Source organism: Musca vetustissima, unplaced genomic scaffold, assembly GCF_032173495.1.
Source record: "Musca vetustissima isolate MV318-11 ecotype Yass unplaced genomic scaffold, APGP_CSIRO_Mvet_v1 utg58686, whole genome shotgun sequence".
Classification (NCBI taxonomy): Eukaryota; Metazoa; Arthropoda; class Insecta; order Diptera; family Muscidae; genus Musca; species Musca vetustissima.
Window position 1 is genome coordinate 1 of NW_026885160.1, and position 61499 is coordinate 61499.

The following is a 61499-nucleotide window of genomic DNA, read 5'->3' on the forward strand; positions in this document are numbered from 1 at the left end:
TAATTGAGGATAGTTTGTGTGTCAGTGAAATAAATAACAAAACTGCCCTTCTTCACACTTGACACATTGTTGAAATATTTCGAATTATAACCGAAAAATCCAAATGAGACGTCGCATTGCAAATAGAACATCACAGTTTAATATAGTGCATGTTGCCGATTTTTTAATAAAACAAACATCATTAAAATAAATATCCGCACAATCGTAAATATTTGCATTCGCATTGCATTGCCTTATAACATTACCAATAATATTTGTTTATGCAAAAATGAGAGAGTTATGAAAACACGCCGTTTTTTTTTGTTCATTTAAAATACCAAACAAACATACAAATCAGTTCGCACAATACAATTAAAATATTAAATAATTTCCATGACAACGAACGTCACAACCCTTTTTTGCTACCAAATGTCCTGTCATACACAATGACAACAATAGCAACAACAAAAGCAGCAGCAACATTAAATTGCTACAATGTATGAATGATTCGCTGGATCATCGAACAACTGAGAAAACAAGAAAATGTCAATCAAACCGTGAATTGAAAAAAAACAATAAAAATAATCAATCAGCTGTAATTGCAAACAAAATATGAATGTCAAATTTGTAGCAACCACCTATTTGTGGTGGCGCCCAAACAAACAAACAAGGACCATATAAGTAATAACCACAACAAAAGTTAAATTATCTGATTTCCATTTATATATGGAAATACGTTATGTGTATATATAAATTCATAACTATATACGTATGTAAATGAAACTCAGTCAATTGGCGAGCGAAATGCGAGCATAAAAAAAGCTTTGAGGGCATCGTTATGATGGATACACATACTACCAGCAAGCCACAGAAATGACCATTGTATGAAACTGGAAAGAACTACTCAAAGAAAATTCGGTACAATTTATTTGGAGGAACGGATGGAGGTGGAATTCTGAAATTTAAAATTAACCACAACAAAATTTAAAATATATCCATTTATATATTTGGACAATTTTTTATTTGGGTGAACCAAAAGCCCAACATCACAACATAACCCACGGTAAAGAGAATCTGGACAATACAGCACTCGTCTACGAATATTGCTAATATTTGTTGACCTTTAGTCGGTTGTCAAGAGGGTGCAAATAACGCAAAGTTAGATTTTCGTGGAAGTTGTGTAAGGCATTATATGGTCGGCCCCGTCCGACTATACTGCCCCGCTCACTGGTTTTACAATGCAGTAGTAATCTTTTTTTTTTTGCAAATTTCAGTGTTTCAGCTCTATTGGTTCACCCAAATAAAAAATTGTACCAAATATAGTACGATTTAGTTTTTTTCGTACATATATGTACACATTTCCAAAATTACCTTAATATCCCAACCCTACACTCTGACGGTAATGTTAATTTTAAATTTCAGAATTCCACCTCCATCCGTTCCTCCAAATTCAAATTGTACCAAATTTAGTAGTTGAGTAGTTCATACATATCCAGTTTCATACAATGGTCATTTCTGTGGCTCCATGTCATCCCGCTGGTAGTATGTGTATCCATCATAACGATTATATTTAACAGAAACTATAATCAATTGCCCTCAAAGCTGTCCATGTTTTTATGCTCGCATTTCGCTCGCCAATTGACTGAGTTTCATTTACATACGTATATAGTTATGAATTTATATACACATAACGTATTTCCATATATAAATGGAAATCAGAATAATTTAACTTTTGTTGTGGTTATTACTTATATCGTCCTTGTTTGTTTGTTTGGGCGCCACCACAAATAGGTGGTTGCTACAAATTTGACATTCATATTTTGTTTGCAATTACAGCTGAATGATGATGGCTCGCTGGTTGTTTTTTTTTTTTCAATTCACGGTTTGATTGACATTTTCTTGTTTTCTCAGTTGTTCGATGATCCAGCGAATCATTCATACATTGTAGCAATTTAATGTTGCTGCTGCTTTTGTTGTTGCTATTGTTGTCATTGTGTATGACAGGACATTTGGTAGCAAAAAAGGGTTGTGACGTTCGTTGTCATGGAAATTATTTAATATTTTAATTGTATTGTGCGAACTGATTTGTATGTTTGTTTGGTATTTTAAATGAACAAAAAAAAAAACGGCGTGTTTTCATAACTCTCTCATTTTTGCATAAACAAATATTATTGGTAATGTTATAAGGCAATGCAATGCGAATGCAAATATTTACGATTGTGCGGATATTTATTTTAATGATGTTTGTTTTATTAAAAAATCGGCAACATGCACTATATTAAACTGTGATGTTCTATTTGCAATGCGACGTCTCATTTGGATTTTTCGGTTATAATTCGAAATATTTCAACAATGTGTCAAGTGTGAAGAAGGGCTGTATTGTTATTTTTTTCACTGACACACACACTATCCTCGATTATAATAGTTCCGTTCCAGAACATAAAATAATCTACAAATTTTACAAGTTTTGCAACTTGTTACTCGAAAACCGTTCCTGAACCTACAAAACTTGTAAAACATTGAGTCAAATTAAAGAGAGCACAAAACAAAATGGCGTTCTCTTTGAAAACTTTTTACTCAAGAAATTTGGCCGAGTAAAAAGGGTAAACAGGAATGCCTACTTCTGATTGGCTTTTGTGTTGATTTTGAAGTATTGCCATCTAATTTTGGCATATTTACTTGATTTTCGTTCCCGAACTTTTCAAATTATTTTGTACTCTAAGAGCGATTTTGAAATGTTTCCCTTTTACTAGCTTTACTGTTAACAAGGTACTGGGCCAAATGTCCCGAAAAAAAGTGTTGCCCTTTATATGATTTCACCCATTGTGATAAATTTCACAGACCCCTTGACTGCCATTGTAAGCGGTTTTGACTGTTTTTTTCTTCTCTATGGTTCCTTCCTAATAATCCATTTAGCATCTACCATTACCGAATCTGACCTTACCGAAAACAAATTCAATCATTAATCCAATGTTTCCGTTGGCCACTTTTTGGCTGCATTGGTAGTGAACACAGAAAAAAACACCGAATTTGAACCACATCTCATATTCCGAGTTCATGACTTGGCATGCAACTGTCAGCGGCAGATATTCGAATTTGTAGTTTAATTAAAAATTACTTTCATCCTAAAGGCATTTCGTAAGCTGATGTTTTGGCGAAATAGAACAAACAGAACCAATTTAAAAATGACGAGCTGGTTTTTGTTGCAGTTCTAATGATGAAAGTGTATTTTTTTAGTATTTTAGTGGCCGGGCCGAACCATAAGGTGGACAGTCCATAAGGTGGACAATTTAATAGAGAAGTCGTAGTAAATTGCTGCCAAGTGGAATTGTCATACCTTAATCACACCGAGAAATATTCGAGTCCATTACATGGAAGCTATGTGAAGTAGTTACTTATCCACCAAGGTCACGAAATTTTGATAAGAAATATTTGCCAAACAATGAAGACATATAATTTCAATTACAGTCAATATACCAAAACGTGGAGAAAATTCATAATTATATCAAATTTGTATTATAAATTTTAAATAGGAAGATTCGCTTCCTATTTAATTGGATGTTATTCACAAACAAATCCAATTCAGTAAAAACGTGCTCAAAATACCTAATGGGATGCTGTTACATGTGGAACAGGGTACACTAGTAACATCCGAGGAGTCTCTTTTAAATATTGATGGCTTTATCTTGACTTCAACAGACAGAAGGACATTACTAGCTCAGATCTGTACGGCGTATGTCCCATATATTCCATTTTTAGACGTCTAAAAAGGCATTGATTTTAGCGGATATATAAGAATTTCATCAAATACTTCAGACATAGTGATTGTGGTGAACCCCTCTGAACTGACCTCCTACGTTACTCAAATGGAATAATCGCTACAATAATTTTATCTTTTTTGGGAAGTGCCCGATGGATCTCATCTTTTAATATGATCAAGGTCAAGGTAAAAAGAGTCAGCCGGGATTACCGACAGATATTTTAACTCAGCACATGGTCTACGAAATTACTCACAGGTTTTATTGTTTTTAGAGAGGGAGGTGCCAGAAGGAGTATGAGGACGGGTCCCATCTTCGGACATAATCTAAGTACGGTAAAAATTATACGTTGTGTAAAGTTTCGATGAAATTGGATATTCCGTTTGATTGTACAAGTTTTCAAAATTTTGAACCACTGTGGTAGTGCTACTAGCAGGACCTTTATAGTCTGGAGTAGGAACTACTTTACTGACGGCGTTGGCTGGCTGACAGTTTGCTCCGGCAACAGCTCAGTCTTTGGGGTCGCAGTTCTTGTCAACAAATTAGAACTCGATAAAGTGGACAAAAAACCAAAACATCTATAGCCAGCGGGACAGCAAATCACATGATAGCGAAATGGGTTCTTGTCAGTCTGCAATTAATTGGTTTATTGGACACTTTCTATGGTATATTGTGCCTGGAGAAATCCTGGTATTCCTATTCTCCATTTTTTATCATGGAATACCCTATGGTTTCCCCACCTGTTTGGAATCTACGTTTTCTTACCTATTTTATTTTAGTTTTCTATATCACAAAACATATTTCTTCATTAAAAAAAAAAACAAACGTTATAATATTTTATTCATGGAAATCTTTCATTGGGTTTCGAATATACCTAGATGTAGCAAATAGTTCAGCACCTCCCTCGTTGGACTTGGACGGCGAAGTGTGTGACTCCCGTTTAGATTTATATGGATTTAATTGTAGTAGTAATATTTTTTTCTTCTTCAAATATTTGCATTGATTTGTTTTTTTTTTTAATTCGTAGTTTTTATCGCTTTTGTTCAGAATTTGTTTCAATTTCAGATATTTTTAATTTTATGTTTGTGTAAAGAGATCCAATATTTAATTGGTCTCCTTTTTGTATTTGAAAAATATAAGTATCATTCAGTGCATGTATGTCTTTCCTTTTTTTATATATAGCGATCAATAAAAATTGAAATGCCAATTTTAAAATTCAAATTTGTTTTCTTGGGGTTCAGGGAGATCACACGTCCAGTCTTCTTTGCAGGTGTATTTAAAAAGGACAGATTTCCTACCATTTTTTCAGGAAATTTCTCCTACCCTCTTATTAGTTTTTCTTAATCCCCCCTCTATGACATTTGCCAACTGTTACACACAACAGCTGTTTTCTGCGTGCTATCAATTTGTTCTTCTTCTTTTAAATTTAACCCTACCAGGCGCACACCACAATAAATCCAATCTTTTAACATTATATAGTCATTGTTATAATAATGGTTATAAAACTAGGTTGTGCAAAGTTTAGTTGAAATCAGATACTGCGTTCACGTAATATTATAAAATAAATTTTCAGCAACATTTTGAACTTTTTGTGGAGGAGGTGCCAGAAGAAGTGAACCGATATCCTCCATCTTCGAACTTGATCTCAATTTTGTGGTAGATGTATCAGAAACCAAGTTAGCTTGCGCAAAAGTCATTCAGCCAACCAGCCGATCATCAATAACCGAATTGGCTCTAATTGATATTTTGTGTTATCATCGTGAGGAAAATCTTCCTACTAAATTTGATCAATATCAATGAGAGATTTTGGGGTGAATCAGTCATCATTTTCAACCTAAATGACTATTTTTGTTATTTTAAGTTCTAAAGATGTATTTTTAAGGTCCCATTAGCATTCCGCAACGTTGGTGTGTAGATAAAAACCCATACAAAAAAATCAAAATAAGTCCATTTGTGTGTGCATATACGGCCATGCGTTATATGTTCAACCTTCTAACCCAATTTCTTAACCTGTCAGTAGTTTTTACTTCATATTCTCCTGGCAGCGATTTTCTATGGCATATCCCCCCAAAAAAAGTCCCACTCGCCTTTAGATATTTTGAATATCTTCATCAGGTTGAAGGATATTAAAAATAGAGCCCGGTCGGCCTCAATGAATTTTTATTTTGTCTCAGAAATTTAAGGTGCCTAGATCTTTAATGAAATAATAAATCTTCCGTGTGAAAATTACCAACACAAGATACCGTCCCTTATGAAAATATATATTTTCGAATCGATCTTACTGTCAAACCGTGTATCATTTTCATACAATATACCTCAATATATATTACAGCATAATTTTCCATCGACCACAAAATACCCCTCCCTCTACTGCTCTTTTTCACAGCTAATAATTGATTCATTAATTGCAATAATGAGAAAAATCACAATTCATTAATAATTAATTAATGATAGGAACAAGCGTAGCAAACCGAACCGAACCAAAAACAACAACAGCAACAAAAAGCGTCAGAAAATCATACTATATGAGTTGGATAAAAAAACCAATTCCATCGACCATTGGCGGAATATCGACCATAAAACATGATTTTAATGTAGTTTTAAAACATTCCGACAACTTGTATATTTGGTTAATATGAACATAATATGTTCGTTCAACTCCTTCCGAACTTAATAATAAATTGTAATGTAATCAATTATGAGTTTTTTTCGCTGTTGTTGTTCCTGTTGGTTTTTTATTTTATATATTGTTGTTGTTTGTAAAAAAATGGAAATATTATTATACTTGTTATTATTAATGATGTTGTCGAGACTGATGTTGATGGGTTTTATTATTTGTTTTCCATTTTTTATATAACGTACATAACGAATACACTCGATTGGAGTTGGTAGTGGTGAAGGATCAAAGGGACAGCACAATTAATAGATTATCCTTTTTAACAATATGTATATAGTTAAAATTTGTCCGCAACATTTTGAGAAAAAGCTATATGTTAATACCGACACTGCAAAGATAACCCGGAATCATAAAATACAGCCACTTCGTTTGGGTTATGCCCTCGTACCCTCAGCTTATCTAAAATTGGGCGGAACTTTTATGTGGATGTTAAAATATGATCCCATATTGACCAAATTCATTAAAGATTTTGTTAATGTAGAAATCCACTTCAAAGAATTCAATAGTGGCGATGTTCGATCAACGACGACGGACGACATTATGCCACTTAAAAATAGGCATCCATTGACATTTCATCCACCAGCATACCTTGTTCTCCATGGACCCCCACAATGCATACATATTTAAGTGCCTCGGATGATCTTTATAAGATCGACACAAGTAACAAATTATGTATCCATTTGTATTATATCGAAAAAAAAAACAATCGACCATGTGAAGTTTCGAGGGCAAATCCTTCGGAAAATTCCCGAAGGAAACCCCTTTGATGCAAAACTCACATTTTTCTTTGACTGCTCCGCTTCAACAAATATGGGAGGATATTTTTGAGAGGTGAACCACAATCATGACAATTCGAGCTACGCCACATGGGATCAAAGAAACATATTTTTTATCGCCCAAAACGTACCTACAATTGATGGCTCATCATCCGTTCAGCTCTGACTTAATACTCACAGATTTCCTATCTATTACATCATGTCAAAAGGAAAAACCTGTAAGGAAAGTAGCAAAGTCGAACGGGGCCAACTATATGATACCCTTCACCACTTTGGGTATATCCAACAGATGAATCCTAACAGACGTCGAATTTTTGAAGGACCTATATATACCGAAATCTAAACCGATTTCAACTAAACTTGCCACACGTTATGTTATAGTAACTTCAGTAGGTAGAGCAAAATTGTGTTCCGATTGGACAATTTACATTAAATCGGACGAAAATATATATGGGAGCTATATCTAAATCTGGACCGATTTAAAGGAAACTTGCCACACATCATTCTAGACTTAATTCTTTACGCTATGCCAAATTTCGTGCACATCGAAAGATATATAGGGACTTTTGTAAACCATTTATATTAAATCGGACGAAAATATAAATGGGAGCTATATATAAATGTGGACCGATTTTCAGGAAATATAGCACACATCATTCTAGACCTAATTCATTACGGTATGCCAAATTTCGTGCAAATCGAAAGATATATAGGGACTTTGGTACACCATTTACATTAAATCGGACGAAAATATTTATGGGAGCTATATCTAAATCTGGGCCGATTTTAAGAAAACTTGTCACACATCTTTCTAGACTTAATTATTTACGGTATGCCAAATATTGTGCACATCGAAAGATATATAGGGACTTTGGTACACCATTTATATTAAATCGGACGAAAATATATATGGGAGCATGCATAAATCGACTTAAAAAGTGATTCTATGCATATTCTCAATAGGAACCATGTGTCTATATCGTTTCCTTTTGCCTGTTACAAACATATACGCAAAGGCATAATACACTGTACCACAGTGTGGTGCAGGGTTTAATGAATAACAAAATGTTTGTTAAATTCAGTAGTGTTGACGGTTTATTTGGGATACCATTTGTATTTTGTTTTTCAAAATAGTCAGGCTGAATCCCAGTTTGTTGTTTTTATAAAAAAACAACTATTTATTAGTGGGGAATGTATGGTATTGTTTGACGAGGGGTAAGGCAGGGAAGACTATAGTTTCGGATCACGCCACTGATCCTCATCAGTTCCCTTAGTTTTTTGTTGGGATATTCTTCCCAGAAGCTATTGCTTCTATACAAAAAACTTTTCATACCCAAATGTCTCTTGTAACAAAGCGAAGAACTTAGCTGACCAACGACATAAACTGCATGAGAATTTCGCTGGTGCCTCACTTCGAGGTTAACAAGGCATTTACAAACAATTCCATACCTTTCCACTGTTGTGTGTTGTCACATCGCGACAAATGCACACAACGACTTTGTTGGTGTTGCTAGTATACAGCAACAAATTTTTGAAGATCGAACATAAGTAGCTTCTTTTGGGGATCAGTAGCATCGGATAAAATATATATGTATATATGCGAGCTTTATATATTTAAATTGTACGAATCAGTTCAAATTGTTAAGAGATGACCCTGCCCACACCTCATGAAGCCTCCGGTATGAAATGATCCATAATTTGAAGAGTAAAACAATGGGACTCGGACTTGAAATAGTAATATTTATACCAAACCTATATCAAGTCCAAAATACACCATTTCGATACCTTCGCCTTCTGGTACCGCATCCACATTTTAAAAGTGCTGGTTTTGATCCAGAACATTTACATTGTAATGCTTTTATGTGGACCAAGTCATTTCCAATGATGCTACCTATCAGTCTACTTCTTCCGAAACTGTCAATATTTGATGAAATACGAAATATGTTCATTTCATCAAAGTTCTTAAATGACATCAAAATAAAATTTTCTCTCACCTCATAATTCATTCATACCACATCGTCAAGATTGTCCTGCTGTTGATGATTATACGTATAAAATTATAATAATGTAACATTTTAATTACTTCCTTGTGACCACCCGCCAACGATGGTCGACTGATGTTGCTGCCTGGACCATTTTCAGAATGGTCCTTCTTCCATATTTTCCCTCTATGACCAAATTATTGTTAACACTTCAGAGGCAAGTTAGTTTAACTTATGGCACAAAACACAAAAATTTAACCTCCCCTTACTTGATGTCTATAGATGTATTTGTATGTGTGTGTGTGCGTCAGCTCGTAGCTTTTCAAATCAAAGTTAGTCATAAAAAGTTGTTAGATGTCGTTGAATGGTTGCTGCTGTTGGTCTAGTAGTCGCCATTGGATGGATGATTTTTTTAACGCACATTTACAATCATCGTCATCACAGCAGCCTTGGCAGGCAAACCCACGCATACATACATCCAACCTCTCTCACACACACAACCATAAAACAATTGTTTTGTAATAAAGATGAAATTTTTATTAAAAGATGTCTAAAACAGATGTTGTACGCACACACACACACCACATCCATTCATCCAACGAGGCCAAGTCCTTTTTGGGGGTTTTCTACTTTTGCTCACATTTTACTCAGCGACTAAATCATTTACTGTCATATAATTATTTTATATGCGTTATACACTGTGTACAGTGGGGAGAAGTCGGACTATTCGGTGAATTCGTGATTTTGTGACATTCCCTCTATAAGTAGAAAAAAAGACTACATGGTACTATAGTATTGAATTTTGTTATGTGAATCGCTAAAAATGTTGAGAATTAATGGTGGCCTTTCAAATTCTACTACTATAGTACTATATTGTACAAAATTTAGTACAATAAATCATGGTATTGGAATTTCAAATTATAGACTTTTGTAAATTACCTGCCAGGGGATTTTTACTATCTGAGAAAATGGAGTACAAATTGACTAGACCCATAAAAATGAGTTTATAATAATTACGCATTGATTGGAATATACGAATAGGGTTTTCAACATTCCGACAATATGGACTAAGTGAAAACACGGATATACATTGAAAACATTCTTCGATAAAATCAAATTATCCAACAAGAACCTGTACAGCCAACTTACGGCTAGGATTTTCTACATACCGAAAATGGAAAAAGAGGCTTTATGGTTTAAAAATGGCAATTTCAAAACGTGGCCGATATATTCAACCACTATTCAAATCTGGGGCATGGACATATTGAGCCCTATGATATTTTTAATAGACATGGTTAAACATAGATTTTTACTCTGGTCAGGCTATAAATATTTTTATACCCTACACAACTATGTTGTCAGGGTATTATAGCTTTGTGCAGACCCAAGAGTTTGTAACGCCGCGAAATATTGGTCCTAGACCCACCTTTAAGTATGCCGATCGTCATATCTAGACTAGCTGAGTCGATCTAGACATGTGTGTCCGTCCGTGCGCCTGTCCATTATAATTTGTAAACACGATACAAGCCACTGTTATGGATCAATCTTCACGAAATTTTGCATGTAGGATGGGTTTTTCCCAATGAAGACCCCTATTGTTTTTGGGAAAGATCGATTAATATTTAGGGGATGAAATGGACCAAATACTAAATTTTTGTCGGTTTTTCTGGTCGCTCCAGAGGCCGCAATAATGACCCAAACATCGTGAAATTTTCCATGGAGAAGGGGATCAGGCCAAAGAATAAGCATGCCTGTTTTCAAAAAGATCGGTCAATATTTAGCGGGTCAAATGGACCCTGACTTTTGAGTGAAAAATGACAAAATTTGTATTATATAGCGTATATATTTACCCCTGAAGGACATAGACCCGAGAAGTTTATATTATATCCAAGAGGAGTGGTTGACCTTTAAATTAATACCAATTATATTGTTGTATGTTCCCGGATGTGGGAGTTACACCTAAATATTTACACTTATCTCCGTATTCGTATATTATTTAGAGAGCGTATTTGCTCTAGAGAGCGGAACTACAGCGCTGATCGCTTTGAAATGTTCCATGAGGTTCCAGTTATGGTCAAGGACAACGCCAATAATTTTCGGTGATGATCAGATAATAATTTTGGAATGAAGTGGACCGAAAACTTAATTTTTTGTGTTATTATCGAGTCGATCTATAGACCACAAATGAAAGCCAAACATCACAACACAACCCACGGTGAAGGGAATCTGGACAATAGCTGTGCTGAATACTCGTAATATTCGGAAAATATGTCAGTGTGAGGAATCGGTCAAGAGGGGTAAATATCACGAAATATTGCCCAGGCTCGGAATATACATCCGCAGAAAATTTGAGTTCCGTGGTAGTTGTGTAGGGTATCGCATAGTCGGCCCAGTCCCACTATACTGCTCCGCTCACTGGTTTTCATTTATTTTTACATTTTTTTTTATTTTATTGAATGAAAGCAAAAAATTTCAGAAATATCAGTCGGAAATTTTAGAATAAATTTAAATTAATTCAAATTGGTCACCTTTGGCACGAATTATGGCCTTCAGACGGCCAATGAAACCGTCACACGCTGCCCGAATGTTGCTCAGCGGTATTTTGGCCCATTCCCTACGAAGCGCTTGTTTGAGGTGATCGACACTTTGGTATTTTTTAGTGCCAACCTTGCTTACCAAAATGCTCCAGACACAATATTGCAACGAATTTGTATCCGGAGATTTTGGTGGCCATTGTGCTCTGGAAATGAAGCGAGGAACCTAATTTTGTAACCATTCTTGGGTGGCGCGTGCTGAGTGCGATGGTGCTGAGTCCTGTTGGAATGTCCAAGGTCTGTGGCCAAAATATTTGCGTGTCCAAGATTTTAATATTCCCTCCAGAATATTTTCGTGACAATATTCGGCATTTATTCTTATGCCACGGTCGATAAATACGAGCTACCATCGGCTGTTATGGCGGCCGGCTACTAGTTCTATGGCCGGCGCTTGAGTTCTACTGGCCAACCGAAGGTGCACATTTTCAGCTGACCTCTTTGGCAAGTAAACACAAAAATTTGGTTGTTTACAAACTGCTGGACAACAAATGATTTCTCATCGGAGAATACCAAATTTGGCAGTTCACCACTTTCGGCCAAGCGAAGCAACACTTTAGTTCTTTTGAGTCTATTTTCTTTCTGTTGCGTTGGAAGTTCTCGCACTTTTTCGAATTTCAATGGTTTACCCCGAGCTCATTTTTCAATATTTGCCGAATAGAATATTGTGATATGTTTAGCTCACAAGTCATTTTTCGGCCACTGCGACGCGACGGGTTTCGATCAAGTTGCTTCTTTACTTTTTGAACCATTTCTGCTGATGTTCATATTTAAATGCTGGAGTGCTCTAACGATAGCCACTTATGGTTTTCCAGCCAAATATAAAGAAATTACACTATAACGCTTGAATTCCATCACAAATAACATTTTTCTGGAAAATTCTCACCAAAATGCTTTTGTACGCTTGTAAACAATATAATGAGCTGCCACTGGAATAATTTTAACAGCTGTCGATCAAGTGGCATAGAAATGACAGCAGTCTAAAGTTGATTACAGTTTTTTCATCTCACCCTGTATACGTCATGGGAACTCCTACGTATATTTCAGATTTTTACAAACGAAGTGCCACTTTTAATACACACTCCATTTAATGTTGGAGGCTATAAATATAGTAAAAGATATCGGTATAAATCTTTAACCATTTATCCTCACATAGCTTCCGGTGGTTTGGTTTTGGACAAATCACATTTAGAAAATTGCAAATAAGATATTAATCCACTAATTTGTTAAATTATTGTTGTTTCGTTCCACTGTACCGCCCCAGGGAAATGTTCACTAGCATTTGCCAAGCTAGCACTGAATCTGATGGCAGTTTGGCTGATACGGATACTGATACTACAATAATGACGTTTATGATGGTTATGTCGAAGTCATTGGTTATATACAGTACATATACACAAACGAACAAATATATCTGTATGCAACATATTTGCCATTCTGTTTCTTTTCGCTCGAATTACTTTTTTATAATCTTTCCAATGATTCACTCAAAAGAAAATCCACCAAATGTCTGGCTAAATATGACAAAGATTGACTTTTTCTCATTCCTTTTTCTCAATTTTTTATTATTGTCTTGAATGAAAAATGTATAAATCGGAATGTAATGGGTATGGAGACAGGCCATAATTTGTGAATTGATTTTTAGTATTTAATGGTAGTCGCTTTTACAATGAACTTGACAGAACTTGTTTAGAGGATTTAACTTTGAGATTGCTTTTTATACCCTCCACTATAGTATGGAGGGTTCTTGAGCGAATTTTTCAACGCAATTCGATGAAATTTGGTAAAATGGGTTCTTTTTGGATACCAAATTTCTCCTCTAAAAATTATAAATATAGGTCCACTTTTTCTGGTAGTCCCCATATACCGGTACCTCCTAATTTTCAGTTTTTGGGGGGTTTTGACCAGATTTTTCACCGTATTGCCTGTACTTTAGTACTGTGAGTTCTTATTGGGTATCAAATCTCTCCACTAAAAATTATAAATATAGATCCATTTTTTCGTGTAGACCCCATATAAGGGTACCCTCCAATTTTCGGTATTTTGGGGTTCTTGAGCACGGGTTTCAACCGAATTCGCTGTCATTTATTATTTTATAGTCGTATATGGTAACATATCTCCCTACCAAAAATTATTAATATTCACCCCCTTTTAGGGGTAGTCCCCTTTTAACGAATTCCCTGAAATTTGGTACATTTGAATCGTATTGGGTACTATGTCTCCACAAAAAATTATAAATATAGGTCCAATTTTTCTGGTAGCCCCCATATAACGATACCTCCTAATTTTCAGTATTTGTATATTATTTTTCCACCGAGTTTGCTGCAATTTAGTATTCTGAGTTCTTAATAGGTACCAAATCTCTCCACAACAAAATTATTATTAAAGGTCCATTTTTTTGGATAGCCCCCATATAAGGGTACCAAAATTTTTTGGTATTTTGGGGTTCTTGAGAGCGTTTTTCTGCCGAATGCGTTGCAATGTGGTATTTTGTAGTCGTATGCCAAAAATTATTAACATTCGCCCCCTTTTTGGGTTAGTCCCCATATAGCAGACCCTGTTGTATTCACGCTTTTTTCTGAAGGAATTGAGATCGGGTGCTGAAATATTATTATATTAATATTAAAATAATTATCTAATTTGTTCCGCATTTTGGGTTTGGTTTTAGGACTCGGTTGTAATCATTTCACCTGCGGAGTCGATATCCTCCGCAGGTGAAATGATTGCAACCGAAAAAAAAACTAGAACGTAAGGTTCGATAATGAACTATAACCCGCATTTAGGCCTAGCCCCTCTGTGGGAGGTACCAGATGGAGTGGACCGATATTCCCCATTTTGGAACTTGAGCAAAGTTTGGAAGAAATAATAAGATGGGCAAATTTTGGATGAAATCAACATTTTCTGAAACAAATTGGATCCAAGGAAACATAGGGTCTAGAAGCAATATTTCGATGAGGCTTATTTTCAGCATGGCTGAGGGTATAATTATCCATTAAAAATTTCTGAAATTTGTATCTTGGTTTACATAAACGGTTTGTAGAAATGTCGGTATGACTCCGCTTTTTGGTATTTCCCTATATGTTTATTTCAAGTACATGTCAGTATATCTATAGTGGAGGGTATCCAAACGCTTTTTCACTTGTTATTTTTAAGATTTTAAATGTACTGTTAAATGAATACACAAGCATTGGTATTAAGGTTTGTAAGAAAAATAATTTACAAAAATTGTTTCTTGTTGTTCTTTGTGATCAAAGAAAAGTCATTATTTTTATGGCGGGCATGATAACTCCTCACTGGAACATCGGAATTGGAAAATTCCAACGGTGTTAGAAAGAGTACATGTCTGGCTCTCGTATGAACTAGGATTATTGACTTCGCACAACAATTAATAAAATGGCGGAGCTTTGAAATATTTTTTTGGAAAATCGCCTATTTTTTACCACAAACTAAGTTAAAAAATAAAGAAGATCTTCACCGATTGGTTTTATCTTAGTTCATACGAGAGCTATACACTCCAAGAGAAACGCTTCAAAATTTGGAACCGATTGGTTTATTAGTTTTTGAGTTATTGTGCCCGCCATTCGTAAAACACTGATTCGAGAAAAATGCGTTTAAAGTTTTAGAATCACTCTTGCCGTCACTTGATGCTGACACAATAAATCGGCTATGTCTTCAAGAGTTCTTGAGCTTTTCATTTGAAATTTTGTAGGGACATTATATAATTAGACTAGATTCGAATTGAATCAAAAAAATTTGTTAACACCGTGAATGGTTATGGGGGTCTCCATAATACGAAATTGCACATGCGATAAGATGTTGCACCAACTGTATGTTTCAAAAAATATTGACTGTGATTGTACATTAAATTCAATTTAAATACTTGAATACTTACTAAATCGAACCAACCTATTACTTTCAGAAATTGTTACCTCTTGATATGCCTGAAATGGGAACACATGTACAAATAAATACCAATTTGATGTGATTGCGATTTGCCAGCAACTGTGACGGCATCTGGATGAACAAATCATTCAAAGTCACAACGACATATCGTTGTGATTAACTGTCAATAACACTGTCTGGTAATTTCTTTCATTCGGCAGAGGAAGTTGAGGAGGAACATGTATTTCCTATTAAAGATGTTCCTCATATGTGCTTTGTTGTTACACATTTTATATATTTTATTTGATTAGTTGATAATGCGTTAGGGTGAATAGCAATAAAATGTTAATTTTATACCATCGAATATGTAGAGAAGTTAACATTTTTCAAAATAAAATACTTTGGAACTAATATAATCACTGGGATTCGTTAATAAAATCTACGCCTTCCAAAAATATTCGTTAATAAAATCTACGCCTTCCAAAAATATTCTTTAATAAAATCTACGCCTTCCAAAAATATTCTTTAATAAAATCCACGCCTTGTAGGTTTCCAGAAAATATTCTTTACAGAAAATCCACGCCTTGTAGGTTTCCAGAAAATATTCTTTACAGAAAATCCACGCCTTGTAGGTTTCCAGAAAATATTCTTTAATAAAATCCACGCCTTAGTTGGTCCTCCAAAAATATTCTTTAATAAAATCCACGCCTTAGTTGTTCCTCCAAAAATATTCTTTAATAAAATCCACGCCTTAGTTAGTCCTTGAACAAATTCTAACTAAAAAACCCCACATTTATAAGTCTGAAATCCATTAAAAAAATATGATACACACCCCATGATTACAGTTTAAAATACCTGAAGAATATCCTGAAAACCCAATTTTAAAGGTATGATAATCCTTCCACAATTAAAGATCTGCAGAACCTTGAACCAGTATTCATAAAAACACCCACCCTTAGAGATATGACGATCCTTCAAAATGTTCTTCATAAACCCACTATAAAAAGTTTGATGACCTATCCGCACTTGTAGGTCTAATGATATATGAAAATATGCATTCAAAACCCACAGTTGTAGATCTGATGACCGCTAGAAAAAAAATTCTACTCGTATAAAACTATTGATCCTTGAAAAATATTCATCAAATGTGATGATCCCAGTAAAAAATATTTGTTGCAGCCCACGCTTGTAAATCGGACGGTTCATAGAAAATATCTTTATAGTCAGATGATGCTGTGATAATCCTTGAAAAAAAAATCTCCTCAAAAACCCGTCAAGTCTAATGACCACTGAAAAAATATCAATAAACCCAAAATTGAACCACTATTCTTGAAATATTCACACCATTACAGTTCTGAAGATCCTTGAACCAGTACTCTTAAAAAACGACATCCTTAGTGATCTGAAGATCCTTAAAAAAATATTATTGCAACTTATAGACCTGACCATCCTTGAAATATGCAACTATACCTCTGATGAACCTTGAAAAAGTATTTATAAACCAGTGCTAGCTATCAAAGGTTCTAAAATATGTTTAAAAAACTTAACAGGCTCTGGAAAATATTCCTCATTAACCCACTGAAAAAATATTCTTCGAAAATCCACGCCCTTAGAACAGATGGCCCCTTGAAAATATTCTTCAAAACTTCACGCTTAAAAATCTGTGATCCTTGATCCTTAGATCATAGATCAACGCTAGTTGGTCTGATGATCATTGAAAAACAAAACTTCATAAGAATCCACGATAAATAGTCTGATGACTAATCCACCCTTGCAAATGCGATGAACCTGAAAATATTTATCACAAGTCCATACATGTAGGTCAAATTATACCTAGAAAATATTTTTAAAAACTTACGCTTGTAGGTCTTGTGGACCTTGAAATAATGCTTTTTTCAAAACCTCACTATCTTAAGTGTGATTATCCTTTTAAAATCCTTAAAAAACCCATGATCGTAGGTTTAAGATCCCTGAAAAAATATCCTTTATAAACCATCGCTTGTAGATCTGAAGCTCCTTGAAAAAACAACTCATATTTGTAAAAGAGGAATATTCATACAAAAACCAATTCCTTTAGGTCTCATTACTTTGAATAAATACTCTTAAAAATCCATGGCTTGTAGGTCTTTATGAATTCCAAAACAATATCCTTAAAAACCAAAACGATATTTGAAAAAAAATAATCTTATAAAATCTATAAAAAACACTTAAAAAGTCCTTTTAAGATTAAAAATCATTTTATTTTTCAACTGGACCCCCCTTATTTCTTCTCTCTCCCCAAATAATAAATAACATATTTAATTGATTGAGCAAAAATAACTTGATGCTGCTGTAACTGACAGCAATAAAGGCAAATAATAATGAGATGAATATGAAAATACGTATCAAAAGCTGTTGTCACAAATAAATAAAGTATTTTATTTAAGCCACAATACAACTGTGAGCAGGAATGTTGTAATGCACAGCATGGCTTAAATTAATACCTTTGAATAACTTAATAATGTTCACAGCATCCAGATCATCGCATGAACGCCACAAAAGTCAGAGCACAAGAAAAACAAATCTCATTTAAGCAAGAACAAGCATTGTGGGTGGATAAAATTTAATCATTATTATCACATATTTATACGCTTATATGAGCATGTTTTATGTACTCAAAGCAATCCGCAATGGCATTGTCGGCAACAGCAAAAGCATCATTGTCATCATCCGCAGCAGCAGTAGCATCCACATCAACAACATCATTGTCGTAATAGTCATCAAGGTTTTTATACTTGTCATATGTTTCATATATAAATATCCTTTAGTCGTTTGCCGCCGCCCTCTCTCACCCCATAACCATCATAAATGTCCTTAAAACCCCCCAAAATAATTGCTGGGTTGGTTGTATACAAAAGACACATAGGAACGAAGAGAGCAAATATCGGTGCATTATTCTCGCACACTCGTTATGACCAAAAATAAAAGAAATGACGATAAAATAAAGAAAAAAATCATGGTATGGCTAACAATAGCAACAAAGAGCCAAATAAAAATGAATGAAAATACTACCACAAATGTCAGAGCAAAATATAAAGCCGTCGAGAGACAATATTTACTCAGAAACTTGAAATAGATGGCCTGAAATATTACTGCTCTATAGAAAAGTTACACTGCTAGACAAATGCATAAGGACACAATTCAACTCTGATTGATGCCAATGTCTATAGAAAACAGCCCAGTTTTGGGTAGGACAAATTTTTCCACAAAAATTGCCTTTGTGATCAAACAAGAAACCTAGAAAGCCAAATTCAGCGATTGCCTTTAAAAAATTTACGCCACTTAACCTTGAAAAAATTTTATTTAAAGAAATCCACGGCTATGACTGAGATGATACAAAAATCAAAGCCTATGGTTAAGATGGTCCTTGAAAAAATATTTTGTTTTAATCCAAGGTTAATATGATCCTTAAAAAATATTCTTTAAAAAATCTAAACCTTTGGTTAGGATGATCCTTCAGAAAAAACCATTGACCCTTGAAAACACGTTCTTTAAGAAATCCACGCCTATGTTCCTCCAACAAATATTTTGTAATATTGATCCCTGAAAAAGAATCCTGAAAACATAGACTTTAAAAATCCACGCTTAGAGTTGTGACGATCCTTAAAAAATCCATGCATATAACATACATTTTCCTTGAAAAAATATTGATTAAAAAATCAGAACCCATCTGATGATCCTTGAAAGAAAATTCTTTAAATATTCTTAAAAAAATCCCCGCCAATGGTCCTGATGATCCTTGAAAAATATTCTTTAAATATCCGTGCCTATTGTTTAAATGTACCTTGAAAAAAATCCTTAAAAGAAATTTTTTTAAACATCCACGCTTAGTATTATCCTTGAAAGAATTTTTTTTATATCCTTGAAAGAAAATTCCTCGCTCAAGATGATCCTTGAAAAATATTTTTTTTTTTAAATCCACGCTCAAGATGATCCTTGAAATAATATTCTTAAAAAAGTCCACGCTTTTGGTTTTGAGTATCCTTGAAAAAAAGTAGTCTTCAAAAATACACGCTTACAGTTGTGATGATCCTTAAAAAAATATTCTTTAAACCAGTGAGCGGATCAGTATAGTCGGACGGGGCCGACCATATGATACCCTATACAACTTCGACGAAACTATAACTTTCTGTGGTTCTATATTCTGAGCTTGAGCAATATTTCGCGATATTTGCACCCCTTGACCGACTAGAGGTCAACAAATTTTACAAATATTATGTACAGCCCTTCTAATCACTTGTTCAGATTTCCTTCATCGTGGGTTGTGTTGTAATGTTCGGCTTTAAGGGAACCCCACCCATTCTCGATTTTAATTTTTCACGATTTTCAATGAGCTGGTAAATCAATACCAATGCTTGTTAAGGTTTGTAACTTTCACATATATATTTGAAGATTTAAAAGAGAAGAAAAATAATTTACAAAAAAATTTTGTTATTTGTTGTTGTTGTTTTTTGTAATTAAAGAAAAGTCCATATTTTTGATGGCGGGCATGATAACTCCTCACTGGAACATCGGAATCCGATAATTCCAACGGTGTTAGAAAGAGTACATGTCTGGCTCTCGTATGAACTAGGATTATTAACTTCGCTTTAAAATTAAGAAAATGGTGGACCTTTGAAAAAATATTTTTGGAAAATCGCCGATTTTTTACCAAAAACCAAGTTAAAAAATAAGGAAGATCTTCGCCGATTGGCTTTATCCTAGTTCATACGATAGCTATACACTCACAGAGAAATGTTTGAAACCGATTGGGTTATTAGTTTTTGAGTTATCGTGCCCACCATTCGCAAAAAAATGTTTGGAGAAAAACGCGTTTAAAGTTTGAGAAGCCCTTCAGCCGTCACTTGATGCTGACACAATAAATCAGATATATCTTCAAGAGTTCTTAAGATTTTCACTTGAAATTTTTTAGATACATTCTTTAATCAGTGTAGATTCGAATTATATCAACATAAATTTTGACCCCGAGAATGGGAGGTCCCCTTAAATTGCGGCCTATAGATCGACTCGAAAAAAAGCACATAAGATTAAGTTTTCGGTCCACTTCATCCCAATATTATTATCTGATCATCAACGAAAATTTTAGGCGTTGTCCTTGACCATACCTGGATCCTCATAGATATTTTCAAAGCGATCCGCTCTATATTTTCGCCCTCTAATGTGGTAATGGTTTACTTAATAATATATAAATACGTAAGCACCTATAAATATTGAAGTGTAATTGGTATCAATTTAAAGGTCAACCACTCCTCTTGAAAATACTATCAACTTCTCGGGTCTAGGACCTTCAGGTGCAAATATATACCCCATAGAACACAAGTTTTGTAATTTTTCACACAAAAGTCAGGCTCCAGTTGACCCGATGTTTATCAAAACAGGCATACATATTCTTTGGCCCGATCCCCTTCGCCGTGCAAAAATTGGAGCGACCAGAAAAATTGAGAAAAATAAAGTTTTTGGTCCATTTCATCCCCTAAATATTAACCGATCTTTTTTCCAAAAACAATAGGGGTCTTCATTGGCCACAACCCATCCTACATGCAAAATTTCGTGAAGATTGGTCCATAACTGTGGCCTGTATCGTGTTTACAAATTATAATGGACAGACGGACGGACGGACACACATGTCTAGATCGACTCAGCTAGTCGAGATATGACGATCGGTATACTTAAAGGTGGGTCTAGGACCAATATTTCGCGTACTAAACTTTTGGGGCTGCAAAAATTTATAGTACCCTGACATCATAGTTGTGTAGGATATAAAAATCCACACATATAAATCGGATTCTCTACATAAATTTATACCAGTGTTGTTAAATTTTTGGCATTCTTATTGTTTCGTTCTCAATATATGTACATAAGTCGATGTAGAGAGTGTGTTTCCTAGTTCCAGTAAGTGGTAATAACAATGAATAGAGTCAATTCCATGGTAATTTCAAGTGAACTTACAAATATTGCAGCGTAGTTGTATGAAGAGTATGTTTGTTATGGTATTGTGTGCTTGAGTGTGTGTGTGTGTAAAATACGAGCATCCTTCCTTATTCTTGGCCATACAATGACTGAGAGTATCGTATTATACTTGTCCTGTTTTTGCTCATAAACCACGCCTACCATAAAATGCAAGTACACAAATACTCACACACACACACACAGCCACTCTCGCACAGGCACTAAGAATTTCAACCACTTATCCTTTGTATTCTTTCGCACGCACATCTACTGGGGTAGTTATTTTACTCTTAGTGTAGTTCAAAGTAAACTAGTACTAATACATACATGCCATATCTAGGCGATAGGTAGTTTCAATGTGTTACTGCTTGTGAGTGTGTCCTTGGGTCCGAACGATATGAAAAAGAATCACAAGCAAAAGTCAAAAGGACATGCCTATTATGAGAACATATCCCCACTTAACATGTGATACACTATCTGCAAAAGTATGTGAGAGTGATGTTATGTTTGTTGTCATTTATATTTTTGTTATCATTCCAAAGGACGTTTTTCTCTCTTTTCGACATCCTTGAATGTCGGACTGACGGGCATTGTGTGATGCTATTACAAAAAAAAGAAGTCATTGGGGTCTGTTGTGTGTGCGTCTTTTTTTTATTAATTCTTCAATCCAATTAAAACATAATGTATGTGTGTGTGTATCATCTGTTTATTTGTTCATCTTATATACTTGACTTTTATACACTCACATACATACATATATCTATTTACTAACAATAAATTCGTTTTATTGTTGGTTTTTAGTACGTCATCATATATATATATATATATTTGGAAACTTCTGAGTAAATATTCGTTAGTAGTAAATTTGCTCGATGATGAAGATGGTGGTAATGGGGGAAGGTGCAGGACAACAATAGAATGGTTAGTAGGCGGGATCTAAGAATTCAACAAAGCACAACAATGACAATAACTACAACTAATTTGTGGTCATAATAAAAGTTAATAATACGAATATTGCCATAATATGTTTGTTTTGTTCTTTGGGATTTATTCGAATAAAAAATAATAATTTCAATTATTTTTATATGTGTGACAGTGGATCAAACTACAGTGGATCAAAATAATTAAACTACTAATATTTCCATGATTAATAAATTTACGATTACAATTCTGCAAGTCATTATTGAAACGTTTTTCTTCTGAATTAATGGATATTCTAAAATAATTCCATTCGTATCCATTTAATTATACGATAATTAATGATAGTACTATAAATATATAAGTACTTATCATTTATCGTTTGACAATAATGTCGTATAAGTTATCTTTACTATTAATGTAGACTTGACTATTTGTTTCAAAAATGTTTATAAATAAAAAATAAATTTAAACCCGTTTTCTTCAAGGGTGGATTATTTAGATTTTATTTTTCAAGGATCATCACAGCTATAAGCATGAATTTGAAACAGAAAAAAAATAATTGTTTCAAGGTTTATCATAAACGTTAGCATTGGTTTTTAAAGAATATTTTTTCAAGAATCTGCTAATAATAAGTGTAGATTTTTTAAAGAATAGTTCTTTAAGAATCATATTTTTTTCAAAAAAGTTATACTAAGGATCATCCTAACTGTAGGTGTGAATTTTTTAAAGAGTATTTTTTCAAGGATCGTCTAAGCAATACGCTTGGATTTGTTATATAATATTTTTTCCAGGATCGTCTAAACAATTTTCGTGGATTTTTTATATAATATTCTTTTAAGGATCGTCCAAACAATAGTCGTCGATTTTTTATATAATATTTTCTCAAGGATAAACAATAGACGTGGATTTTTAATATAATATTTTTGCAAAGATAAACTATAGGCGTTTTTTATATAATATTTTTTAAGCATCGTCTAAACAATAGGCGTGGATTTTTTATATAATTATACCCTACACAACTATGTTGTCAGGATATTATAGCTTTGTGCAGCCCCAAGAGTTTGTAACGCCGCGAAATATTGGTCCTAGACCCACCTTTAAGTATACCGATCGTCATATCTCGACTAGCTGAGTCGATCTAGACATGTGTGTCCGTCCGTCCGTCTGTCCATTATAATTTGTAAACACGATACAGGCCACAGTTATGGACCTATCATCACGAAATTTTGTATGTAGGAAGGGTTCGGCCCAATGAAGACCCCTATTGTTTTTGGTAAATATCGGTTAATATTTAGGGGATGAAATGGACCAAATACTTAATTTTTGCCGGTTTTTCTGGTCGCTCCAGAGGCCGCAGTTATGGCCTAAACATCTTGAATTTTTAAATTGAGAAGGGGATTGGGCCAAAGAAGTAACATGCCTGTTTTGATAAAGATCGGTCAATATTTAGCAGGTCAGATGGACCCTGACTTTTGTGTGAAAAATGACAAAATTTGTATTCTATAGCGTATATATTTACTTCTGAAGGACCCGAGAAGTTGATAGTATATCCAAGTATAGTGGTTGACCTTTAAATTGATACCAATTATATTGTCGTAGGTACTCGGATGTGGGAGTTACACGTAAATATTTACAGGAGCTTACGTATTATTGTCAAGGACAACGCCTATAATTTTCGGGGATGATCAAATAATAAAATTGGGATGAAGTGGACCGAAAACTTAATGTGTTGTGTTTTTTTTCGAGTCGATCTATAGGACGAAATTGAAAGCCGAACATCACAACACATGTTCGAATATGGGAATATGGACAAGTAATAATCTGAATATTGGTAATATTCGGAAAATATGTCAGTGTAAGGAAGATGTGCTGTTGACCTCTAATCGGGTGCAACTATCACGAAATATTACCCAAGCTCGGAATAAAAATCCGTATTGTAGGGTATCGTATGGTCGGCCCCGTCCGACTATACTGCTCCGCTCACTGGTATTTTTTCAAGGATCGTCTACACAATAGGCCTGGATTTTTAAAGAATAGGAGTGGATTTTTTAAAGAAAATTGTTTCAAGGATCGTCTAAACAATAGGCGTGGATTTTTTAAAGGATAGGAGTGGATTTTTTAAAGAATAGTTTTTCAAGGTTCTTAATATGAATGAATTTGGATTTTTAGGTAATTTTATATTTTCTCACAAGGATCATCATAGGAATGGGCGCGGGTTTTTTAAGGATTTTTCTCTCAAGGATCATCATAGGAATAGAGGTGAATACTTTTAAAGATTTTTCTCTCAAGTATCGTCATAGGAATATGCTTGGATGTTTTAAGGATTTTTCTCTCAAGGATCATCATAGGAATAGGCGTAGATATTTTTAAAGATTTTTCTCTCAAGAAACATTATAGGAATAGGCGTTGATTTTTTCTCTCAAGGATCATCATAGGAATACGAGTGGATTTTTTAAGGATTTTTCCTCTCAAGGATTAGCATAGGAATATTAGATGCATTTTTCCTCTCAAGGATCATCATAGGAATAGTCGTGGATTTTTTGAAGATTTTTCTCTCAATGATCATCATAGGAATAGGCGTGGATTTTTTAAAGATTTCTCTCTCAAGGATCATCATAGGAATACAAATGCATTTTTTCTCTCAAGGATCATCATAGAAATACGAATGCATTTTTTCTCTCAATGATCATCATAGGAATACGAATGCATTTTTTCTCTCAAGGATCATCATAGGAATACGAATGCATTTTTTCTCTCAAGGATCATCACAGGAATACGAATGCATTCTTTCTCTCAAGGATCATCATAGGAATACGAGTGCATTTTTTACGGATTTTTTCTCTCAAGGATCATCATAGGAATACGAGTTCAAGGATCATCATAGGAATACGAATGCATTTTTTCTCTCAAGGATCATCATTGGAATACGAGTGCATTTTTGCTCTCAAGGATCATCATAGGAATTCGAGTGGATTCTTTAATGATTTTTTCTCTCAAGGATTAGCATAGGAATATGAATGCATTTTTCTTCTCAAGGATCATCATAGGAATAGTCGAGGATTTTTTGAAAAATTTTCTCTCAAGGATCATCATAGGAATAGGCGTGGATTTTTTAAAGATTTCCCTCTCAAGGATCATCATAGGAATAGGCGTGGAATACGAGTGCATTTTTTCTCTCAAGGATCATCATAGGAATACCAGTGGATTGTTTAAGGATTTTTTCCCTCGAGGATCATCATAGGAATACGCGTGGATTTTTTTAAGTATCGTCAGCATTTTTTTTTATTTTTTATTTTATTTATTTTTTTTTTTTTTTTTTGGGAATTTCAGGGGAAATTCTGAAGGATAGTTTTAGGGATCATTACAGATTTTTAAGTATCATCTGGCGATATTTTTTGACGATCATTCGGGGATATTTTTGAGGATCATCGGGCGATATTTTGTTAACGATCATTCGCGGATATTTTTGAGGATCATCAGGGATATTTTGAAAAATATGTGTATGTATATATTCATGGATTATTAGCGGATATTTTTGATGGTTCATCAGCAGATATTTTCTAATAATCTCCAGCAGTTACTTTTAAAGGTTCATGAACAAATACTTCGAAGTATATTTTTTATACTTCGAAGTATATTTTTTATACTTCCTTCTTATAAAAGTGTTTTTGTTAATGGATAAATGGAAACATCTGAGCTATGACTTCTACTCCAATAACACTTCCCTCCGATTTCCATTCCACAGTCACAAAGAAGTTTTTATCTACTCCAATAAGAATGCAAACAAATCGAGTTATCTCATCAACAGTATTCCACTGAAAAAAGATACCAACTTTTGTATAAACTCACAGACACACACACCGCAGATTCAATCAAGTCAAGGATATTTCCAAATGAATAAACTCAGCACACACACACACTGCGAGTATCTGGTCGGAATTTCTGGCAACAAAAAAAGCAGTGATAAAAGCCAGACCGGTGAAAGGAACACGAAAATTAAAATTTTATTGTTTCAACACACACAAAGCAGCCAGCCAACCAACAAAGAAAAATATGTAAATAAAATCAAATAAAATAATTGAAAATATAAATGATAATACACAAAATGAGGGGACGACTGCCGCCAAAAAAAGAAATAAAATAAAAAACTGGAATAATATTAAGTTGTCAAAAAAACGAAAAGAAAATGCGATAAAGGAAATAATAGAAAACAATGAATGCATTACCAACATACTCAAAATTATACTACCACACTGGGGAGGGGGAGAAGGATGTGGCAGGATAATAATATTTAGGGAGAAATGTATATTGATGCACGCACACACATATAAGGTATTGCTACCCATACCAACATCAACAAGGCCAAAGAAAAAGTACCATGGCCGACAACAGAACTTGCTGAAATATGGGCAGGAGAAACAGACCAACCACCGCCAAGCAACCCTTAAAATTCCACAACGCACACACTCACACACATTGGCAAATGCGCAATCCTCCAATGCTGTATAGGATGCTGTATACACCGACACACACACTCACACAGCCACACATTGTGTGAGAAGAAGAATGATGTTGGCACAGGACAACGAGACTGTTGGTTCACGGGGTTCACCAGGTTCAGTTCGATTTTTGAACGAAACGCGTTTACAAGTCTCGCAGTACGGCAGACTTGATACGACACCAGGATATATTTAGTGTTAATTGCGTGTTTCGATATAAATTACAAGAAATAAATAAAATTAATTCATGTCTAACAAAAATTAAGAAAAAAATAATAAATATTAAAACACAACTATTGAAACTGTGATTTTTTCGTAAACTACTATATTATTATCTAACAAAAAAATAAATTGTTTTGAATCTATGTTCGAAAAATGATTTTAAGTCGGAATTCATCATCGGTATCTTCACATGAAGATGGTCCCACAGCTTTTGCCAATGTCACAGCATCGGCCAGCCAAATCGCCACGAACGCCAATGACACCGATCAGCAGCATCTGACCTACAACAGTCACTCTCAGCAAATGGCGTCACAGCAGCAGCAGCATCATCATCATCTGAATCATCAGCACTTGACCCTAACGGCACGTCAGCAGCAACACCAACAACAACAACCCGAATTATGTTGTCAACAATGTGGAAATTTAATCCAAATTACAAATTTAAACGAAAAAAATAAATATGACAATTTGAAATTGGCCAACAATATGAAATGTGAAAAGTGTAAAGTAGGTGTTAATCGTAAAGTGATGCGAACATCAGCAATGAAAACAAATCGAAAACGCAGTGCATCAAGTGAAAATGTCATGAACGAAAAAATCGCACGCGATGAAAATGAAAATAATCACATTGACAACAACGATGATGATATCGATGATGACGCGAACGATGATTTAGATGAAGATGCTGAGATCGATGAAGACATCGATATGGATGAGCTGGATCATGAGGACGACGATGGCGACGAGGATGAAGTTGATCTCATCCACGACGATGAAGATGAGGAGCTGACGCGACGTATACCCAAAGTTGAGAATATTTCTCCAATTCCAAATACAACGACCCTTTTGAAGGATAACAGCAGTAAACCGATTTTAAAATTTAGTGTTTCGGCAATATTGGGTGATACGCGAGAGGGAGTGCGTGTACGAAATGGTAAGGAATTGTAAATAAACGTATTGTGTATATTAGAAGTGCTGAAATATATATTATTTAAAGCAATTGATAACAAATTACAAGAAAAGACTATTTATGGATGGATACATATAATCTGATATTAACAAAACATTTTGAAAATAATTATTGCCATAACAAAACCTATAACGACATGACATTCTATTCAAGAACCTCGAATTATATTTAAACATTCCATAGATATTTTTCTGATTTTATGAGGCCAAATAAAAACTTAACGATGGACATAGCCAGACCATCTTTTTAACTTTAATTCTGTCTTCAGACTGATTTGTTTCCCTGAAGTTTCTGATGATTTTTTTTCTCTTCCGAATTTAGAATATTTGTTGGTTATATTTAAAAGAATTTAGAAGAATTCAAATTTACGGTAATAAACCGACACCTCTCCTTTTGGTCAATTCTGGCCGTTTCTGGTCAACTGTAAATGGTTTAAAACACGACTGGTTTTTAGCTCCTGGGCGATGTTACGACTGCTAACTTCGATCATTTCTCCGATTTTGTCGAAATTTTCGACGACCAGCCTAATGGATTTCTTTTTACCCAACCTAAAACTAATTTAAAAAAATATTTTTTTCCAATGATTCCCATTTTCGGACTTGATCTACGATTGGTAAAGATAATAGGTTGTGCAAAGTTTGGTTCAAATGGGATATTCCGTTCGCATGATGTTATAAAATACATTTTTAGCACAATTTTGACCATTTTATGAATTACCGATATTACTCAACTTCAAACTTGTACTAAGTTTGGAATAAATATTACTACATTCCCTTCTAGAGTTATCGGCCGACCAAAGAGACACACATATTTGTAAATCGACCCAAAATTATCTGAAAAGAATTTAGTCCAAAGAAATATATGGTCTAAAACCAATATTTCGAATCAATAACGTATATATTCAACCCTGAAGAACAAAGTCCCGAGAAGTTGACAGTATATCCAAGAGGAATGGTTGACCTTTAAATTGATAGCAATTATATGGTCGTATGTACTCAGATGTGGGAGTTACTCTTAAATATTTACCGGTGCTTACGTATTCATATATTATTTAGTAAGCAATTACCACACTAGAGGGCGGAAATATTGCCTAAGCACAGAATATAGAACCACAGAATGTTAGATTTTCGTGGAAGTTGTGTAGGGTATCATATGGTCAGCCCTGTCCGACTATACTGCTCAGCTCACTGTTTTTTTATTTTATATTATTATTGCGTAGAAAATGTCCATACTAATAATTACCAAGGTCTGTCCTCGTTTTCGTACAGCTCAAATGAGGAATGCAGTATGTTCAAGGACCTAGCCCAATTTTCCAACCTGAGAGTCTGTATATTGGTATTCCTCCTTCCATTTACAATGACATCATAGCCATATACAAATCCCGATCGATATACAACAATACGAGATTTTTTGTATCTCCAAATATTCTAAAAAAATATCATGCATAATATTTCGATTTTAATTTTTCAAGATTTTCAATGGGCTGGTAAATCAATACCAATGCTTGTTAAGGTTTGTAACTTTGCACATATATATTTGAAGATTTAAAAGAGAAGAAACATAATTTACAAAAAATTTTGTTATTGTTTTGTTGTTGTTTTTTGTAATTAAAGAAAAGTCCTTATTCTTGTTGGCGGGCATGATAACTCCCCACTGGAACATCGGAATCAGAAAATTCCAACGGTGTTAGAAAGAGTACATGTCTGGCTCTCGTATGAACTAGGATTATTGACTTCGCTCTAAAATTAACAAAATGGCGGACCTTTGAAAAAATATTTTTGGAAAATCGCCGATTTTTGGAACTGGCTTTATCCTAGTTCATACGATAGCTATACACTCACAGAGAAACGTGTAAAAATTTGGAATCGATTGGGTTATTAGTTTTTGAGTTATCGTGCCCGCCATTCGCAAAAGAGAAAAACGCGTTTAAAGTTTGAGAAGCCCTTTAGCCGTCACTTGATGCTGCCGCAACAAATCGGCTATATCTTCAAGAGTTCTTGAGATTTTCACTTGAAATTTTGTAGAGACATTCTTGAAATAGTGTAGAATCGAATTGATTAAAAAAAATGTTGACCCCGAGAATGGGGGGTCCCCTTAATGGGTTCATAAAATCCATTAAAAAATCGGGTTTATAATCTGAAATTAGGCGATACGGATCTCTTTCCAGGAAAAAATCTTAACGTAAAGAGGAATTCATTATAATATTCATTCATTATAATATATTTACTTCAAGTTCATAATGATCAGTTTAAGTTGGGCGCCAGATTTAGTATGAGGAAATATATACATATTTTCAAAGCAGTTCAAATTCAGACTTAGGTAACAAATTGCATGGACCTAAAATAACTGATGGAATTTTGTATTTTAAGCTTTATATATAAACGAACTAGTTAAAAAAATGTTTTTGGGCGCCATTGCTAAAACCTCACAATACACGACATCCCGTTTAATTTTTGTCATTTTAAGGTCCTTGTCGAATTTCCAACCTAAATGTCTGGAAATTAGTATTATTTCTCAGAGAATAATAAACCTCCTGGCCGATTTAATTAATTTTGAATGCTGACATCAATATGGACGGATCAAAATCCACTTGATAGATCTAAATATTAAATTTTGAAAAAAAAAATGTGTTATCTCGTGGGTTACTCAATAAAATTATGAATATTGGATTTAGGTAGCTCCCAAATTTCGCAATTTTTGGAAGTTTGGACACGTTTTCCATTCCAATTTTATGTACTTTTATATATTGGGTTCTGTTTGGGTAGAAAAATTTAGACTAGATTATCAATTTCATATCTTCCAAACTGTTTGTGTCTTCTGCTAATCAGCGATGGACATTTGCAGAAAATGTGTTCAATTGATTCCAGTTCTTCTTCGTCCTCACATAGACGACAGTAATCCTCTCCACTGGAGTCCCACTTAGAACGCACAAACAACGATTTTGATCTCCCTCTTATTGTGTTTCAACAGCGAAAACGTTATTTTACGAGAGAATTCAGGCCAGATAGATTTTGAGATTCTGCAAGCAGGTTCCCTTAGCCATCTGTTACCAACTACCTCGCAATGGAACGCACGGATTCTGCCAATGAAATAGCTGATGGGAGGTTTCACAGATCTCTAAATCAGAAGAGTGGACGACTGCGAGCCCCCTCGAGCAAGCTCTATTATATTGCATTACGAAGTAATGTAGTTTGGTATTCCGAAAATTTGGGGGGGGTAAACAACTTGTTCACAGAACAATTGCCACGATAAAATGCTCAAGGGAGATAACGAAATACCAAAAGCCCTGGCTGGAAAATTGGTATAGGGCTTGAAAATGCGAAAATGACGTAGCCTTGAAATGGAACGCACGGAATCAATTTCAAGGCCACGTCATTTTCGAATTTTCAAGCCCTATACCAATTTTCCAGCCAGGGCTTTTGGTATTTCGTTTTCTCCTTTGGGCATTTTATCGTGGCATAGCCACCATAAATTCCAATCGATTTTAGGTATTTTGCCAACCTCATAATGAATGGTATACAAATTTAGGCCCAGCTGAACTTAAGGTCTTGTAAATTATTCATTAAATTAATCCACTAATTTTTATTATTTATTTTTTTAAAATTGGAAAAACGCTGTGAAATATTTCTTGCCAAATATAGAAAATGTCACCCCTTCTATCTTGACATCATTCATATTATTATTTTTTAATGGAGAATAAAAATAATTGCCCAGCAATAAATCTGTAACAATAACATTGTCATTAACTTCAAATGCCAACAATTCCAGTTGCTGTGGATCCTCTCGGTCATGGTCACAGATCACAGCCCTCCTTCTTGTTTTAAGCCCACTTTAGTTATGGATAAAGGATTAGCCAATGATTTAGATCAGTTGTTACTCTCTTTTTTGTTTTGGTGTCTCCTTTTTTACTCATCATTTTAATGAAGGTATTTACGGCATTGTTCGAAGCATTGTTGGGCTTATCAAAACACAATTCGCTTAAGCCTCGAGGCATTAAAACGCTGCTGTAAAAACAAAAAATTATTTTATATGAGTTTTTTTAATCATGTTTAAATTATTGGTTGCGGTAAGTTCCGTTTTTTTAAAAAATAGACAATGAAAAAGAGAGTCGGAGAGCCCTACACATCCTTTAAATCCCCACACACACACATACACAGAAAATATGCTACATTGTAACAATGAATAGTTTTGAGCACATCTATTTCGTTTTTTAATTCTTATCGGGGGTTAATTTTCAACGTTGGGCCTTTTGACTGCCCGATTCTTTGTTTGGTAGAAGAAGATCAACAAGCCACAATGTGAACCCCACACAGGAACACACCGCACACACATCTGACAATGTGATCACATAGAAATGCCCACCAAATGAATGAGATTCCGTTCGACATTCATTCATTTGGAAGGCGTAACTAAATTGCCCATCCGTCACTTATAAACTATAGTGTTCCGTGCTATGTGTGTGCGAAAGTACACAACACGCTTTCAATGGTGAGCGGAAATAAAAAAAAATAATGTTTTGTGGTAGGCAGTTTACGCAACGATTTTTTATGTGGAAATCCGCCTTTTTACTAACTGTCGGTATTTATAGATTAATTGTCATAATTTCTTTGCGGTATTGGTTGCGTTTTTTTTTTATTAGGGCAATTTTTTGGGTAATTTTATGATTATTTTTTCGCAAAAAAAAAATTAAACGAATATTGAATTTATTGGCATTGTGAGTGGTGATTATGGCACGTGCGAGGGTTTTTGGGAATTGTTTAGGGCGAATATGTTTTTTGTAGGTGTTTCGATGCCATTTAAGTTGATTAATTAGAAACAATTTTTCGAATCGTTTTTTATTACTATACTGAAACTACAAGCTAATACCATACTCCTACCATTTAGTTAAAAGGTACCTACGGCATTTTTCTATGGATTTTTTATTCGCTCCACCATAAGGGGTAGAAACGTAGAATTAAATTGAAAATGTTTAGAGAAAAAGCTGTTTACCCACCAAGGAGTCTGAATGCAAAATTACAACCACTTCGTAATGCGAAAAAATATAGTCACTTCGATTGCAAAAATTGTTTGGGATCATCAATTTGTCGTTTGCAAAATATCGAAATATTCACGAGACACTATTCGGTATTTTTAGCAGGTTATCAATAGATTTTGCTGTAATTTGGTATTTTGTGTTCTCATTGTTTGGAAATCCTCCTACCAAAAATTACAATATTAGTCCACTTTTTAGGGTAGCCCCATTATAACGGTATCTCACAAATTTCCGTAGTTTGTGTTAGATTGGTCGGTGTTTTCAACTAAATCGGCTGTAAGCTCATATTTTGGATTAGCATTTTGTAGAATATTTCTCTATCAAAAATTATCAATATTATCCCAAGTTTCAGGGAAGCCCTAATTTTTCGGAATTTTGATCACATTTTTTACAGAATTAGCATTAATACAATATTATTACCCTCATCCTTATGACTAATGAGGGAATATACACTTTGATACGACAAAAAGGTGAATCATCGAAATTTTGGTTTTAGACCCCATCTTTCTTTGGACCAAACCCGTTTCTGATAATTTGGAGTCGATTTACAAAAGTCCGTCCGCCACTTAAAGGGAGTAACTGATTTCCTCCAAACTTTGCATATCATAATATTTCTTCCAAACGTAGTTCAAGTTCGAAGATGGGGAATATCGGTCCACTGCTTCTGATACTAACCCTCAAAATGGTCAAAATTTTGCTGAAATTAAATTTAATAATATCATGCGTACGGACTATACGATTTGAATCAGACTTTGCACAACATATTATGTTTACCAAACCATGATCAAGTCCGAAGGTGGGACTCATTGGACCACTTCTTCTGGTACCTCTCCCACAAATGGTCAAAATTTCCAAAATTTATAAATACAATATCAGGTGAATGGAATGTCTGATTTTCACCAAACTTTACACGACCTATTTTCTTTACCAAAGCCTAGTTCAAGTCCGAAGGTGGGAACCGTCGGTCCTATCCTTCTGGCACCTCACCCACAAACGGTGAATGTTGTATAAATTTGTACATTTAATTTTAAGTAAATTGAATAACCGATTTGGTCTATAATAAATCCAAAGACCTCCGAATATTATAGACTGGGTGTCTATATCTGTTGGTAATACAGATTGACACTTTTTTACTTCTCATTGGATGGCAAATATTCCTAAAAATATAAATATCCGAGTTTACTTATAGCCTCAATAAAGGATAGACCCAGTGTTCGGAATATTAAAGATTTCAGGCATGCTTTCCCACCGACATCTTGACAAACCTTCATAACAAAAAATTATAGATATAAGTTCACAATTTGGTATAGTAACCCAAATAATGGTACACCCATCGGTCGGTATTTGAGGATTTCAGACATGTTTTTCTTTCTAACAAAACTGATAAATATCGCTCTATATTTGTGTGTAGCCCCCATATGGTCTTTGCTGCATTTTTCAATCAAAGTGACTGTATTATAGGATTCTGGGACGATGGAAACTAAACATCTTTTTTACAGAATATTTTTACGCGTCATTTTCGCAATTTTCAAAGTCATAGTCAAATTTTCCAACTTGAGTTTCGAGTACATCAACAGCACCTCCTGGAAATGAAAATATAAGTGTTTTTTTAAGTACCGCAATTGTATTTTTTTTTTTAATCACGTCATATCATCTATCTCACGATATATCACACAACGATCTTCTATTATCAGTTCACTAACAGCATAACTGTTCACAGTGGTCGCTTTAGGACAACTTTCACGACCTACGTCTTTAAGAGAGCGTCAGCTACAATTGAATACATTTTTTGGCAAACTGATTTTTCAGGTTACTGTAAACAACACAACACATGATCGCACGTTAACCCATACTTAGTAGTATTTTTTTCCAATGAAAATTTCAAATGGCGCCCAAGTGTTGCCTAGGACAAGATATATTTATGCAAGGCGCCCAAGTGTTGCCTAGGACAGGATATATTTGTGCACAAAACTCAGGAGACCAATAAAAGTGCGACTCCACTTTACAATTGAGAATCGAATCATGTCTGCATCGAAATGCTTCGAAAATTAGAAGACACACTGTCATAAGTGGATTATTTCTAGACGTACCCATCCAAAGGGAGACAAATTAGGCATTTCTTCTTCCAAGTCAATATTGAAGCATGTTGTTCAAAATATTCCCTTATATCGATTTCAAAATTTTACAATTTTTAAGGTTCTTGGGACAATTGTCGACCACCAGTGTGTTTGATATTTCACATTGTAAATATAGACCCAGATTTTGATATTGTCTAAATATTGCAGCTTAATTTTAACTCTTCACCGATTTTAACTCTCCACCGATTCTAACAAAAGTTTGGCATCTTTGAATAGGCAAGGAGTACTTCTCGCAAACAAATTTTCAATATATATCCTGGTTAGAATTATTTTTTATTTTCAAAAAAAGTATCATCTTTTGGGTATAGTAGATGTTCCGACGTTCTGACAACACCATATTATCCTATGATTTTTCACATCATGTTACAAAATCAATCTGTCTGCTATTTGTGTATAGTTGTTGAAGCTTCCAGGTGACATCCTGTTGCCGTTCCCGACTTCGCTAAATGAGTTAACCTTAAAACAAAGGATATTATTAAAGATTCGTACACATATCCTATACGAGGATATTTAAATCATTGGATGGCGGAAATAAACACTCTCTTGCACACTTCCACACACACACACACACCCATCATCGTCATATGTAAAATTATGTGTGTATGTATGTTCACATATCCCATATCCGCCTGCAGACAACAAATTATGACTTCAAAAGAAATTTTAATAATTAAATTTATTCCTTGAATGGTGGCAGTGGATGGGTGGGTGTTGCTGTTTGCTGCTAATGATTATATAACTTAAGTCATTATCGTCACAGTTCTGGGTATTGTTGGAAATAATTATACGCATCATTCACATGATTGTTGTTGTTGTTTGTGTAATCTTTTGACACTTCAAAGTGTGGATTATTTCACTTTTTGAGAAAATGCGAAATGTGATGTGAGATCAACAAATGTATTCCAAGAAGTTGATGTCTACGATGGAAAGTTTTCAGCGAAACCCTTTGGTTTTGAGACACACATGTAGTCACACACACATACATACAAATGTAAATTTATTTTAATATATGGCATATGAGGTCTTCAAGAGATAGAATGCCACTAAGGAGGGGTTCCTGCAGATGACTTGCTATAAGGAGGACCAATAAGAGCATTTCTATATGAGAAACTCATAAATCTATATAGAAGACCTTGGATTCTTACAGATATTTTTATAAGGACGTGTATTTTTAAAAACAATATAGACTTTTCATGGATAATTACAAATATTAGGGTGGATCTCTTTTACAGATTTTTATTACAAATTATTTTAAAGACCCACGCAGCTATAAAGATGGATCCTTTAAGAATATTATTCAAGCACCCACATAGCTTTAATAATGATTTTTTTTAAAACATTTCTCAATGACATTATAGCTTGAATCTTAGATTTTTTCAGTTATTTCCCAAGGACCCACACAACTATAAGCGCGGATTTCTTAAAAATTAGTTTCAATGACCCACACTGTTATAAGCGCATACTTCTAGACTTTCCAAAAATAATAAGCTATAAGCGGGGATTTCCTAAAATTGTTTATCAAAGATATTTTCAATTACTATGTGCAGATTTATTTTAAAACTGTTGTAAGTGTTGATTTTTTTTAATTATTTACAAGGACCCAATTAGATAAATGCTAGGATTTTTTATACCCTCCACCATAGTATGGAGGGTATATTAATTTTGTCATACCGTTTGTAACACATCGAAATATTCATTTCCGACTCTATAAAGTATATATTCTTGATCAGGGTAAAATTCTAGGATGCTCAAATTTTGCATAAAGCTGTATTTTATCTAGGTCAAGTTCGAAGATGAGATATATCGGCCCACGTTTAGGCATAGCTCCCCCATAAGGGTACCCCCCAATTTTCGGTATTTTAAGGTTTTTGAGCGTGTTTTTCAACCGAATTCGCTAAAATTTGGTACTTTAAGTTGTTATTTGGTAGCAAATCTCCCTACTAAAAATTATAAATATAGGTCAATTTTTTCTGGTATCCCTCATAAATCGGTACCCCTCAATTTTCGGTATTTCGGTACCCCTCAATTTTCGGTATTTCGAATTCGCTGAAATTTGCTTCATTGGGTTCTTATTGGGTACTAAATATCTCCACAAAAAATTATTAATATAGGTCCACTTTTTCTAGTAGTCCCCATATAACGGTACCTCCTAATATTTAGTATGTTGGTGGTTTTGATCGTATTTTTCCGCCGAATTAGCTGTAACTTAGTATTTTGAGTTCTTAATAGGTACCAAATCTCCCCACAAAAATTATGAATATAGGTTCATTTTTTCGGATAGCCCCCATATAAGGGTACCCCCAATTTTCGTTATTTTGGGGTTCTTGATCGCATTTTTTAGCCGAATTTGCTGCAACTTGGTATTTTCTGGTCGTATATGGTAACAAATCTCCCTACTAAAAATTATTAATAATCGCCCCCTTTTTGGGGTCGTCCCCATATAACCCCTTTTCTATATTAAATTAGTTATCTCATTTGTTCCTCGTTTTGAGTTTGGTTCTAAGACTCTGTTGTAATCATTTCTCCAGCGGAGGATAGCGAGATACAAACGCAAGGTTCGATAATGAACTATAGACGCATATAGATCTAGCGCCTGTATGGAGGTTCCAGAAGGAGTGGACCGATATTCCCCATCTTTGAATTTGAACTAAGTTTGGAAGAAATAATAAGATGTGCAAAGTTTGGATGAAATCCTAATTTTCTGAAACGGATTTGGTCCAAAGAAACATGGGGTCTAGAACCAAAATTTCGATAAGGCACGTTTTCACCATGTTAAATTATATACACCCTCATTAGCCATAAGGCTGAGGGTATAGTTATCCATTAAAAATTTCTGAAATTTGTATTATGGTTTATATAATACGTTTTTATAAATGTCGGTATAGGTCCACTTTTTGGTATGTTCCCTATATTTTCATTTCTAGTACATATCAGTATATCTATGGTGGAGGGTATCCAAAGTTCGGCCCGGCCGAGCTTAACGCTTTTTCACTTGTTAATATCCTTAAAAGGTACCCGCAACTATAAGCGTGAATGTCTTCAATTTTTTTCAAGGACCCACGCATATTAAAAAAATATAAGCACTAATTTATTAAAATTTATTTGTCAAATACCCAAACTGATAAATGCTTGGATTTAAAAAATTACACGCAGATACAAAAGCAGATTTTTTAGTTTTTTTAAATAATTTTTTAAATATCCACACAGCTGTGAGCTTTGATTTTTTTTAAAAACTTTGTTTAAATCTTTTTTAAATACTTTAAATCCTTGTGTATTTTCTAACACCCCTTTTCTCTGTTTTTCCAATTAATTTCAGAATTTATGCAACCACAACATATCTGGCCTTATTTACAACAAAATTTCATACATCATTCACATTTTCCGCATCCAGCTTTTCTAACGCAACATCAGCACAATCACAGCAACATTCACAGCAGCAACAACAACAATGGCATTGTCGCCGCCAATAGTTGTCAACCGCAAACCACATCATCGTCATCACCTGGCAGTACGATTAGTGATAGTGACAATCATTCCACCTGCACCGCAAACAGTATCAGTACGAATACCAGTAGTAATAACAACAACAACAGCAGCAACACTTTATGCTCCAACAACAATGGCCCAAATGACAAGGATAACAGTCAACACCAGTCACACGATTCAACGGAGGATAACAATCGAAGACATACAATGCCTTTGGGAACGACGGCGGGTCAAGAAAAGCAAACAATGCCTTTACACAATCCAGGAGGTGGTGGACCCCCATTACACAGCCAACAACAGCAACCGCAACATCCGCAAGCCGTAATTGCCAAACCCCTGCCTAGTCGACCAACACCATTTCTGCCGCATAGTCTTCAGCATCCACACTTGCATTCATTGTTGGCTCACTGTAGGAATCCCTATATGAGTGGTAAGTAGACACACATGCAAACACACCCACCCACCCACACACACATGTGTGTTGTGTGTCTGTGATTTCTAAATATCCTTTCTAATGTGAATCAAATGTAATTGGGTGTTGAAATGAATACAGCTGTGCGTGAGTGTTCTAATTGTTGTCAAACGACAACACCATGGACAAATTGCAACACAGCCATGCATGCAACAATTAAATGCAACTGCAACAACCATAAAATTCTCCACACTTCACACATTTGTCCCCAACCTGCTTTTCTCCTCTCCCCACCACCGATTCAGTGCAATTTTATAAATTTTCCCACGCATTTTCATTTCATTTACAGTTGGTGCTCAAGTATTCCCTCTGCCTCCTGGACAAGGCTTTCCCTGGGCACATTCAACACGTGGTAAACCACGTAGGGGTATGATGCGTCGTGCTGTATTCTCTGGTAAGTGTAAATGTGGCCAATACTGGTCAATGGGGGGAAAAACACTTTTAATTTATTGCTGTGGTTTTGTCACAGACGAACGGACGGACATAATTTTCGAAGAGCAAAAGAGCCTAACCTGTAATTTCTACAGTTTGGTTACTTGAGTGGGGTGTTCAGATTATTATTATTATTGTTTTTTGTGGGAACTCTGTTATTGGTAGTTAATATTGGTAGCAATTAATTTTAATTGGTTTTTTTCTTGGAACTTTATTGTTGTTAATATTTCTCTTTCTCATTCTTCTCGCTTATTGCAATACAGATTCCCAGCGTAAAGGCTTAGAGAAACGTTTCCAGCAGCAAAAGTATATCAGCAAACCGGATCGCAAGAAATTGGCCGAACGTTTGGGTCTTAAAGATTCTCAGGTAAGTTTTTGTAAAGTTTTGTATAGGTTTAATAATTATTAAGGATAGAGTGCGTCTTGCATATAAGTAAATGGCACCCTTCCAACATTTCAACACCATAGAATAATATATTTGGAATTATATTTATATTGGGAGCAATTTGAAGGGAATATGGAAAGAAAAAAATTATACAAAAAATAATTTTCTAGAACCTCGTGGATTATAGACATTATTTTTAAAACAACCACACAGCAATGGAGCCGTATAGCAAAAAGCATGGAAGTTTTTAATTTTTTTTAAGGACACTCGCAGCTGCAATCTAGGATTTCTAAAATAAATATTTACCAGAGATTCAAGGACCCTCGCACCAATAAACGCAAGGATTTAAGAATCATCTTAAGGACCTTCATAGCTAAAAGCTAAGATTTCATAGAAATTATTTTCAAGGGCCCATACAGGTTTATAAAAAATATAAGGTTGGGGAAAACGAAATCCATTAGGTCGGTCGTCCAAAATGTTGATAAAATCGGAGAAACGATACAAGTTGACCGGCTTGTTAGCAGTCGTAACATCACTCAGGAGCTAAAAATTGACGATTAAACGGGTTTTGACCATTTACACAAAGCTGGATTCAAAAAGAAGCTCGATGTTTGGGTGCCACACCAATTAATAGAAAAACCAGTGAGCGGAGCAGTATAGTCGGACGGGGCCGACCATATAATACCCTACACAACTTCCATGAACATCTAACTTTCTGTGGCACCACATTCGGAGCATGGGCGATGTTTGCATCCTCTTGACCCATTAGAGGTCAACAAATATTACTACTATTCAGTACAGTCCTTCTAATTACTTGTCCAGATTCCCTTTAACGTGGGTTGTTTTGTGATGTTCGGCTTTCAATTGTGGACTGTAGATCGAATCGAAAAAAATATGTTTTCGACCACTTCATCCCAATATTATTATCTGATCATCACCAAAAATTATAGGCGTTGTCCTTGACCATACCTGGATACTAGTGAAAAATTTCAAAACGGTGAGCGCTATATTTCCGCCCTCTAGTGTGGCAATATCTGAGTAGGTAAGCACCTGTAAACTCCCACATCCGAATACATACGACAATAAAATTGTAATCAATTTAAAGGTCAGCCACTCCTCTTGGGTATACTATCAACTCCCCGGGTCTATATATCCTTCAGTGGTAAATCTATACGCTATAGATACAAATTTTTTCATTTTTCACACAAAAGTCTGTGTCCATTTGACCCACTTTTATCCTTTGGCCCGATCCCCTTCTCCATGCAATAATTCACGGTGTTTGGGCCATAATTGCGGCATCTGGACCAGAAAAACCGACAAAAATAAAGATTTTGGTCCATTTCATCCCCTAAATGTTAACCGATCTTTTCCAAAATAGGGGTCTTCATACAGGGGGTCTTCTACATGCAAAATTTCGTGAAGATTGGTCCATAACTGTGGCCTGTATCGTGTTTACAAATTATAATGGACAGACGGACACACATGTCTAGATCGACTCAGCTAGTCGAGATATGATGATCGGTATACTTAAAGGTGGGTCTACGACCAATATTTCGCTGCGTAACAAACTTTTGGGGCTGCACAAAGCTATAATACCCTGACAACATAGTTGTGTAGGGTATAAATAGGATGGATCGATTTTCCATCTGCGAAGCCTTGGCCAAACGGAATGAGATAGACCCATTTCTTAAACGGATGGTGACTGGAGATGAGAAATGGATCACATACGATAACCCTGTGCGAAAACGATCGTGCCCAAAGAGTGATGGAGCACCTCAAATGGTGGCCAAACCAGGACTAACAGCCAAGACGGTTATGCTATACATTTGGTGGGACTGGAAGGGGATTATTTGTTCTGAGTTGCTTCTATTTGACCAAACACTAAGTTCTGATCTCTACTGTCAATAACTGGACCGTATGAAGATAGCAATTGACCAGAAACGGCCAACGGTAGAGGTGTCGTGTTCCACCAGGACAACGCTAGGCTACACACATCTACAGCTACTCGCCAGAAACTTTGGGAGCTTGGTTGGAAAGTTTTAATGCATCCGCCATACAGTCCGCACTTGGCACCAAACGAAGGCAGGACTTCTATTAGAGAAGAATTATGAAGTTACCCTTAAAATGACAAAAAACGGCGCATATTTATACATTCCGAATATTAAATAAAGTCCTACAGTTCACATAATAATAATGAATTTATTTTTCCCCAACCTAATATATTTTATAAGGTCTTTTATTTTTTTAATAAATGTTCAAGGAACACACCCCTTCATCTTCATATTTGAAGTTCTCATTGGGTAGCAAATCGGCCTTCTTATCAACATATTCCCACCTTTTTGGTTCGCCTTTCAAATCTTGTAAATAATTTACAATGGCATAACCCCCATATAATAATCCCGATAAATTTGAGATATTCTGAATGTCGACTTTATGGTGGAGGCTATAAAATGTTCGACCCAGAAGAACGACGTTACACTATAATTAGTTTTCGTGGAACTTCAGAGTAGGTGGGATTTAGTTAATATTTCTTTCATATATCTGCATTTGTAAAATCAATTTTTATGGCGCCTCCAAGAGCGAAGTTTTAACAATGTTCCTTCACGTACTCTCAGACGATGTATAGCTTTGTGAAGCCCCAAAAGTTTGTAACGCCGCAAAATATTGGTCCTAGACCCACCTTTAAGTATACCGATCGTCATATCTCGACTAGCTGAGTCGATCTAGACATGTGTGTCCGTCCGTCCGTCCTCCGTCCGTCCGTCCGTCCGTCCTCAGTCCGTCTGTCCATTATAATTTGTAAACACGATACAGGCCACAGTTATGGACCAATCTTCACGAAATTTTGCACGTAGAATAGGTTCTGGCCAATGAAAACCCCTATTGTTTTCGGGAAAGATCGGTTAATATTTAGGGGATGAAATGGACCAAATACTAAATTTTTGTCGGTTTTTCTGGTTGCTCTACAGACCGCAATAATGGCCCGAACATCGTGAAATTTTTGCATGGAGAAGGGGGTCGGGCCAAAGAATAAGCATGCCTGTTTTGATAAAGATCGGTCAATATTTAGCGGGTCAAATGCACCCAGACTATTGTGTGAAAAATGACAAAATTTGTATTCTATAGCGTATATATTTACCCCTGAAGGACATAGACCCGAAAAGTTGATATTATATCCAAGAGGAGTTGTTGACCTCTGATGTGGGAGTTACACCTAAATATTTACAGGTATCACTCTAGAGAGCCGAACATAGCGCTGATCGCTGTGAAATGTTTCATGAGGTTCCAGTTATGGTCAAGGCCAACGCCTATAATTTTCGGTGATGATCAGATAATAATTTTGGAATAAAGTGGACCGAAAACTTACTTTTTTGTGTTATTTTCGAGTCGATCTACAACAACACAACCCACGGTGAAGGGAATCTGGACAATAACTGTACTGAATACTCGTAATATTCGGAAAATATGTCAGTGTGAGCGAGAGGTGCTGTTTACCTCTAATCGGGCAAGAGTGTGCAAATATCACGAAATGTTGCCCAGGCTCGGAATAACATCCGTAGAAAATTTGAGTTCAGTGGTAGTTGTGTAGGGTATCGTATGGTCGCCCCCGTCCGACTATACTGCTCCGCTCACTGGTTTTAATATGAAACCACAGGCCAAGCTTAGATTTTTAAATTACTTGTTCATTAATTTGTCTTTAAATTTCAAAGAAAAATTTTCACGTTTATAGAACCTCACATTAATGAATTTAGACCCTCAAGCCCACATCTAAAAATTTCATTTCTTAAAAAATATTTTTTCAAGGACATCAGACATCTAAATTTGTATTTTTTGTTTAAGAATTGATTTTAGACCTCCAAAGTATATTTCGTGGTTTCAAAAATACACACAATATATAATAAATATATACAAATAGTGAAAATTAAGTTTTCGAATTTAAATAACATTCGAATCAGTAATCCCCTATACGCTTTTTTTCTCAAAAACAAATATAATACGACATAAAACCATACAATAGGACAACCAGCAGTAAAAAAGACTCCGCCCATTATTCTCTGGCCATATTCCTCTTGTAAATAATGGAAATAAAGAAAACCAAAAACAATAAAACACAATCAAATAGTACAAAACCATAAAAATGATTATAAGAAAGACGATGACAAAAATGCCAAAGGCCGACGGTAAAACAAAGACCCATACTTGAAAGCACAAAAGGAAGGAATAGGGACGAAAACATAAAAAAAGTGAACATGACCATCAATACATATACAAACAGCATACAATACAATGAAAATACACACAGCACACAACAACACATCATTGAGACTCCACTTAAGGTTATACCAAAATACGAATAACTCTCGAAAAGGATATACCAGTAAAATGTAAGCATACGTATTTGAATGTTTGTGTCTATGTGTGTGTGAAGAGAAACTTACAACATTATTTAACTCCAAATACCATAACAGCAGCAGAGCAAGAACAACAACATCTGGTTAACACCCTAGACTTAAGTGCGCAGTCTCAATGCCACAGTGCGTCTGTGAAGCAAAATTAAAAAAAAAAACGTTTTCCAATAAAAAAAATATTCTTGTGGTTCACAGCCATTTTCTTTTACTTCACACACACACACTCATACAAATTTATTGTCGACAAAATTATCCCACTTTACATATTTTATTAGAGTAGTATTGCAATATGGGAAGCTGGAAGAAGAAGAAAAAATAAAATAAAACAAAGATGTTGAAATTTGAAATCTGTTGAAAATTTATGCATAACCGTGTGGTGAATATAAAATAGGAGAGCTGGATACGAATCAAAAAAAGAAGGCGATATATATTTCAATTATCAAAAGAAATATTTTGTTTTATTAAATTGAGAATTAAAAGAGATCGGAAAGTTTAAAACAAATTAACATTTTTTTTTTAAATATTTAAATTTTTTCAAGAACCAAGGCTTGATTTTAAGGACATTATTTTTTTAAAGATTCTGAAGAATTATTTCGTTCAGATTCAAAAATATATTTTTGTTCTTTTACATCGGAAATGAAGTTAATAGAGTTCTAATTTTTATCAAAACATTGCAAAATTAAACTGAGACCGAATATCGGCTTTATCGTTACACACCTTCTCACCAATCCCACAAGGTATCAACATTTTCAAAATTTGTAAATGGAAATGGAATTTGGAGTTTATAGCATATCGTAATATTTTTACGATTTATATGACTAGTAGTTATATTAAATTCAAAGGGTCCTTTTTAGAGGACCAGGAAGTATTTTATATGTGGCATCAGAAATTCTTTTAATAGAAGATAAGAAAATTTACGAATAAAATACCAAAAAGTTATTGTAGGAGGGCTTTTTACAGAAGACAGAGAGGGCTTCTATTAATAGACCTGATTATATTTTTATAGAAGGCAATTTAAAAAAAAAACAGTGAGCGGAGCAGTATAGTCGGACGAGGCAGACCATATGATACCCTACACAACTTCCACGAAAATCTAACTTTCTGTGGTTATATATTCTGAGCATGGAAAATATTTCGCTATATTTGCACCCTCTTGACCGACTAGAGGTCAACAAATATTACTAATATTCTGTAAATCCCTTCTAATTACTTGTCCAGATTCCCTTCACCGTTGGTTGTGTTATGATGTTCGACTTTCAATTGTGGCCTATATATTGACAAGAAGAAAACACAAAAAATTAAGTTTTTGGTCCACCTCATCCCAATATTATTATCTAATCATCACCGAAAATTATAGGCGTTATCCTTGACCATACCTGGATCCTCATGGAAAATTTCAAAGCGATCCGCGCTGTATTTCCGCCTCTAGTGTGGTAATGTCTTACTAAATAATATCTGAGTACGTAAGCACCTGTAAATATTTAAATGTAACTCCCACATCCGAGTACATACGACAATATAATTGGTATCAATTTAAAGGTCAACCACTCCTCTTGGATATACTATCAACTTCTCGGCTCTATGTCATTCAGGATTAAATATATACGCTATAGAATACAAATTTTGTAATTTTTCACACAAAAGTTAGGGTCCTTTTGACCCGCTAAATATTGATTTATCTCTATATAAAACAGGCATGCTTATTCTTTGGCCAAATCCACTTCTCCATGTAGAAATTCGCGGTGTTTTTGCCATAATTGCGGCCTCTAGAGCGACCAGAAAATCAGACAAAAATTTAGTTTTTGGTTCATTTCATCCCCTAAATATTAACCGATCTTTACCAAAAACAATAGGGGTCTTCATTGGGCAGAACCCATCCTACATGCAAATTTTCGTGAAGATTGGCCCAAAACTGCGGACTGTATCGTGTTTACAAATTATAATGGACAAACGGACGGACGGACACACATGTCTAGATCGACTCAGCTAGTCGAGATATAGCGATCGGTATACTCAAAGGTGGGTCTAGGACCTATATTTCGCGGCGTTACAAACTCTGCAGGCTGCACAAAGCTATAATACCCTGACAACATAGTTGTGTAGGGTATAAAAACAGTAAGGAAAGTTCAAAAGCCGACTATATGATACCCTTCACCACATTGGATACATACAAGAAAAGCTAATATATACAATATCCTGTAAATAGAACAGACATATAATCTTTAAAGGACCATTGAAATGGAATGGGGGGAAACGTAATATGTGATCTAGATAGATATTTGAACCAATGAAAAAACCATGCACATACAATTCGAAAAAAAGGTATGTCAATCGGATTCTTTTGTGTACCGTTTGTATGAAATCGAGCAAACAAATGAAGAGCTCCACAATTTTATCTCGAGTATATGGAACAGACATATATGGGAGCTCTATCTAAATCTGAACCGATTTCAATGAAACTTCACAGATATGAATTCAGTACGCTGTGCAAAAGCTTGGCCCTATCGGACAATTTTTGGGAGTTTGGTGCACCATTTACATAAAATCGGACGAAACTATATATGGGAACTATATCTAAATCTGATTTCCACAAAACTTCGCACACATCAAACTGCACCTAATCTGGTACGTTGTGCTAAATTTTGTCTGAATCGGACAAATTTTGCGAGTTTGGTGCACAATTTACCTAAAATCGGACGAAACTATATGTGGGAGCTATATCAAAATTTGAACTGATATCCACAAAACTTCGCATACATTAATCTGGACCTAATTCAATCTGAACCGATTTCAATGAAACTTCGCCGATATCAATCTGGACTTAATTCGGTATGATGTGCAAAATCTTGACTTAATCGGACAAATATTGGGAGTTTGGTGCACCATTTACATAAAATCGGACGAAACTATATGTGGGAACTATATCTAAATCTGAACTGATTTCCACAAAACTTCGCATACATTAATCAGGACCTAATTCAGTACGGTGAGCAAAATTGCGTTTTAATCGGAAAAATATTGCGAGTTTGGTGCACAATTTTCCTAAAATCGGACGAAACTATATGTGGGAACTATATCTAAATCTGAACCGATTTCCACAAAACTTCGCATACATCAATCAGGACCTAATTCAGTTCGGTGTGCAAAATTTTGTTTTAATCGGAAAAATATTGGAAGTTTTTGCCACCATATACGTAAAATCGGACGAAACTATATATGGGAGCTATATCGACGCCTCCGAACCATAATATGCTAAGTCGACTTAGCATGTTTTAAAGTTATTTACGTTATTAAATACTACGGTCCTTAATTTATATTCTCTGAAATGTTGGTAATCATCGGTCAATCCAAACCAAAGTTATAAGCAAAAATGTACTTAGCATTGCACGTAAGATATAAGACACTTCCACACTTTAAGAGCTTCTACTAAAAAACTCACTTTCAGACTTAGCATACTATGGTTCGGAGGCGTCGATATCTAAATCTGAACCGATTTTCTTCAAATGGGTATAATAAGCGACCTGTGCCAAATTTCGTCCAAATCGGATCATAAATGCGACCTGTACTTTGCTCACAAAAATACATGGACGGACGGACAGATTGACATGCATAAATCGATTCAGAAAGTGATTCTATGCATATTCTCAAAAGGAACCATGGGTCTATCTCGATTCCTTTTGCCTGTTACAAACATATGCACAAAGACATAATACCCTGTACCACAGAGTGGTGAAGGGTACAAAAATTGAAAGATCCATAAGTAAATTTTGGGAAAATTATTTCAATGATGTTTAAAGATGCTTCCTTAGGAGCTAAACGAGATTGTTTTCTAACACCAATCCAAGAATTTTATGAATAATTCTTAAGAGCAATTTTTTCAATGATCAAACGCGGATTTCATTTAATTTTTTTCAAGAAGCAAATGTAATATTGTATTAAAATTCTTCCACAAATCAAACCTTTATATTAAAAATGATATAGATTTTTAAGAATTGTTTTTTATTTAATTCGAGTCTACACTAAGTCAAGAATGTCCCTACAAAATTTCAAGTGAAAATCTCAAGAACTCTTGAAAATATAGCCGAATTATTGTGTCAGCATCAAGTGACGGCTAAAGGGCTTCTCAAACTTTAAACGCGTTTTTCTCTTTTGCGAATGGCGAGCACGATAACTCAAAAACTAATAACCCAAACGATTTCAAATTTTTACACGTTTCTATATGTGTGTATAGCTAGCTCGTATGAACTAGGATAAAGCCAATCGGTGATTTTCCAAAAATATTTTTTTCAAAGGTCCGCCATTTTGTTAATTTAAGAGCGATGTCAATAATACTAGTTCATACGCCAGACATGTACTCTTTCTAACACCGTTGGAATTTTCAGATTCCGATGTTCCAGTGAGGAGTTATCATGCCCGCCATCAAAAATAATGACATTTCTTTAATTACAAAAAACAACAACAAAACAATAACAAAATTTTTTGTAAACTATTTTTCTTCTCTTTTAAATCTTCAAATATATATGTGCAATATTACAAACCTTAATTGTTATTGATTTACCAGCCCATTGAAAATCTTGAAAAATTAAAATCGAGAATGGGTGGGGTTCCCTTAAGAGCTAAATGCTTTAACGAACAAAAAAGTTATGTTTAAAATAATGTAGATGGATTTAATAATATTATTTAAAGAATACGCAATTTTGAGTTCAATTTTTTTGGAACATGTGGAGATTTTTATAACATTTTTCTAAACAACCAATATAATTTTGGAATATTCTTTTTGAAAATACATTTTTTCTTTTTCTATAAAAATAATTTTTTAATTTTTTTAATAGACTGTAGTTTTTCTTCCATTTCTTCTTCTGCATCTGGCCAGATACATAACAATAATTGCCTTTTCATATTTCCAAAACAACAAAATAAATCAATAAATTAATTAACGTTAATAATTGTAATGACTATTGGGAATTTAGATGACAGCATCAGATGTTTCAGCACAATCTGATTTTCAAAAACGGTAAAATAATGAAAATGTTGCGTAGCAAATTAACGAAAAAGTCAAAATGTAATCGATCACAACTCAATTACAGGGCCAATAAAATTAACGAATATTTGCCAACATCATTATAATGTGTGCATGTGTGTATGTACATTACACACACAACAATTCGTAACAGACATTTACCCACACCACACTCCATGGCATTACAGTAGCAAGCATTTGATTGTTCACAAATGATTTCTAAATGTATTCAATTACTCACATACCAAACACAAGGATAATGTGGAATGTGTGGTTGGATAAATCACACACACACACGCACACACATTATGGTCTCACAAGCACACACATGACACTCTCTGGCAACATATCCTTTTTATCGCCAACCACCAATGTCACTGATGTCACGCCAAATTAGTGCAATTCTTTGTTCAATGCTACAGATTGTGTTTTGGCGTTATTTGTTGTATCATAGTGTAGTTGTTGTTGGCTTGCTTTCTTCCTCCTTTATCCTTGCCTTAACCATAATTACATACGTTGATAGTGTAACTAATTAGTTTTTGACAGCAATCGATCAAAAAAAACATAAAGATTTTTGCTTTAAAACATTTGTTTGGTGTCCTTTCCATTGTCCTGTAATTTTTGACTAATGAAGTTATAATCTTGTGTAACATTTTCCTGCACATTGCCCCTTTGGGAATTTGTATAAAATGTTCGACTAACAACTTTTTTTTGAACAATTATGCATATCATAACGTTTAGTTTCAATGGATATCATCAAAACTGTTGAAAGCAAAACAAATTGTTGTTTTTTTTTTTTTTTTTTTTGTGGCATCCAATAAAATTTTACATCTGCCAAAATATCATGCGGATTTTTGGAATATAAGCCAACATCAATATACGTACATTGATACTGCGTATATTTAGTATATACTGGGTAGAGATGCCAAAGTAGGAGAAATGTTTTTTTTTTACTTCTGCAAGAACCCCTAATGATCAACTTATGGGAAACTAGAAAATATTTATGTATTTTGTAGACTCCATACTCTATTATGGTTGATTATGATTACTACTCAACATAGAAGATTCATAAATCACATCCCAATCTCTCAATTTTTTTTATCGACATCCCTATTGCATACATATTTAATTAATTGATATCAATATGTCTAAAATGCATGTATTCATATTTACAATTATTATTTGACTAAAAGTTAATGAATATTTTAGCATTAGATTGATTTTGAAAAACACAATATTGAATTTCATTGTAAACGAATTCAAATTACGAACAAAATCTAAAGCACATAAATAATTTTGACAATATTACAATCATTTAGTGGATATGAATAGTTTATTGGTGTTTTGTTTTTTAAATATGGAATATTCAAAAACATCATAAAAATGAATAAATTGTGGAAATAAATTTTCTCAAAAATATTTGACAATAGGTGAATTCGAATCAGTGCTGCCAATTTAGCACTTTTAGTACTAGATTTAACACTTTTTAAACTCCTTTAGCCCCGATAAAAGTGATCTAGCACCTAACACCTTTTTAATCATTTTTATTTTTTCTGGAATTAGTTAAAATTTTGGGCATTACTTCGATTTTAAACTGACGCATTAAAATGTCCTATATTTCACGCTATGATGTTGATTATTCAATGCTAAAAAAGTGTCAGTACATCTTTAAACAAGTAAAAAATCTCAAGGTCGGCTGGTCAGAAATTTTTATACCATCGGATACCATTACTTGGCTCGTTTTTATATGCCTTTTGAGCTGGGGCATCTTCATCCATTCTCACAAGATGACCTAGCCAACGTAATCGCTAGGTCGATGTCTGAGAATAGATTGTATAGCTCATGGTTCATTCGACAGCAATATTCAGTATCGACACAGATCGGCCCATTGATCTTCTGGAGTATTTTTCCCTCAAACACTCTAAGAGCTGTCTCAGACCATAATACCATATGTTGGTCAGCAGTATTCTTCTCCGGATTTGACAGCTGATTGTATTAGTTTTGTTTATGGCAGTACCGAGGTATATAAAATCGTTCACTACCTCTAAGCTGTAGTTTTCAAATTCCACAGTTGGCCCGAGTCTACTGAACTTCTTGCGCGTTGATACCATCTGCTTGGTCTTTTTGCCATTTACTGCCAGTCCCACTTTGGCAGGCTCCTTCCCAATTCGTTCAAAGGTGGATGTTACCGATCGCAATGATCGACCCATTATGTCGATGTCGTCGGCGTAGGCGAGTAACATATGCTGTTTGGTGTACAGAGTACCATTTCTGTTCACATTTGAATCTCGTATGACCTTTTCCAACAGGATGTTAAAAAGGTCACACGACAAACTGTCATCTTGTCTGAATCCTCGTTCGGTATTGAAAGGCTCCGAGAGGTCCTTTCCTACTTTAGCTGCTCACATTGTACCAGTTAAAGTTATCTTACATAGCCGTATTAATTTTGCCGGAATGCTAAACGCAGACATGGCTTTAAACACTTCTGAACGGTTTTAAACACCACTTCAGAGTACCGAAAATGTGTCAAGTTCCACTTTATAATAGGGTTATGTCAAAATATGGACCTACATAGAAAAAGTTCGGCAGATATATTTTTAAAATTCAGCCACTTCGGCAGAGAAAGGTTCTAAACCTTAAAAGAACGCAGTACTTTAATATGAGGACTATGTACAAACCTTCGCCTTGACAGTTTTTTGCATATATGCCATTCTGGAAAACCCCACAAAACTGATGTTAATACTTTTAGTGGGGAAATTTGACACACAATTAAAATAAAAAGTTTCAAATTATAGTCGGTTTGATGGATAAACGTGCCCGAGGTCCACAAAATTTGTTCTCTAGGGCCTATCCCGAAACATAGACCCACATTGATAATTTTAGCTGGGGAAATTTGTACCCAACGAGAATCCAAAATATCAAATTTCAGCCGATTCTACTAATTTCTATTATATAATTTTTAGCACTTTTATTTGGCACTTTTTTAAATTTTTTAGCATTTTTTTGAACAAAATCTAGCATTTTTTATTAACAATGTTTTGACGGCACTGATTCGAATTAACAATAAGAAACAAAATTGGAGCGTTTATATTTACCTTAGCCTCCACATGGAAACTTCCACCTCTTTTATGAACGCATGTTTGAAAAGTTCTTAGCCTAGCACAAACAGCGCGATATAAACAGATATGTTAAGTGTTTTGAAAACGTGCATCTCTGTTATGAACACATGTTAAATTTTGTTTCGATCTGGCAACTCCTTCATTGAGAAAAAGGTGTTCAAAAAAGACACATCCGCAACTTTTTACAATGGAAAAATAAGGAAATACGAGCTTTCATTTAAAAAAAATTGTGGATGTGTCTTTCTTGAACCCATGCTGTTATATGAAGGAGTTGCCAGATCGAAACAAAATTTAACATGCGCTCATAACAGAGATTGAAGTTTCCAAAACACTTAACTTTTTTCTGTTTATACTGCGTTTTTTGTGATGGGTAAAAAACTTTCCAAACTGCACTTAAATTCAAGCCCTGGTTCTATAAAAGTGCAGAAGGTCAGAGCCCAGAAATTCGTCATATAAAAATCATATAAAAGATCCACAAATTTTGCTGGATTGCCAAAAAAAACAAAAAAAAATTAGGCGGTACTGTACAAATGCATTGCCTAAAAGACAATTTTACAAATATTTTATAAAAATTATACACCTTAAAAAGTATTGTAAAAACTTACAAGTCTTCCCAAAAATTCAAACATTTAAAAAATATTCTTAAACCAGTGAGCGGAGCAGTATAGTCGGACGGGGGCCGATCATACGATACCCTACACAACTACCACGGAACTCAAATTTTCTGCGGATGTTTCTTCCGAGCCTGGGCAATATTTCGTGATATTTGCACCCTCTTGTCCGATTAGAGGTAAACAGCACCTTTTCCCCACACTGAAATATTTTCCGATTATTACGATTATTCAGTACATCTATTGTCCAGATTCCCTTCACCGTGGGTTGTGTTGTGATGTTCGGCTTTCATTTGTGGTCTGTAGATCGACTCGAAAATAACACAAAAAATTAAGTTTTCGGCCCACTTCATTCCAAAATTATTATCTGATAATCACCGAAAATTATAGGCATTGTCCTTGACCATAACTGGAACCTCATGGAACATTTCAAAGCGATCTGCGCTATAAATCCGCTCTCTAAAGTGATAATGGGTTACTAAATAATATACAAATACGGAGATACCTATAAATATTTAGGTCTAACTCCCACATCTGAGCACATACAACAATATAATTGGTATTAATTTAAAGGTCAACCACTCCTCTTGGATATAAAATCTGGTATATGTCCTTAGGTTCCGTTGACCCGCTAAATATTGACCGATCTTTATCAAAACCGGCACGCTTATTCCTTGGCCCGATTCCCTTCTCCATGCAAAATTTCACGATGTTCGTACCAGAAAAACCGACAAAAATTTAGTATTTGGTCCATTCCATCCCCTAAATAAATACCGATCTTTCCCGAAAACAATAGGGGTCTTCATTGGGCCGAACCCATCCTACATGCAAAATTTCGTGAAGATTGGTACATAACTGTGACCTGTATCGTGTTTACAAATTATAATGGACAGACGGACGGACCGACGGACACACATGACTAGATCGACTCAGCTAGTCGAGATATGACGATCGGTATAAAAGAACAGAAAATATTTTTATAAAAAATCAGAAAATTTCGCTGGACCCTCATAACACATCAAATCTGACGTTACTGTACAGTAGCCTTGCTTATAAAATAATTTAAAACATATTTTTTAAAAATTCGACACCTTTGAAAATATTTTAAAAACTCACACGCCTTAAAAACAATTCTTTTAAAAATTCAAATTCAAACCTTTAAATTTTTTTCTTAAAAATCCATGCCTATAAAATGTGTTCTTAAAAACCACACCAATAAGGCCTTTGATAATTAAAACAACCTCGTCTTAAAACCATAGTCCTGGAGCCCTTGAGCCAAAAATGTATATGCTTATTAAAAATATATTTTAAATATTCAAGTCTACAGGGTCTCTGAAAAAATATTATTATTTTAAAAATCCACGCGACCACGAAAATTATCTTAGAATGACTGCTTATAAAAAATCAGAAAGTCTTCTTCTAGACTGTTTGATTTTGTCTTTTTTAATATTTAATAGTTATGAAACTTTAAACTTACTTATTTTAAAATACTCCCTCCTCACACTACTCTTCCTAAATATTTTATCATTTATCATACTAAATTCCATAGCAGTCAATAGCAGATACATACCACAATATCGTTAAATATATTTTTTTAACATAAAAAAATTCCCTGGCAATCATTTGTCAAATGCATTGATTTGATGGCATTTCTGTCATGCTGTTTTATGTTTGGGGGTGTGTGTGTGTGTTTGGAGCCACTCGGTAAACTTAATAATTCTATAAATTGATTCAAATCAAAAACCAATAACACCAACAATATTTGTAGAATATTCGTTGAACTTTAATGGCAAAAAAGGAAAACATGAAAACTTTAGTCCTATATAACGATATTAAAGTCAAATTCAAATGTCCTCTTGAAATGGAAATGGTTGGGTGGAGCATTTTCGAACACTCAACAAAAAATAAAAATAAAAAATCCCGCTGAAAAAGTGTCACAAAAACTGTTGAAAATTGTGATGGCGTTTTTGGCCATAGATGACCGACCACAGCAGGAGACAGAGTTGTTTTTTTTTTTGTATTTTTTCTTTTGCCTTACTTCTCGTTGTCCTTGGCTACCATAGTAATCCCTTTTCCCTTGTGTCACACATTGATGCTGACTGACCATGGGTGGTCATGTTGACCATATAACTCTAAAGCCCTGGAAGGTATATTAACAGTCCGGATTGCGTTAAATTTCACACTTGTGCCTGATGACCCAACACCACCAAGAAGTGAATGGGGACATGTCCCCGAATGAAAAAAAACCAACAAAACACTGCTAAAGGCATCGAGATTTACAAAGGACACAATCAGCAATGTGTCAAATGACAGGATATCAAATACATATACACATGTATGTATATACCTATATATCTGTATGTATGGGGAGCTTGGTGTGTTTATGAAGTGTCTATGTGGCACATGCCGCTTTTTTAAATTCATCTATTGAGAAATAAAGAAAAAAATAAAATTTAGGTTGATGAAATATGTAAGTAAAGATAGTTATAAAAATATTATATCGTCTACATGAAGTCTTGATATGTATATATATCCACTTCTGTATAGTTCTAGGGAAAAAAACTAATTTAAAAACCCTCTACTGTAGGGTATTTAAACAATTCTCAATTGAAATTCACTTCTATAGAGTCCTTGAAAAATCATTCTTTAAAAATCCACGTCTAATTTTTATTGTAATTCAAACTTTACTTCTATAGGGTCTTTCAAATGATACTATTATAAAAAAGTGATTGCTTTAAAGGCCCTTGAAAATGTGTTCTTTTAAAAATTCACGCATTTTGGGCCCTTGAAAAATCTATACTTATGGAATCCTTGAAAAATCTATACCTATACTACTATTTTATAAATTTGCGGCTATTGGGATCTTCAGAAAAATATTCTTTAAAAATCGACGCCCATTAGTTTGTTTAAAAAACCATATTGAAAATCCAAGCCTATTTGCTTCTTTAAAAAAGTCGCTCCAATTTGTTCCTTGTTAAACATTCTTTTAAAAATCTGCTCATATCTTGTCCTCGAAAAAATATTTTTTTAAAAAATCCATGCCTATTTGTCCTTGATAAAAAAAAATATTATTTTTTTGAAAAATCCATGCCTATTTGTCCCTCACAAAAAATATTTTTTTTTGGTCCTTGAAAAAATATTCTGTAAAATCCATGCCTATTTGGTCCTTAACAGAAAAATATTCTTAAACCTGTGAGCGGAGCAGTATAGTCGGACGGGGCCGACCATACGATACCCTACAAAACTACGACAGAGTTCTAACTTTCTGAAGGACTTTATTCTGAGCCTGGGAAATATTACGTGACATTGGCGCCCTCTTGCCCGATTAGAGGTCAACAGCACAACTTCCATACACTGACATATTTTCCGAATATTACTATTATTCAGTTCAGCCCTTCTTATTACTTGTCCAGATTGACTTCAGCGTGGGTTGTATGGTGATGATCGGCTTATAACTGTGGCCTATATATCGGTTCGAAAAGTTGCAAACAAATTAAGTTTTCAATCCACTTCATCCCAAAATTATTATCTGATCATCACCGAAAATTACAAGCGCTGTCCTTGACCATAACTGGAATCCCATGGAAAATGTCAAATCGATCAGCGTTATATTTCCGCCCTCCAGTGTGGTAAGGGTTACTATATAATATCTGAATACGTAAACACTTGCAAATATTTAAGTGTAACTCCCACATCCGAGAACATACGACAATATAATTGGTATCAATTTAAAGGTCAACCTCTTGAATATACTATCAAATTCTTTGGTCTATGTCCTTTAGGTGTAAATATATACGCCATAGAATCCAAATTTTGTCAAATATTGAACGATCTTTATCAAAACAGGCATACCTTTTCTTTGGCCCGATCCCCTTCTCCATGTAAAATTTCACGATGTTCGGGCTATAATTGCGGCCTCTGGAGCTACCAGAAAAACCGACAAAAATTTAGTATTTGGTCCATTTTATCCCCTAAATATTAACCGATTTTTACCAAAAACAATAGGGGTCTTCATTGGCCAGAACCAATCCTACAAGCAAAATTTCGAGAAGATTGGTCCATAACTGTGGCCTGTATTGTGTTTACAAATTATAATGGACAGACGGACGGATGGACACACATGTCTAGATCGACTCAGCTATTCGAGATATGACGATCGGCATACTTAATGGTGGGTCTAGGACCAATATTTCGCGGCGTTACAAACTCTTGGGGCTGCACAAAACTATAATACCCTGACAACATAGTTGTGTAGGGTATAAAAATACATGCCTATTTGGTCCTTAACAAAAAAATATTCTTTAAAAATCCATCCCTTTTTGGTCCTTAACAATAAAATATTCTTTTGAAGATCCTCGCTTATTTGGTGCTTGAAAAAAACCTTTTTAAAAATCCACTCCTATTTTATCCTTGAAAAAAATATTATTTTAAAAATCCACTCCTATTTTATCCTTGAAAAAAATATTCTTTTAAAAATCCACTCCAATGTTATCCTTGAAAAAATATTCTTTTAAAAATCCACGCCTATTTTGTCCTTGTAGAAATATTCTTTCAAAAATCCCCACCTATTTTCTCCTTGAAAAAAAATTCTTTCAAAAACACTCATCTATTTAATCCTTAAAAAATGTTGTTTAAAAATTCACGCCTATTTAATCCTTTAAAATATTTACTATTTTCAAAATCCACGCCTATAGTGTCCTCGAAAAAATATATTCTTTAAAAAATCCACACCTATAGAGTCCTAGAAAAAAATATTCTTTAAAAAATCCATAAAAATATTATTTTAAAAAGTACGTGCCTCTAGGACCATTGAATACATATTATTTTCAAAATCTACGGCTATAGGGTCATTGACAACAAAAATATTATTTTAAAAATCAGGCTCCATACTATTCCACCACATTTCTAACGAACCCTAAATTATATTCAAAAATGTCCACAAAAACATTCCACTCCGAAATATCCAAGCATTGTTCCAAAATAAAATGGATGACCATACATGTTGTTGTTTTTTTATTTTCATTTTTAAAGAACAACACAACAAGGACATGCAACCAGAAAAATGTCCATAAATATTATCTTTGTGCATATTCAACAATACAAAGAAATTTCTTGATGGTCGTCGGTTGACCAAAAATGCCTCTATGGTTGCATTGACCAGGCCAGGCGGTTATGCATTGTGGCGCAATTTATTGCTGTTTTTTTTATTTCTACTTCTCCAGTGAAGTCTGATTCCGCTGTCCATGCATTCCAGTGCAAAGAACAACAGCCTTGCAATATGTTTTTGTTTTTCCTCCCACACAAAAATGATGGTGATGATGTTGTTGATGCCACATCAAAAATTGTTTTCACTCCGTTGTCAGAGCGATGGCAGCAGTGGTGTTGGTTGTGGCAAAATGACAAACGGTGCATTTCAGGTGCAATTCATCATCTGAAGTATTATTGCAACCATTATTGTCGCGTTAAATGACATTTTCAACAAACGCACTCAAAAAGTGAACAACAGTATTGACTTTTTTGGGGGGATGGGGAGAAGGGGGGAGAGAGTGATTGAGGGAATGGGTGTTTGAAACAAAGTGCATTGAAACACTGCAGATGATTTTATACAATCAACAAACGCAATGGTCATCAGTCATGTATTTTGGCCTTAGATGTTGTGAAGAATTTAAAAAAAAAGTGTATTGGATATTATGCGGAATATAACTAGAAAATGTTCCTTCAAAAAAGTATTCTTTAAAATTCCACGCATGTAGGGTACTTGAAAAAAATTATTTCCACAATTTATTTTACAAATCCAAGCCTGTAGGGACCGTGAAAAAATATTTTTGTTTAAAATCCACGGAAAAAAAATCCTTTAAAAATCCACGCGCAAAGGATCCTTGAATTTTTATACCCTTCACCACACTGTGGTACAGGGTATTATGTCTTTGTGCGTGTGTTTGTAACAGGCAAAAGGAAACGAGATAGACACATGGTTCCTTTTGAGAATATGCATAGAATCACTTTCTAAGTTCATGTATGCATGTCCGTCCGTCCGTCTGTCTGTCTGTCCATGTTAAAATGTAAACAAAGTACAGGTCGCATTTATGATCCGAATTGGATGAAATTTGGCATAGGTCACTTATTCGGCCCAAGGACGAACCCTATTGAAATTGGGAAAAATCGGTTCAGATTTAGATATAGCTCCCATATATATATATATATATATATTTAACCGATTTAATGTAAACGGTCCCTATATATCTTTCGATTTGCACGAAATTTGGTACAGCCTCATCATTTAGGTCTAGAATGATGTCTGCCGAGTTTCGTGAAAATCGGTCCAGATTTAGATATAGCTCCCATATATAGTTTCGTCCGATTTCATGTAAATGGTGCACCAAAGTCCCTATATATCTTTCGATTTGCACCACATTTGGCATAACGTACTGAATTGAGCCTAGAATTATGTCTGCCAAGTTTTGAGAAAATCGGTTCAGGTTTAGATATACCTCCCATATATAGTTTCGTCCGATTTCATGTAAATGGTGCCCCAAAGTCTCTATATATCTTTCGATTTGCACGACATTTGGCATAACGTACTGAATGATGTCTGCCAAGTTTCGTGAAAATCGGTCCTGATTTAGATATAGCTCCTTTATATAGTTTCGTCCGATTTCATGTATATATCCTTCGATTAGTAATAATAAGTAATAATAAGTAATTGACGCATCAAGGAATCAATAGGCTGATAAGAACAAAACGTTCTGAAATTAGTATAACCTAACCTGGGACAAGTTTGTTTGAAATCGCTTAATAGTTGGATAGTGCTTCCATATATATTTTCGCCCGATTTCAAGTAAATTGGGCATCAAACTCCTCATGTTAGTCAGATTGACATCAAATTTTGCACAACTTACAAAATTGAGCATAGAATTACGTAGTTACGTTTTGTAGAAGTACAGACATAGCCCAACGGATGACCTATTCATATTTGTTTGAAGCTGATTTACATATTTTATGGATAGATCTAGGCAGATTCACATTTAGATAAATATCACATATTTTGTTTCATACAATTTCATGTTAATAGTCCTGTTTAATATACCCATAGCGGTGAAGGGTATCATATAGTCGGCCCCGTCCGACTTTACTACTTTCCTTACTGGTTTCTTTTAAAAATCTACAGCCGTGGATTTTCCTTAAAAAATCATTTTTTAAAAATCTAATCTTATCGGGTCCTTAGAAAAATATTCTTTAAAAATCTAATCTTATCGGGTCCTTAGAAAAATACTCTTTAAAAAAATCCACGCTTACCGGGTCCTTAAAAAAATATTATTTAAAAAATCCACGCTCATCGAGCACTTAGAAGAATATTGTTTTAAAAATTCAGGCCTCTATGGTCCTCGAAAAAATATTTAAAAAATCCACATTTGAAAAAAGTATACGTTTTTTTTTAAATTCACGCCTACATTCCCACGCATGTTTTATTGTAAATTCCAGCCAATAATATGTTTTACCTCAAAAGAAATGTTCTTTTAAAAATCCATGTCTGTATTGCCCTTGAAAAAAATATTTGTTTCAAAACACATATGTATAGAATTCTTAAAAAAAATGTTTCAAAATTCACATCTATCTGCTTAAGATTCTGATATTTAAAATTCCCAAGCTTCTAAGAAACATTTTTATCCACCTCCTCATTTCAACAAGATTTATCTATAAACTTTACTTGTTCCTGTCACATTACACTCAACGAACCATAAAACTAGTCCTTACCACATAATCCCACTTAATCCTTCATGCCAAACCAGACAATAAATATCAATCATAGCAACAACTACAAACGAACAAAAACACATTCCCACAATAAAATACACAAATAATGAAATCGTTGATTGTCATCACATAAAAACCACGCCAAACAGGCGAAGGAAATCAGCATCCAGCAGAAGACCTTCGGAACACTTACCCACGCTTCAATGAACTTCTGTTAATTTCAAACAACACTTATCTGCCAAACTAAAATCTTTTAAGTTGTAAACAAACAGCAGGAAAAAGGGAAAATACAAAAAGAAAACAACAGCAACCACAACAAAAAACGGCAATATCCTTTCGAAATTCATTTAAATCGATGACAAATGCACACCAAGCTTCACCACCCACCTCATGCG

The 61499-nt window shown here is 34.6% G+C and overlaps 1 protein-coding gene and 1 long non-coding RNA gene across 2 annotated transcripts; one reads left to right on the plus strand and one right to left on the minus strand.

Moving 5' to 3' along the window:
• Window positions 1-11731: 11731 nt before the first annotated feature.
• LOC133332286 (uncharacterized) lies at window positions 11732-12127 on the minus strand. Its single transcript, XR_009754411.1, has 2 exons — window positions 11877-12127; window positions 11732-11843 (listed from the first exon to the last, which is right to left on the minus strand). It is a non-coding gene; the product is annotated as an uncharacterized LOC133332286 (long non-coding RNA).
• Window positions 12128-27428: 15301 nt separating this feature from the next.
• On the plus strand, window positions 27429-40182 carry LOC133332285 (transcription factor mef2A-like; the record flags this gene model as incomplete). Its single annotated transcript, XM_061540686.1, has 5 exons — window positions 27429-27690; window positions 27787-28209; window positions 38732-39331; window positions 39663-39767; window positions 40069-40182. Coding segments are annotated over exons 1-5 (1504 nt in total), but the record flags the coding sequence as incomplete, so codon positions are not given.
• Window positions 40183-61499: the final 21317 nt, after the last annotated feature.